The sequence below is a fragment of the Nicotiana sylvestris genome, chromosome 8, assembly GCF_000393655.2.
Source record: "Nicotiana sylvestris chromosome 8, ASM39365v2, whole genome shotgun sequence".
Lineage (NCBI taxonomy): Eukaryota > Viridiplantae > Streptophyta > Magnoliopsida > Solanales > Solanaceae > Nicotiana > Nicotiana sylvestris.
The window spans coordinates 122204911-122276999 of record NC_091064.1 but is presented as its reverse complement, the minus strand read 5'-3'; the positions used below and the strand labels follow the sequence as shown (position 1 = coordinate 122276999).

General features: G+C 39.4%; 2 protein-coding genes across 2 annotated transcripts; one reads left to right on the top strand and one right to left on the bottom strand.

Annotated features, from left to right (window-relative positions):
• The first annotated feature begins 14796 nt into the window (after positions 1-14796).
• On the top strand, positions 14797-38238 carry LOC104238032 (uncharacterized). Its single transcript, XM_070154464.1, has 6 exons — positions 14797-14836; positions 21952-22768; positions 22931-23018; positions 23454-23825; positions 37121-37189; positions 37708-38238. The coding sequence occupies exons 1-6, from the start codon at positions 14797-14799 to the stop codon at positions 38236-38238; spliced, it is 1917 nt and encodes a 638-aa protein (XP_070010565.1).
• Positions 38239-46697: 8459 nt separating this feature from the next.
• Positions 46698-47848, bottom strand: LOC138875616 (uncharacterized). The gene is made up of 2 exons (XM_070154462.1): positions 47548-47848; positions 46698-46834 (listed from the first exon to the last, which is right to left on the bottom strand). The coding sequence occupies exons 1-2, from the start codon at positions 47846-47848 to the stop codon at positions 46698-46700; spliced, it is 438 nt and encodes a 145-aa protein (XP_070010563.1).
• Positions 47849-72089: the final 24241 nt, after the last annotated feature.

The window sequence follows — 72089 nt, the reverse complement described above, 5'->3', positions numbered from 1 at the left end:
ATGATATTTTGGTATACTCGTGTAGTCAGGAAGAGCACGCTGAGCATTTGAGAGTTGTATTGCAGTGGTTGAGGGAGGAGAAGCTTTATGCAAAGTTCTCCAAGTGTGAGTTTTGGCTCAGTTCAGTGGCGTTCTTGGGACACGTGGTGTCCAGTGAGGGTATTCAGGTTGATCCGAAGAAGATAGAGGCGGTTCAGAGTTGGCCCAGACCGTCCTTAGCCACAGAGATTTGTAACTTTCTTGCCCTGGTGGGTTATTACCGTCGGTTCGTTCAAGGATTTTCATCTATAGCATCACCCTTGACCAAATTGACTCAAAAGGGTGCTCCTTTCATGTGGTCGGATAAGTGTAAGGCAAGCTTTCAGAAGCTCAAGACTACCTTGACCACAACTCCAGTGTTAGTTTTGTCATCAGCTTCAAGTTCTTATACAGTATATTGTGATCCTTCTCGGATCAGCATTGGGTGTGTGTTGATGCAGAAGGGTAGAGTGATTGCTTATGTTTCTCGGCAGTTGAAGCCCCATGAGAAAACCTACCTTGTTCATGATTTGGAGTTGGTTGCCATTGTTCACGCGTTGAAGATTTGTAGGCATTATCTCTATGGTGTGTCTTGTGAGGTGTTTACTGATCGTCGTAGCCTCCATCACTTGTTCAAGTAGAAGGATCTTAATTTGAGGCAGCGTAGATGGTTGGATCTGCTAAAGGATTATGATATTACTAGTTTGTACCATCCGGGAAAGGCCAATGTAGTGGACGATGCCTTGAGTAGGAAGGCGGTAAGTATGGGAAGTTTGGCATATATTCCTGTTGGGGAGAGACCTCTTGTAGTTGATGTTCAGGCCTTAGCCAATCGGTTTGTGAGGTTGGATATCGGAGCCCAGTCGGATCTTAGCTTGTGTGGTTTCTCGGTCTTCCTAGTTTGATCGCATCAGAGAGCGCCAGTATGATGATCCGCATTTGCTTGTCCTCAAGGACAGAGTTCAGCACAACGATACCAGATATGTGACTATTGGTGATGACGGAGTATTGAGGATGCGGGGCCGGATATGTGTGCCCAATGTGGATGGGCTTTGGGAGTTGATTCTATAGAAGGCCCATAGCTCGCAGTATTCCATCCATCCGGGTGCCGCAAAGATGTATCAGGATTTGAGACAGCACTATTGGTGGAGAAGAATGAAGAAAGATATAGTGGGATTTGTAGCTTGGTGTCTCAGTGTCAGCAAGTGAAATATGAGCATCAAAGACTAGATGGCTTGCTTCAGCAGATAGATATTCCAGAGTGGAAGTGGGAGAGGATCACCATGGATTTCGTAGTTGGACTCCACGGACTTTGAGGAAGTTCGATGTTATTTGGGTAATTGTGGATTGGCTGACCAAGTCCGCGCACTTCATTCCTATGTGTACTACCTATTCTTAAAACTGGTTAGCTGAGATTTATATCCGAGATATTGTTCGCCTGCATGGTGTCCTAGTTTCCATCATTTTAGATAGAGGTACTCAGTTCACATCGCATTTTTTGAGGGTCGTACAACGAGAGTTGGGTACTCAGGTTGAATTGAGAACAACTTTCCACCCTCAGACGGACGAGCAGTCTGAGCGCACTATTCAGATATTGGAGAACATATTGCGCTCTTGTGTCATTGATTTTGGGGGTTCATACAACCAGTTTCTACCGCTCGCGGAGTTTGCTTACAACAACAGTTATCAATCGAGTATTCAGATGGCTCCATATAAGGCTTTATATGGGAGACAGTGTAGATCTCTAGTAGGTTGGTTTGAGCTGGGCGAGGCTAGGCTTATGGATACAGACTTGGTACAGGATGCTTTGGACAATGTGAAAGTGATTCAGGAGCGGCTTCGTACGGCACATTCAAGACAAAAGAGTTATGCTGACAGGAAGGTTCGAGATATGTCTTATATGGTTGGGGAGATGGTTCTACTGAAGGTTTCACCCATGAAGGGTGTTATGAGATTTGGGAAGAAGGGAAAATTGAGCCCTCAATTCATCGGGCCTTTTGAGGTGCTTCGGAGGATTGGGGAGGTGGCTTATGAGCTCGCTTTTCCATCTAGCTTGTCAGGGGTGCATCCGGTATTTCATGTTTCTATGCTCCGGAAGTATATCGGCGATCTGTCTCATGTTTTGGATTTCAGCACGGTTCAGTTAGACGGTGATTTGACTTATGATGTGGAGTCTGTTGCTATTTTGGAGTGGCAGGTCCGAAAGTTGAGATCAAAGGATGTAGCTTCAGTGAAAGTGCAGTGGAGAGGTCGGCCCATGGAGGAGGCTACTTGGGAGACCGAGCGGGAGATGCAGAGCAGATATCCACATCTATTTAAGGCTTCAGGTATGTATCTAAACTCGTTCGAGGACGAAAGTTTTTTTAAGAGGGGGAGGATGTAACGACCCGGCCGGTCGTTTCATGAGTTATATCCCTATTTTCCCTATTTCTGCTTCCTTATGTGTTGTTAAGCTATAGTTCATGTTCAGTTGTATTTCATCGTATCGTGTTGGTTGGTTCGAGTTCGGAGTTGTTTTGGAGTGGAATGAGACACAGTCTCTAATTTAGGAGCTTAAGTTGGAAAAGTCATTGACTTATGTGTATAAGGTCTCGGATGTGAATTCTGATGGGCCGGATAGCTCCGTTAGGTGATTTTGGATTTAGGAGTGTGTTGAACAAAATGGAAACATATATACTAACTTAATGAACAAGGTTTTCCAACAATTAACATGTGTACTCACTCGTCAGCACATGTACACGGCATTCATATAACAATAGTACCAAAATCCTAAGGGGAGTTCCCCCACACAAGGTTAGGCAAGCCACTTACCTCGAACTAGCTCAAAATCAATCCGAAATCACCCTCTTGCCACGATTATCCAACTTCGAGTGGCCCAAATCTAATCAAATAAATTTCATAATGTGAATATAACTACAAACAACAAATTTAGCTGAGGGAATTGAAGCTAAAGTAAGAAAATAGAAAAATGCCCAAAAATCCTCCCTGGGCCCATGTCTCGGAATCAGGTAAAAATTACGGATTATGAACACCCATTCACTCACAAACACAATCAAATAGAAATCACCAAAATTTGATGCCAAAATCTCACTCAAAACTCGGATTTTCAAATTGGGGAACTTTTCTCCCATTTTCAAACTTTTACCCTCAATTTCCTTAAATAGAAGAGAAAAACAACAATAGATTATAGTATTATAAACAAAATCGAGTTACAATTCGTTACCCAATGGTCCTCCTTCAAAACAACTCGAAAAATCGTCTCCCACCGAGCTCCAATTCAATTTTTGTGTTATGAAATTTCAAACCCTTGAATTTTTAATATTTGCCCAGCAATTACCGCATCTGCGGCACCTGCGCCTTGGGCTCCACATCTGTGGAATTTCATTAACTCCCTGCGTACCACACCTGCACTCCCTTCTCCGCAGATGCGGTCCGCTTCTGCGGTCCTTGATCTGCATCTGTGGTCATTGGCCTTTGTGCCCAAAACCTCACCTGCGACCTATTTCCTCGCTTCTGCGGGCCGCACCTACGGGCTCCTCACCGCAGGTGCAAAAGTACCAAAAGTAGCAAACTCCAGAATAGCCTAAGTCCAAATTCAACTTCCGTTAAGCATCCGGAACTCAGCCGAAGCCCCCGGGACCTCAACCAAACATACAACCAATCATAAAACATCATACGAAATTAGTCAAACCCTCAAATCACATCAAACCACGCTAAAACCACGAATCACCCTCCAAACCAATCCTAATGAACTTGAAATCTCAAGAATTTTAAAATAGATGCCGAAACCAACCAAACCATGTCCAATTGCCCCCAAATTTTGCACACAAGTCACTTTCAACACTACAGAGCTATTCCAATTTTTGGAATTGGATTCTGGCCCTGATATCAAAATCTCACTATCGATCCGGAAATTTCGAAAATTCAACTTTTGGCATTTCAAGCCTAAATAAGCTACGGACCTCCAAAATACAATCCGAACATGCCCCGAAGCCCGAAATCCCCCAACAGATCTAACGGAATCGACAGAATTTCATTCAAAAGTCGTCTTCACGCTGCTCTAACTCCGGTCCAAATTCTAAAGCTTAAGCTCTCATTTAACGACTAAGTGTCCCAAAACACTCCGAAACTCAAAACAAATCTTCCTTGCAACTCACAATAGCAGAAACAAACACGGGGAAAGTAGTTAATAGGGGATCAGAGCGTAAATTATCAAAATGACCAGTCGGGTCATTACATCCTCCCCCTCTTAAAACATTCGTTCATCCTCGAACGAGCATAGAGACATGCCTGAAGTGGTGAAAATATGAGGGTAGCGGCAGCACATATCCTGCTCGGTCTCCCAAGTTGCCTCCTCCACTGGCTGACCTTGCCACTAAACCTTTACTGATGTAATATTCTTTGACCTCAGCTTTCGAATCTGCCTGTCCAATATCACCACTGGCTCCTCAACATAAGATAGATCATTGTCCAATTGGACTGAACTGAAATCCAACACGTGTGACGGATCACCGTGATACTTCCCGAGCATCGAAACATGAAAATCCAGATGAACCCCTGCCAAGCTGGGAGGTAAGGCAAGCTCATAAGAAACCTCCCCAACACATCGCAATACCTAAAAGACCATTAAACCTCGAACTCAATTTCCCCTTCTTCCCAAATCTCATAATGCCCTTCATAGGCGAAACCCGAAGCAAGACTCGCTCTCCAACCATATAGGAAACATCACGAACCTTCTGGTCCGCATAACTCTTCTGTCTGGACTGGGCTATACAGAGTCTATCCTGAATCACCTTAACTTTCTCCAAGGCGTCCTGAACTAAGTCTATGCCCAATAATCTAGCCTCGCCCAGCTCGAACCAACCCACCGGGGATCTACACCGCCTACCATACAAAGCCTCATACGGTGCCATCTGGATGCTAGATTGATAACTGTTGTTGTAGGAAAACTCCGCCAGTGGCAAGAATTGATCCCAAGACCCTCCAAACTCCATCACACATGTACGGAGCATATCCTCAAGAATCTAAATAGTGCGCTTGGACTGTCCGTCCATTTGGGGTGAAATGTTATGCTTAACTCAACCCGAGTACCCAACTCATGTTGTACGACCCTCAAGAACCATGATGTGAATTGAGTACCTCTATCTGAAATGATGGAAAATGGAATACAATGCAGACAAACAATCTCCCGAATATAAATCTTCGCCAACCACTCCGAAGAATAGATAGTACACACAGGAATGAAATACACGGACTTGGTCAGCCGATCCACAATCACCCAAATGGCATCGAACTTCCTCAAAGTCCGTGGGAGTCTAACTACAAAGTCCATGGTGATCTGCTCCCACTTCCACTCCTGAATCTCTATCTGCTGAAGCAAACCACCCGGTCTTTGGTGCTCATACTTTACCTGTTGGCAGTTGAGGCACCGAGCTATAAATCCAAATATATCTTTCTTCGTCCGCCTCTACCAATAGTGTTGTCTCAAATCCTAGTACATCTTCGCGGCACCTAGATGGATGGAATACTGCAAACTGTGGGCCTCCTCTAGAATCAACTCTCGAAGCCCATAAACATTGGGTACACATACCCGACCATGCATCCTTAAATTCCTGTCATCACCAAGGGTCACATCTCTAGCATCACCACGCAGAACCTTGTCTTTGAGGACAAGCAAATGAGGTTCATCAAACTAACTCTCTCTAATATGATCCAACAAGGAAGACCGAGAAATCACACAAGCCAGAACCCGACTACGCTCCGAAAGATCCAATCGCACAAACTGGGTGGCTAAGGCCTAAACATCCATTGCCATGGGCCTCTCCGCTGCTATTAGATAAGCCAAACTCCCTAAACTCTTCACCCGGCGACTAAAAGCATCGGCCACCACATTGTCCTTGCCCGAGTGATACAAGATAGTGATACCATAGTCCTTCAACAGCTCTAACCACCTCCTCTAGCGCAAATTAAGGTCCTTCTTCTTGAACAAATGTTGCAAACTTCAATGATCAGTATAGATCTCACAAGGCACACCGTATAAATAATGATGCCAGATCTTCAAGGCGTGAACAATAGCAGCTAACTCGAGATCATGGACAGGATAATTCTTCTTATATACCTTCAACTATCTGGACGCGTATACAATCACCCTACCGTCCTGCATCAATACCGCTCCAAGGCCAATCCAAGAGGCATCACAATAGACAGTATAAGACCCCGAACCTGTAGGCAATATCAATATTGTGGTTGTAGTCAAAGCTGTCTTGAGCTTCTGGAAGCTCTCCTCACACTCTTCCGTCCACTGGAATGGAACACCCTTCTGGGTCAGCTTGGTCATAGGTGTTGCAATATATGAAAATCCCTAAACAAATCGATGGTAATAACCCGCCAAGCCAAGAAAATTACGGATCTCTATAGCTAAGGATGGTCTGGGCCAACTCTACATTGCCTCCACTTTCTTTGGATCCACCATGATCCCTTCATTCAATACCACGTCACCCAAGAATGCCACAGAATCCAACCAAAACTCATATTTCGAGAACTTTACATATAATTTCTTTTCTCTCAAAGTCTGAAGCACTGTCCTTAGGTGCTGCTCATGATCTTTTTGACTCTGGGAGTATACCAGAATATCATCAATAAGGACAATGACGAACGAGTCAAGATATGGACGGAACACGCTCTGCATCAAATGCATAAAAGTTGTCGGGCCATTGGTTAGCCCAAATGACATAACAAGGAACTCGTAATGACCATACCGAGTCCTGAAAGCAGTCTTCGGGATATCTAACTCCCGAATCTTCAATTGATGATAACCTAAATGCAAGTCAATCTTAGAAAACACTCGTGCACCATGTAACTGGTCAAACAGATCATCAATACGAGGCAAAGGATACTGGTTCTTCACTGTAACTTTGTTCAACTGGCAAAAATCAATGCATATACGCATAGAACCATCCTTTTTCTTCACAAATAAGATAGAAGCACCCCAAGGTGATACATTGGGCCGAATAAACCTTTGTCAATCAATTTCTGCAACTGCTCCTTCAACTCCTTTAACTCAGGAGGAGACATACGATAAGGAGGAATAGAAATGGGTTGAGTGCCCGGCAACAGATCAATGCCAAAATCAATATCTCTATCGGGTGGCATACCCGGAAGATCAGCTGGAAACACATAAGGAAAATCCCTCACTATTGGGACTGAATCAACTGTAGGGGTATCAATACTGACATCTCTTACATAGGCTAGATACGCGTCACACCCCTTTTCAACCATTCGTTGAGCCTTAAGGAATGAAATAAATCTACTAGGAGTGTAATCTAAAGTACCCCTCCACTCTACTTGTGGTACACCTGGCATAGTCAGCGTCACGGTTTTGGTGTGACAATCCAGCATAATGGGGCGACAACTAATCCATGCCCAAGATAACATCGAAATCTACCATGATGAGTAATAATAAATTGGCTTTGGTCTCAAAAACACTAAGAGAAATCAAACACGATCGATAAACGCGGTCCACAATAAGAGAATCTCCCACATGAGTAGAAACATAAACCGGGGAATTTACAGAATCCCGAGATATGCCCAAATGTAGGGAAAAAAAAGGACGCATAAGAATAAGTGGAGCCTAGATCGAATAGAACCGATGCATCTCTATAACAGACCGGAACAATACCTGTGATGACAAAATCGGAGGCAACAGCCTCAGTACGGGTAGGAAGGGCATAGTATCTGGCCTGGTCTCCCCCTATAGGGCGACCTCTACCTCCCCGACCTCCACCTCTAGCTAGCTGAGCAGGTGGTGTGGCAACTAGTGCTGTAACCATAGCCTGGGAACTCTACGGAGCACGTTGTGGCTGAGAAGTCTGTGGAGGTGCACCCCTCCTAAGTCTAGGGCAATCCCTCACCACATGGCGTATGTCGCCACACTCAAAACAAGATCTAGGAGGACGTGGCTGTTGTGACTGGCTCGGGCCAGATCTGCTGGACGGGCCACCGAAAGCACCCTGTGCAAGAGGTAGACTAGATACTGAAGGTGCATAATAAGGCTCTTGAGGCCAAGGCAAAGCTGGAATACCATTGGCTGCTGGAAGAGCTGAATGTACATGGTGACTCACAAAACCCCTACCATTGCGAACTGCAGCTGGGGCACGAGCATCAGAATAATGGCCCAACTCTCGAGACCTTTTGGCCTCTCTATCCTCCCTATCCAGAGCAAGCATGCCCTCTACTCTCCTAGCAATGCTCACCACCTGCTGATAAGCAATATCCATCTCTAACTCCCGGTCCATAATAGACCTAATGCTGGGAATGAGCCCCTCAATAAACCGGCAAACTCTCTCACAAACTGTAGAAACCAAGGCCGGTGCATGCCTTCCCAAGTCACTAAAATGGACAGCATACTCAGAAATAGTCATAGTACCCTGGCACAAATGCTCAAACTTCACGTGCTATGCGTCTCTAAGGCTCTGAGGGACATACACCCTCCAAAATATATTCAAAAACTAGGTCCATGAAAGGGAAGCTACCTCAGCCGGACTGTCCAACTCAAAAGTACGCCACCGTTGATAGGCTGCCCCTCGAAGATGGAAGGCAGTGAAAGAAACCCCGCTCGACACTACTACACCCATAGTGCGGAGGATACGGTGGCACTCCTCCAAAAATCCTTGAGCATCCTCTGGTACTAGACCACTGAATATAGGAGGCTTGTATTCTTGAACCTCTCAAGCTTACGTTGCTCCTCCTCTGAAGCTAATGCCCTATCCTCGGGCTGAACTGGGTCTATAGGAGGTACCGGTATAACCGCTAAGATCTGATCAACTTGAACCCGCTACTCTTGAGTACGGGTGGCGGGGGTCTTTGCTCCTCCCCCGGCTTGAGATGTGGCTGCATGTGATGACCCAACCAGTTGTCTCATGAGTTACCGCACCGTTTTCCCCATTTCTTCTTTTTATTACTTTGTCTATTGGTTTTAGGTGTGATTGGGTTTGTTGGCTCGGGTTCGGAAAGGTTTTGGTAAGGTTTGAGACACTTAGTCTCTTTCGAGGAAGTTTAAGTTGGAAAAGTCAACCGTATATTGACTTATGTGTTATAGGGCTCCAATGTGAGTTCCGAGGGTTTGGGTATCTTCAGGAGGTGATTTGAGACTTAGGAGCGTGATCGGCATGTGTTTTGGAGGTCTAGAGTAGATTTAGGCTTGAATTGGCGAAATTGGAATTTTGGCGTTTTCCGGTTGATAGGTGAGATTTTGATATAGGGGTCAGAATGGAATTCTTAGAGTTGCAGAAGTTCTGTTAGGTCGTTTGGGATGTTTGTGCAAAATTTCAGGTCATTCGGACGTGGTTTGGTATGCTTTTTGATCAAAAGCATAATTCAGAAGATTTTTGAAACTTAGGCTTGAATCCGATGTGTTTTGGTTGATTCGATGTTGTTTGAGATGTTTTGAAGATTGGTATAAGTTTGGATGGTGGTATATGATGTGTTTGTGCTTTTGGTTGAGGTCTCGGGGGCCTCGGGGTGATTTCGGATGGTTGGCGGAAAGATTTGGGGTTGGTTGTGACAGCTGAAGTTTTCCATTGCTATCATAACCACACCTACGGCTTAGGGACCGCAGGTACGGTCTCGCAAAAGCGAAAAGGGCCTAGGAAGACAGAAACCACAGAAGCGGTTGAAGAACCGCACCTGCAATGGCGCAGGTGCGGATTGGGCATCGCAGATGTGAAAGTGAAGGATTTAAGTGATGACCGCAGAAGTGGTCCATTGACCGCAAAAGCGGAACCGCAGGAGCGATATTTTTGGTCGTAGATGCAAAATCCCTGGGCCAGAAGGTATAAAATCACTCCTTCGCTATTTTTGAGTTGTTCTTCACCATTTGAAGTTGGTTTTGGAGCTTTTTGGGAGATTTTAAAGAGGGAATCAAGGGATATCGTGTGGAGGTAAGATTTTTGAGTCTAATAATCAATCCTATGGTATTATTTCACGGATTAGAGCTATAATTAATGGAATTTAAGGGTTAAAATTTGGGATACTAGGGCTTGGTATTGGAGACCTAGACTTGAGGATTTGAGGGGGCATTTGTTGTCAGATTTTGGGACTTTTGGGATGTATGAACTCGTGGGGAGATGAGGAATCTATTGATGTGAATTTTATCAAATTTCGAGATGTGGGCTAGGGGGTCAGGTTTCGATAATTTCGGGATTTATGTTGTAAATTGATTATTTTTGCATGGGCTTCGTTCCCTTAGCATATTTTGACATCGTGATTCTGATTTTGGATAGATTTGATGCGAGTTGAGGCTGATTCAAGGGGCAAAGGCGTCGCGGTCTAGAGTTTAGACCAGATTGAGGTGAGTAATGATTGAAAATGTTGTCCCGATGGTATGAAACACCGGATGGCACAACGTTGTGCTATATCGAGGTGACGCACATGCTAGATGACGAGTGTGGGGTCGTGCACCGTTGGGGATTGTGACTTAGTCTATCCCGTATGACTGTTTTACCATGTATTTGATTGAAAGACTATTTGCTATCATCATGTTTTGGGCTAAATGCCATATTTGGGCCTTGTGCCAACTATTTGAACCCTTAGGGGACTTTTCCTAATAGATCCTCATTATTTTGACTTTATACTTGTACTCAATCATGCTATATTCTACTGCTTTCATAACTCAACCATGTTTACTCTGCTTCAACACTTAAAATGATATTTTAAATGATATTTTGGGCTGAGCATCATGTTTTACTATTGCCCGAGTGGCTTATGAGATTCTGACTGAGTAAGGCAGAGGGCCTATGTTGTGAGGGAATACTAATTACGATTATGAGGCCGAGGGCCTGAGATTAGTACGCCACGAGGTGGCTTGTGATCTGAGGCCGAGATCCTATGTGATTATGCCACGAGATGGCTTTATATTACGCTTGGGTCGTAAGGGGCCCCTCCAGGAGTCTGCACACCCCGAGTGAGCGCGGGTACCCATTGTGATATGAGATATAGCCCGAGGGGCTGGTTATTGTTCCATGTGTTGCCCGAGAGGCTGATTCTGTTGGTATTGTGCCCGAGGGGCGTTTCTTTATGTGTTTACCTTTTCTAGTTGCCTGTCTTTTACTTGCTTAACTGTTTAAAAAGGCATTTTAAGAAGCTTAAGCTGAACTAAAGTGACTTTGCATATTTTCACTGTTTCATTACTTTTACTTTCTTTTACTGCTTCCTTATAGCCTGTGATGTGCCTTACGTGATTTCTTATTTCTCAATTTTCATTTATTATTATTACTCGCTCAGTTGGAGAACTCAATTTACTCCCTGCACCCCGTGTGCAGATTCAAGCGCTATAGGTCCTGCTTTCGAGGGTTGAGAGCTCCCGGCAGATTTCGAAGTTCACGAGGAGTTGCTCGGCATTCGCAGCCCCGTGCTTCTCCCCCCATCTCATTTCTTTTCTCTTGTTAGTGATTCTGTAATACTTATGTAGACTCTTCATACTTGTAGTATATTGATAGATGCTCATGACTGGTTACATCCCGATGTCGGGCTGTGTTGGTTTTAATTCTTCAAATTGTACTGTTCACTACTGATGGCTCCTCTGTGGCAGCTCGCGCGGGTGCTCTGGCTGCACCATGTGCACGTCCTCGGCCTCTACCCCAGCCCCGACCTCTGGCGGCTCTAGCAGGGGGTGCGGGGGCCTGGTCATCTTCGGTAGCACGTGTCCTCACCATCCGTGAGAGAATAGAAGATAGAAGTTTAGAAATTCGAAATCAATAACCTCGCACGATAGGAATCAAATGAAGTGGAATTTTCCTAACAGTTACATAGCCTCTCGAAGATAAGTATAGATGTAAGAGTGTACTGTGGGCCGGGCCTGAACCGGACCGGGTCCGCGGTCCTAACGGGCCTAATGGGCCTGGTGGGCTGGTCTTAACGGTTCTTTAAAGCCCGTGGCGGGCTGGTTCTTCCTAGAAAGCACACGAGCCCGGGACCGCTAAGCCCGGGACCGGCTGGCGGGCCTGGGCCGGGCCGGGCCTAACGGCTAGTTTTTATTAAAAAAAATAAAAAAATCCAACGGTCAAAATTTAAAAAGTAGCCATTTGGGCTGCAATTTTGACCGTTTGGATGTTTAGAAAATAGCCATTTGGCCCCCAAACTTTATATAATTACACTTTTTCCCAACTCTCAACTATAAATACCCCCTCATTCTTTCATTTTTACTCACCAATTCATCAATCTCTCTACTATAATTGCTTATTTTATTGTTGAAATTTCGTGAAAAATTGTGAAGTTGGTGAATTGAAGTATTCAAGTCTTCAACGATTTTCAATTTTCAAGAAGTTGTTCGGCAATTCGGTAAACGCGTTCCAACTCTTAAGTTTTAATATTATAGTTTTGTTAGTTTTATTTAGTATAATTATAATTAATATGGCATTTTCTTTGAAAAATATTTTTGGTGGTAAGGGTAAAGCTAAAATTGGTGAAAGTAGTGGCCAACCTACTACCCTTCCCCCGGCTCCCCGACCCAGACCTGGTAGACGTCCTGCTGCTCCTATTATTCTTGATAGTGATAACCCCTGTTTTCAATTTTCCGATATTAAAATTTGCCATAATGTTGCACCAGGTCAAAATTTAGATGATGTAACTATGAATGCTCTTTATCCTAATGAAACTATCTTTGAAAATGATGAGGAAAATGAGGATGAAGATGAAACCCAACCGGATTTAGATGATACACCTACTAGTCCTGTTAATAACCCAACTGATGTACCGTCCGACCCACCTGTAGAAACCCCTAGTTTTAATAGACAACCTTCTAAACGCCTAGAAACATCATTAGTTTGGAATTTTTTTACTCAAGTAAGAGAACAAAATAAGGCTAAGTGTAAAACATGTGGGAAATTACTGGCGCATAAATATACTGGAGACCGTAGCGGCACGGGTAGTTTGACTAGGCACATAAAAACACACCCTAGAGATAAAGCTAGATATTTACAAATGAAAGCGCAGCTAGAGGGAACACATGTAGATTCTGATGTTAACCCTAGTACAGGTTCAAATCTAGTTCAACCAGGAATTAACACTGTGACCGGAGGTATTTTATATTACGATCCAAATAGAGATCGTGAAGAATTAGCAAAGATGGTTACCGTTATGTGCTTACCCTATTCTTTTCCCTCTAATCCTAATTGGGTGCATTATATTAGAAGAGTTTTTAATCCTACTTATAAAGGTTGGCCTCGCGCAACAGTTAAGAGCGATATTTATAAATATAAACATGAATATGAACAATATTTGCGGTATTTATTTACTCATATAAGTAATCGGATTTCTATTACTACTGATATTGGTAGAAGTGGTAATGATTGTGATTATCTAACTGTTACAAGTCATTGGATAGATGAGGAGTGGACAATGCAAAAACGCATTATTGCGTATAGAATAATTAATTCATGTCACACAGGTAAGTTTATAGCTAACACTGTTGCAGATATTTGTAGATATTTTTGCTTTAGAGATAAAATAATGTCAATTTCTATGGATAATGCTTCTAGTAACACTAGTGCTATAGGCATACTTACAACAACACTAAATCCCGCATTTAGAAATATATTCCATGTTAGATATATTTGTCATATTTATCATTTAATTGTCGGTGATGGTATGCGAATTTTAAATTTAGAAATTGAAAAGGTTAGAATGGCTCTTAATTGGCTTTTTTATTCAAACCGTAGAAGTAGACTAAGAGAATATTTTAAAAAATGTGATGAATATGGCCTTAGAGAAAGAAAGGTTCCTAAACCTTGCCCGACTAGATGAAATTATATGTACGAAAGTTTAGTAGTTGCATATGAATATAGAAACCCAATTAATGCAACGTTTAATGCTCGGGTAGGTGGTGAGGATGATGATGAAATGCTTACTACTCAAGATTGGACGAATGTTAAAATTCTTATAGATTTTTTAGAACATTTTCAAATTGCTACAAATGCATTTTCTGGGCAATATTATCCTACTATTTCAAACTGTTTAGTTTATATTGCAGCACTATGTGATTTGTTTGTTGAATTTTCGGAGGGTGGGGAAATTTATCAACTTGCTATAAATGCAATGAAAGAAAAGTTTAAAAAATATTTTTTCCCTATCCCTCCTATTTATGGTGTTGCTGCAATGTTAAATCCTACAATGAAATTAGGAGGTCCTCATTTTTGGTACTCAAATATTTATAAGGCTTTAGATCTTTCAAATGAGGAATTTGCTACACTTGCAGATGCAAAAGCCTCAATTAAAATTAATGCTCAAACAATTTATAATGATTATCAACTTGCCTTAGAGCATGGTAGGCCAAATGTTCCAACCCCTATTTCGTCTAGTTCACAATCGTCTAAAAGAGTTGCGGGCTTAAAAGCACTTAAATCTTGGACGGAGTTCAGGGGTTCTCAAGGTGATAATTATGATGAAACTTCACATCTAAATGAGCTTCAAGTTTATTTGTCGCAGGGACTTGAAAAGGAAAATCCAGACGGCACTTTTGATCTTTTGGAATGGTGGAAGGCAAGGGAAAAACATTTTCCGGTTCTTGCAAAGATGGCTCGGGATATTTTATCTATTCAAGCTTCAACTGTTGCATCAGAGAGCGCTTTCAGTCAAGCAAGACTTCAAATAGGTGATCATAGAGCGTCAATGAGGGAGAGCTTGGAAAAATCTGTACTGTTCAGAGATTGGATCCGCTCGGAAAGAAGAAACTTTGGAATTGCGAAATCACAACCGGCGATAGATGAAGCTTATGAAGAAATGATGGCGAAACTTGAGGAGGAGGATGCTTCGCCCGGAAGTGGTGATGAACAAGCTTCTTTTCCACCACCACCAACGCAACCGCCTCCGAACCTTGAAGGATTTATAAAATTTATTCGAGATACAATGTAGATTATGGTGTAACTTGTACTTTGACATATCTTCTTTTAGTTTTTTTCCCTTTTAATGGTGGTATTAGTACCTTGTTGTGCTCATTCCATTGGGGGGAGGAAGACTAAGAAAGATATGCCATTTTTGGTAATAAAAATTATAATACATGCCCTTGAATATCTTTTTGCAATATTTTTTTGTCTTTAACTTGCAATTATTTATAAGCTATAATATATATACATAACATACAATATATACTACAAGAAAATATATAAGGGAATATATATACATAACATACAATATATACTACAAGAAAATATATAAGGTAATATATATACATAACATACAATATATACTACAAGAAAATATATAAGGTAATATATATACATAACATACAATATATACTACAAGAAAATCTATATATATATACTACAAAACATTATACTACAAATATATATACTATATACTACAAATATATATACTACAAATACTACAAATATATATACTACAAGAAGATACTATATACTACAAATATATATATATATACTACATATTGTACTTTCTTATTAATTTATTTTGCATGGTAATTTAGTTTTACTATTGTTTTGTTATTTTACTTTTTCGTCAAGCACTTTAATAATTAGATTTCTACATATATATTACATATATATTTTTTATATAGACATGATATGGTTTACAATAAATTGCCTTAAACAAAAAAAATTATAAAAAAAAAAGCCCGGAAATAAAAAAGCCCGTTAGGCCCGCTAAGCCCACGAGCCCGACCCGTTTAGCCCAGGACCATATGGGCTTAGGCCCGTCACGGGCTGGTTCCACCCGTTGAGCACACGAAGCCCGGGACCGCCAAAGCCCAAGCCCGCCAAGCCCAGGCCCGTTAAGCCCAGCCCGTTTGGCCCATTTAGGCCTGGGCCCGGCATAGAATACACCATTATACAGACGTCTCTGTACCGATCTGCCAGACTCTAATAAACCGGCTTGTGATTCATGAGTCCTATGAACCTAAGGCTCTGATACCAACTTGTCACGACCCAAGTTCTCCGTCCGTGAACTATCGCGACGGCACCTAGTCTCTACGACTAAGTAAGCCTAACAAATTACGAAAAAAGGAAATGAAATACGAAACTAGCAAGTTGCGGGTAAAACATAATAAAAGAATTTAAAATGTCGCTCGGCATATACAATACACACTCTCAAAATTGAATCAAAACTCCCAAAACCCGGAATCTCATGAAATCACAAGCTATAGAAAAACTACATAGTATTCTAACTCCAGAATGTCTGATCAAAAGTAAATACAGGAAAGTCTAAGGCTAAAGGGGAGAATAGAAAGGGACTTCAAGGTCTGCGGACGCGGCAGATATATCTCGAAGTCTCTGATATCACCTGCCTCACTTATAGAATAGTTGAGCAGAAGAACCTGGATCTGAATACGAAAAACATGTGCAGAAAAGGGCATGAGTACACCACAACAGTACCCAGTAAGTGCCAAGCCTAAACTCGGTCGAGTAGTGAGGAGGAAGGTCAGGGCCCTACTGGTGTTATATATATATATATATATATAATCTGACAGTATAATTAAAATACTAACAGTCGAAAAGAATAAAGTCACAGAAAGAATATAACTCTGTACACAAAGATAGCAATTGGGGATCTCCCAGGATATCATCCTGTAGTCCCAAACGTAAATGTGCAGAGGATCTCCTGGGATATCGTCCCGTAGTCCGAATCATAAATATGCAGGGGAATCTCTCGGAATACCAATTTGTATTCCCAAAGTAAATATCCAGTACAGGGGATCTCCTAGGGATATCGTCCCATAGTCCCAATTATAAATATGCAGAGGATCTCTCGGGATATCGTCCCGTAGTCCAAATCATAAATATACAGGGGAATCTCCCAGAATACCAATCCGTAGTACCAAAGTAAACATGCAGGGGGATCTCCTGGGATATCGTCCCGTAATCCCAAAGTAAACACACAACAGACTCAAGAAAAAAAATCTACAGTTCTATCCAAGTTCGTACCAAGAAAACAGAGATTACTATTCTAAACATGCTGTATAGAATTCAAGTAAATAGTTTAAGCAGATAGAACAGTTAAGTCACTTAAGCATGCTTTCCTAAACTAAACAGTAGGCTTTAAGATACAAGTAGTGCTCAACAAAAAGGAAACACAGATATTAACTTAATGAAAATGGGGTTTTCCAACAATTAGCGCGGGTACGCACTCGTCACCTCACGTACACGACACTCATATAACAACAGTACCAAAATCCTAAGGGGAGTTCCCCCACACAAGGTTAGGCAAGCCACTTACCTTGAACCAACTCAAAATCAATCTGAAATCATGCTCTTGCCATGAGTATCCAACTCCGAGTGGCCCAAATCCAATCAAATAAATTTCATAATGTAAATATAACTACAAATAACGAATTCAGCTAAAGGAATCGAAGCTAAAGTAAGAAAATAGAAAAACGCCCAAAAATCCTCACCTGGCCCACATCTCGAAATCGGGTAAAAAATACAGATTATTAACACCCATTCACTCACGAACACACTCGAACAGAAATCACCAAAATCCGATGCCAAAATCTCACTCAAAACTCGGATTTTCAAATTGGGGGACTTTTCTCCCATTTTCAAACTTTTACCCTCAATTTCCTTAATTAGAAGAGGAAAACAACAATAGATTATATATTATGATCAAAATCGAGTTAGAATTCGTTACCCAATGTTCCTCCTTCAAAACCCTTCGAAAAATCATCTCCCAATGAGCTCCAATTCGATTTTTATGTTATGAAATTTCAAACCCTCGAATTTTCTATATCTGCTCAGCGATTACTGCATCTGTGGTTCATGGGGCCTCACCTGCGGTCCCGCACCTGCGTCTTGGGCTCCGCATTTGCAGAATTTAATTAACTCTCTACGCACTGTACCTACTCCCTTCTCCGTAGATGCGGTCCGCTTCTGCAGTCCTAGAGCCGCATTTATGGTCATTGGCCTTTGTACCCAAAACCGCACCTACGATCTCTTTCCTCGATTCTGTAGGCCGCACCTGCGGGCTCCTTACCACAGGTGCGAAAGTACCAGAAGTAGCAAACTTCAGAATAGCCTAAGTCCAAATTCAACTTCCATTAAGCATCAAAAACTCACCTGAGGCCCCCGGGACCTCAACCAAACATACCAACCAATCCTAAAACATCATACAAACTCAGTCGAACCCTCAAATCACATCAAACAATGCTAAGACCACGAATCACCTCCAATCCAAGCCTAATGAATATTGAAATCTCAAGAATTCTACAACTGATGTCAAAACCAACCAAACCATGTCGGATTGCCCCTCAGATTTTGTACACAAGTCACATTCAACACTTTGGAGCTATTCCAACTTTCGGAATCGGATTCCGACCCCGATATCAAAATCTCACTATCGATCCGGAAACTTCAAAAATTCAACTATCGGCATTTCAAGCCTAAATAAGCTACGGACCTCCAAAGCACAATCCGAGCACGCCCTTAAGTCCGAAATCACCCAAAAGAGCTAACGGAATCGACGAAATTCCATTCTGAAGTCGTCTTCATATTGCTCCGACTATGGTCCAAATTCTAAAGCATAAGCTCTCATTTAGGGACTAAGTGTCCCAAAACACTCCGAAACTCAAAACGAATTCCGGCAACTCACAATAGTAGAAACAAACACAGGCAAAGTTAGTTAATATGAGATCGGGGCGTAAATTCTCAAAACAACCGGCCGGGTCGTTACACTACAATTCCAGAATATTATGCAAACACGACGTCAAGGAGAGGAAGTAAGGGTTCTGATAGCATCAAGAACAAGGATATAGTTAAGGACAATGATAGAGATGATAGAGTTTTGGAAGCTCCAAGGCCATTTACAAGATCTCAAGCTAAAGAGTTGCAAGCTAAGGTTGCTAGACTTCAATGGCAAATAAAGAAGCTTTTAATTGTAGAGGAAGAGCTCAAGCCCAAAGGAGATGAATTGTCCAAGTTTTACAATTATTTGGTAGTCCAAATTGAAGTCCAAGAGGAGGAAGATTGGGTTACCAAATCAGCCCTTGAAGTCCACCAATAGGGCTCAAAATGACCTTAAAAGAGGTCCAAAAGGGGGTGTTTCAAAAGGAGCCCAATTGGAGTCCAAACCAATGGCCCAAACTAATAGTTTTAAGGCCCAAATCTGCCCCAAAAGGATTTGGCCGCCCCCACTTAATTTTGATGGCTTTTGTTACCCCTTAGGAGCCACCTACCTAAGTTTGATGGCTATTGTGACCCCTAGCAGCCCCCTACCTAATTTAGATGACTTTTTAGCAACCCCCTACATTATTTTAAGTGCTTTTAACTCCTATAAATAAGGAGTTCTTCTCATTCATAAGACACAACATTTATTGATTAAGTATATCATACTTTGAGAGTTCTTTTGAACCTTTGTTACTTGTGCTTTGAGATTTATCTTTCAACCTTTACTAGTTCTTAGTTCAAGGTAGTAAGATTACTTCTCTTTTATGATATCTTTGATTCCTTTGTGGTATTCTTAGAAGGCGATTAATACTAGTTATTAATTGTTGTCTCAAGTTACTCGTAAAGTGGTCAAGATCCGAATCTATTGTTTTGATTTGCTTTTTAAGTAAAGGCGTTTGATTTCTTCCATAAATCAAGACGTTGTTACTTTGATCTTGTCAAGGCTATAGAACTTGCGTTCTTGGAAGTTCTTGGAATTCTTTCCTTGAATTCTTCCCATATCCTTTATTTTCATCTCTTTAATTCTAGTTGTTCAATTCCTTGTTGTTATTGCTTCCGCATTTACTTCTCAAATTCTTACTCTAATTTGGATTCCCGACCTAGTTGTTATCAAGTGTTATCAGAGCGGTTTTATCAAGATTTCGTTCTTGGTAAGTCTTGGGATTTCTTGAATACTAAGAGCAAAGAAAAGAAAAAAAAATTAAAAAAAATGAAAATCAGTTTTTAGAACAAAAAATAGAATTGCGTGCTCTCCGGGATATTTCTTTTGTATCTAATTTGTTACCAAAAATTAACAAAGGAAACAAGAAGAGGGGATCCTAGATTTTCTTACTCTTTCTAATCTAAACATATAATCCTTTCCTTTTTGTTCGCGTCATGTTTCAACCAAGCCTAATAGTTCTAGGATTTGGTTTTTCTTTCATTAGTTCCCCAAAAATCTGAATTTTTCTACTAAGAATTTCATACGAGTTGGGTTTAATTATAAATCTACAAAGTATTTTGTTCAAAGGTTATTCCGAGAAAAAAAGAGCTAATTTTTGTGATACAGTTTACACTTTTTTTTAAAGATGTCGCGTACAGGTAGTGATGATGAACGAAGGGTTCTCCAAGAAGCTGAAATCAAAGCAAGAAATGATTTTACCTTGCAATCTATGCATCAACAATTTGAAAGGTTGAATTTGCAACTCCAAGAGATGAGGGATACCATTGCTGATCAAAATGATACAATAGCTGAACTTAGGAGGGAAAATAATGTTATACCCCAAGCTAGGAGAAATGTACCCCATGCTCCCATTGTAAATCAAGAAAACCCTATAGATGATTTTAACGATATTGATTTTGATAGGGTGGGAAGAGATAGGAGGGGACAAAGAGGTAGAGTAGAAGGGACCCAGACTTATAAAGATGAAGATGCCATCATTCAAGGGAATAAGGGACCCAGACTTGTACCTTGATTGGGAGAGAAATGTTGAAGCCATCTTTGATTGTCACAACTACTCTGAGGGTAAGAAAGTTAAACTTGTTGTTGTTGAGTTTTCTGACTATGCTGCTATTTGGTGGAAAAAGCTTGCTAGGGACAAATTGCAAGAAGGACAAGCACCAGTTGCTACTTGGGCTGAGATGAAGAGGGTGATGAGGAAGAGATTCGTGCCATCACACTTTCAAAGAGAGCTATAACAACGTTTTTAAACATTGAAGCAAGGGTCCATGTCTATGGATGAGTACTTTAAGGCTATGGATATGGCTATGATCCAAGCTAATTGTACAGAGGAAGAAGAGGCTACAATGGCTAGGTTTTTAAATGGTTTAAATAAGGAAATAGCTGATGTAGTAGAATTACAACAATATGTAACAATAGATGAGTTAGTTGATTTGTGTGTAAAGATAGAAAATCAAAATAAAAGAAAGCAGACTAGCTCGTGGAAAGGTCGGACAAGCACCATCTCCAAGAAGCCATGGCCATATCATGAGATGAAGAGTTCTTCTAGACCTCAAGAAGACAAGGGTAAAGGTAAATTTGAGAACAAAGAGGGAGGTAAAACCTTTAACCCTAAACCTTTTACACCTTCTAGTTCTATTCAATGTCATAAATGTAAAGGAAGGGGACATATGATGCATGAATGTCCAAGTAGAAGAAACATCATTCTTAGAGAAGATGGAGGATATGAGAGTGAAAAAGGTGAGGGAGAAGAAGAGGGAGATGTGAGTGATGAAGATGATGTAGAACTACCTAATGAGGGCATGATTGGGGTAGTTAGAAGGATTATGACTATCAATTTGGCAAGCAATAGTGAAGAACAAAGGGAGAATATATTCCATACTAGGTGTGGGATAAAGGGAAAAACTTGCTCTATGATCATTGATAGTGGTAGTTGTGCTAATGTGGTGAGTTCATACTTTGTGGAAAAATTGGGACTTGCATGCATGAAACACCCTACTCCATATAGACTCCAATGGTTAAATGATAGTGGTGAACTAAAGGTAAACAAACAGTGCATGATTTCATTTAATGTTGGTAGATATGAGGATGATATTCTTTGTGACATAATACCTATGCAAGCTTGTCATATCTTACTGGGTCGTCCTTGGCAGTATGACAGGAATGTTTTTCATGATGGAAGAAAGAATAGATATTCTCTTGAACTAAATGGCAGGAAATTTACTCTTGCACCTTTATCTCCTTCTCAAGTGTTTGAAGATCAAAAGAGATTAAGAGAAACAATGGGAAAACCAAGGGGAGAGATAAAAAGTGAGCTTGAGGAAAAAGAAAAGAAAGAAGGCCAAGAATTAGAAAAAAAGAGAGATGGCCGAGAGAAAGAGAGAGAGGGCAGCAATTTGAGAGAAGAGATAAAAAAGGGTTTGAATGAAAAAATAGACAGTCTTGGTGAGAGGAAAGAGGTTAAGGAAAGAAAAAAAAAGAGTTTTTATATAAAAACCAAAGAGTATTTAAATGCAAGAAAAGAGGGGCTACCCATAATACTACTTACTTACAAAGAGACTTTGATTAATTCTGAGTTGCTAACTTCTTCTTTGCCAAGTAGTATTTCTTCTCTTTTGCAGGATTTTGAAGATGTCTTTCCAGAAGATATTCCTAATGGATTGCCACCTTTACGTGGCATTGAGCATCAAATTGATTTTGTACCTGGATCACAAATCCCAAATAGGCCAGCCTATAGGAGTAATCCAGAAGAGACAAAAGAACTTCAAAGGCAAGTTGAGGAGTTGCTTGAGAAAGGTTTTGTGAGAGAGAGCATGAGCCCTTGCTCGGTTCCCGTCCTATTGGTACCAAAAAAGGATGGAACTTGGAGGATGTGCGTGGATTGTAGAGCAATCAACAAGATTACGGTAAAGTATCGCCACCCTATTCCTCGTCTTGATGACATGTTGGATCAATTACATGGATCCAAAATCTTTTCTAAAATTGATCTAAAAAGTGGTTACCATCAGATTCGAATGAATCCTGGAGATGAATGGAAAACTGCTTTTAAGACCAAATATGGGCTTTATGAGTGGTTAGTTATGCCTTTCGGCTTGACTAATGCACCTAGCACTTTCATGAGATTAATGAATCATGTTTTTAAGGATTTTCATGGAAAATTTGTTGTGGTGTACTTCGATGATATCTTGGTCTTTTCTAACACTTTAGAAGAGCATGTAGAACACCTAAAACAAGTTTTTGAAGTTCTTAGAAAGCAATTTTTATTTGCTAATCTTAAAAAGTGTACTTTTTATGTGGATCGTGTGATTTTCTTGGGTTTTGTAGTTAGTTCTAAAGGAGTTGAGGTTGATGAAGAGAAAATCAAAGCAATAAAAGAATGGCCTAAACCTAAGAGTGTAACTGAAGTTAGGAGTTTTCATGGACTTGCTAGTTTTTATAGGAGGTTTGTGAGAGACTTTAGTACCATTGCTTCTCCTTTAACTGAAGTTATTAAAAAGGATAAGATTTTTAAATGGGGAAAAGAACAAGATGATGCTTTTAACTTGTTGAAAGAAAAGTTATGTTCTGCTCCATTGTTACAATTGCCTGATTTTTCTAAATCTTTTGAAATTGAATGTGATGCTTCGGGCAAAGGAATAGGTGCTGTTTTGATGCAAGATTCTAAACCTATTGCCTACTTTAGTGAAAAGTTAAGTGGAGCCACATTGAACTATTCCACTTATGACAAAGAGCTATATGCTTTGGTAAGGGCTTTAGCCACATGGCAACATTACTTGTGGCCAAGAGAGTTTGTCATTAAAACTGATCATGAATCCTTGAAATACTTGAAGAGTCAAGGTAAGCTTAGTAGAAGGCATGCTAAGTGGGTTGAATTCATTGAAACGTTTCCTTATGTAATTTCTTACAAACAAGGGAAAGAAAATGTTGTTGCTGATGCACTTTCAAGGAGGTATGTCTTAGTTTCTACCCTGACTTCTAAATTAATGGGTTTTGATCAAATCAAGGGACTTTATGCTAATGATGTTGATTTTGGCAAAATTTTTGCAGATTGTAAGTTGAGTCCTTTTGAGAGGTTTAACCTCCAAGATGGCTTTCTCTTTAAGGAAAATAAGTTGTGTATTCCTAATTGCTCTTTACGTGAAGTATTTGTAAGGGAAGCACATTGTGGAGGGCTTATGGGACACTTTGGAGTCCCAAAGACACTAGACATACTGGCCGAAAATTTCTTTTGGCCTGGACTGAGAAAAGATGTTGAAAGAATGTGCGCACAGTGTTTTGTAAAAGAGGTTGTCAAATTTCATGGTATACCTAGAACTATTGTTAGTGATAGGGATGCTAAGTTTTTGAGCCACTTTTGGCATGTGTTTTGAGGGAAGTTAGTGTAACACCCCATAAATCTGGATTAGTTGTGGATGTGTTAGATGACTATTAATGTGATCTTTTAGACATGTGAAGCCCTATCAAGATGAGTATGGGTAATGTAATACTCCGTAAATATGAATCAGCTGTGTACGGACAAGGACTATTTATGTAATGCCCCGTAATTTGAATTGGTTGTGGATGCATTAAATGAGTATTAGCATGATGGTAATTGAGTGGTTATGTTAATAAGTGTATAATTTATGTTAGAGGTGAATTGGGGTCTAAGGAGAGGCCTAAGTCTAAGCCAAGTTGGAAAATTTCAAAATGGACTAAAGTTGTGAATGAATACGCGCACATGACCTCACTTTGAACGATCATATCTCCAGTTCTATAACGATTTGTGTGATTCATAACCTATCAAATTAAATCCCTTTGAGTCTAGTTTCCAACTCAACAAACCGTTTGTCATTTGGATATGTATACAGAAAGTTATAACCATTTCACTGGTCAGGTGTTAGAGCGCGCAAAGTATCACGCGAAGTCTCGCATTTCGCGCGTCTGAGGCAGAACGCTCAGCAAAACACGCGAACAAACGCGCGAACAACGCGCGAACTACGCGACTGAAGGTTTTTAAGTACTCTAAAGGCCAGAAATAATATAAATTGAGTCACTTCTCAAGCTTAGGGTTTCCTTTACACCCCAACTCGACCAAGGCATCCAATTGCACACCTAAGGTGAGTTTTTAAGTGTGTTTTCATGGTGATTTCACTTCTCAATCACTAGTTACAACATGATTTTGATTGGGTTTCATAGGATTTCTTCAAAATCTCAAGAACACCCCAAAAGTTGTCTTTCAAGATTTGGTCTACAAGAGGTAATCCTACACCCTTAGACTTACATATATGATGTTATTATGGAATTATGAGTGTGAATCAAGTATTACAACTTATGGTATGGTGATTGGAAGTCATAAATTCCCAATTTAAATGCATGACCATGGTAGGGATTTAAAGGTGATTATTTGATAGGATTTGTTGGTTGGGCGTGAATGGATGGTCATACATATGTTGTTGGAAGTTATAAATTTGTTAGGAATGATGGTGGAATGAATTGTTGGTTAATGGTGATAGTTGGATGAACCAACACTATAGTTATGAGGTGTAAATATCTATGCCTACAAGATGTTTGATAATATGCCTAAATGGCATAAGTTATGGAATTTATTACTAATATTGGGTTCCATTGGATATTGCTATTGTAGATTGAAGGTTCTTAGTGTTGTGGATCATTGTAGTATCACTAAGGGGCGACATTGAGGTATGTGAGGCTAACTCTCTATGTTTGGGAATGTTAATGATCCTCCCTACACTACGTTCCTTTTATGACGTATCAATTGCCTCAGAAATATAGTTAAGTCTAGTTCCTTGAATAGTTGTAGAACTTCTATTCTCTAGCTTCATAACTCGATCATGACTTTTATTCTGAACGTTGTGAGCTCAGTTCATACTCAATATAGACTTGGGTTTGATATCCCTAAGTCTCAGTACAGCTTACCCAGTATGTCATAGACAGTTGAAGTTTCAATGTTCAAGAATACATGTCCCATTCCAGTATCATGTAACATAGTATGATTCAGTATTCTAGTATTATGTACTCAGTATGGTCTAGTATTCCAGTATCATGTAACTCAGTATGATCCAGTATTCCAGTATTATGTACTTAGTATGGTCTAGTATTCTAGTATCATGTAACTCACCGTGATTCAGTATTTCACTATCATGTATTACAGTATGATTCCCAGTTCCTGATTTTAAATCCCTGAATGTAGAACACCTGTATTTGGGCTTGAGGCCGCAGTCAAGGCTTTATGCATCTTTGGTCCTGAGGCCGCAGTTTATGATTTATGCATCTTTGGGCCTGAGGCCACAGTTTATGATTTATGCATCTTTGGGCCTGAGGCCGCAGTTTATGATTTATGCATCTTTGGGCCTGAGGCCGCAGTTTATGATTTATGCATCTTTGGGCCTGAGGCTGCAGTTTATGCTTTATACATTTTGGACCTGAGGTCATAGTTATGTATACGTATACTTGGGCCCGAGGCCGCAGTTTGTGCACACACACATATATATATATATATATATATATATATATATATATTGGGCCTGAGGCCGCAGTTTATTATTCAGATAAATAGGTTGTTCATCATTCAGGAGAGGGAGTATTCATATACTTACTTCCTTTGTTCAGTTCGATTATCAGTTACCATTTTAGTTGCCAGTTATCAGTTTAGTTATCAGTTATCAGTTACCAGTTCAGCTATCAGATATCAGTTCAGTTATCAGTTATCATTGCAGTTTCAGTTTCAATAGTTATCATTTCAGTTATCAATTATCAAATCTCAGTTATCAGCTTAATTTCAGTTTCAGCATTTATAATTCTTTCTTTCAGTTGCTTTACATACCAGTACAATTCAAATGTACTGACGTCCCTTTTGCCCGGGGCCTGCATTTCACAATGCAGGTAATGATTTACAGGTTGATGATTCCGAGCGCTAGGATTCTCGTACCAGCTATTTGGCGATCCCAGTTCTTTCGGGGCATTATCATTACCTTACAGTCTTCAGTATTTTTTTGTTACAGTCAGTATTTTCATTACTTTTTAGAGGCTTCATAGACTAGAGTAATAGTTAGACAGAGTCTCAGACTTTTCACGTTAAGCCATGTTGGCTGCATATATGTTTCAGAATGGTATTAGTATCTCCGCACTTTGATTTAAAAAATCCGGACTTTCAGTATGTCAGCATGTGTAAGCTTATCTTCCGCATTTAGTATGTTATGATATCACATGTTGATTCAGCCAGCCAGTTGGTTCGCTCGGTCACATGTAGTCAGGCACCGAGTGCCGTGTTACGTCCAGGCCCAGGTTCGGGGCGTGACAAAGCTTGGTATCAGAGCACTAGGTTCAAGTGTCCTAGGGAGTCTATAAAGCCGTGTCCAGTGGAGTTTCCTTTATATGTGTGTGCCGGCCACTCATATAAACGGTTAACTACCAAGACATTCAGGATTGTCTCATCTCTTTCTACTCTAGATCGTGCCATGCAGCTTAGAGCAATAGTTAACCTTCTTTTCCTATCGAATTCCAAATGTATTATACCCAAGCGACGCTCAAGAAAGGTATAAGGTTCTAGAAAGGATGATTTGCCTATTGTGGTATTACTATGGAATACATATAGGTAACAAATGAGATTTGAGGAGATGTTGAAAGTGGGATGCAATGGATAGAAGTACAGATTATAGCATAACCTTATCAGAAAGTACCAAAGCAGTTATCATGTCTCATGGCTATTAGTTTACCTCAGTTACCAGTTATACAGTCTTTCAGTTAGTAAATTTATGGTTATTCAGTATTCAGTTATATGTTACCAAATATCCAATTTTTAGTGTATCAAAATTTCTGGTGACTTGTGAGTATACAGTGATGCATTTGGGTTCTCAAAGATAATGTAAGTAACAGTGATTATAGCAAAATCTTCGCATGTTTTAGGGATTAAGACCCAAGGCTCACTGGATGGTACATGAAGTGATTTATTAGATGTGTATGATAGTGTATCCGTATGTCAGACCCTAAGGTGTCTCAGGTTAAGAATTCAACTGCAGCGGGCATGGAATTGATCACTATAGTTTTGGACTGAAAGGAGCCTAAGGGAAATATAGCTAAGAATAATATGTGGTACGAAATGAGAACCAAGAGCAGGCGACATTGAATTTTAGGGAATGATTTTAAGTTGTTTAGATTTATTCAAATCAGAACTAGAAAGTACCATGTTAGTGAATTGGTATACGAAGTGTCTATTATTGTGAGATAAACGATATGGCAGTTCCCATTCACAAGATGTGACTATGTGTTTATGCCGGAGGTTTATAGTCTGAAGTAATTTTGAAGTGTATAGAGAGTTGGGGTTAGATATTCCAATTTTGTTAAAGACATATGAAATCTCCCTAAGTGTGATCCATATGCATAGTGGAAAAAAATCAGCTAGCAGTGAGAGAGCAAGCTATAGAAGAATAGCCGTTAGGAATTATCAAAATGTGGCTACCTAAGATTGACAATGTGAGCAGAGTTAAATTATTAAGATTGTGTATGATAGGTGTGAATAATTTAGTTTCCCTAGCTCAGAAGTAAGTTGGGAGATAAGTCGTCATTGATGTAGAGTGCAAAGAATTGCAGAAAATAAGGAAGGTTATTTGGATCCCAACAAAAATAGAATGGTCCGCAAGTATAAGACCTTTGGTCTAAGGGGTGAGGCGAGAATTTTCAGTAAGTCCAGTTAGAGATTTGAAACCTGAATAGTTAGCAGGGATATGAAAAAGAAAATCATTTCGGTAATGAGAGAAAATTTTGTAATTACCACAAGGAATATGTATAGCATGTATAAGAAACACAAAGTGAGTAGAATGACCACCGAGCTTAGTTATTGATGATAAAGTGATCACAACAAAGTTAAAAAATCATGCCCAGTTATGTATTACGAGGGTAGTGCCATTCTAGGAGACTCTCATATTCCGAGTGGTGGTTAGTGACTTAGCTCACAACAATGCTATAAGTGTTTTCAGGAAGTGCTTAGAATGATAATCAAGTGTGGGAAGTAAAGCTCATGAATGAGGTAGACAAGATAACTATGTTGAAAGAAGTTCACTACTTAGCCAATGTAGGAGTTCGACTTTCGGACACCAAAGATAGTGGAGTTATTGCTAGAACAGGACCTGTTCCTCCTTAGTAGCCGAAGTGAAGTAGAAATGGTTTGATGATCCCTACTTGTTGTAGCTGAAATAGAGGATTCACATGCATAAAATGATGGCTTTTGAACAAGGGGAGATGATGGTACTTTGAGGTACCAGGATAAATTGTGTGTTCCAACCATAGATGAACTTAGCAAGGGAGGAAGACGCTATAAGCCCATAATTTCAGGTATTCTATCCACCTAGGTTTCCCAAAGATGTATCATGATCTTAAAGAGACTTATTGGTGGAGCGACATGAAAAAGGAGGTTGCAAACCTTGTGGCCAAGTGGTTGAATTGTCAATAAGTGAAAGTCGAGCAACAGAAAACCAAGTTTAGTACACACACATCCGTTAGTGGAGATGGTAAATATGGACCTTATAATAGGATTATCTTGCTCATTTTGAGAGTATGATTTTTATGGGTGAAGGTGTAGATTGCCAATTAGTTGGTTCGAAGTTGGCGAAGCAGAGTTGCGGGGACCAGATTCAGTGTATCTGTCTATGAAGAAAGTCAAGTTGATTCAATAGCATTTGTAGACAGTTCAGAGTTGTCAAAGGTCCTATTTGAATATGCAACATAGAGACCTAGAGTTTCAAGTTGATGATTGGGATGTTTCTAAAAGTTTCGCCTATGAAAGGTGTTATAAGATTTGGAAAGAAAGGAAAGCTCAATCCCAGATACATCAACCCATATAGGATCCTATGAAGGATCGGGTAAGTAGCTTATGAGTTAGAATTTCTACCATAATTAGCGGTTGTACACCAGTATTTCACGTGTCATGTTATAATATTCAAGTTTCGAAGTATTCAAATCTCATGTCATGACATTTATGTTTTCAGTATTCAGATCTCATGTTAGAACATTCAAGTCAGTTCAGTACTCAGATACACATGTCAGCCTAGTACTAAGATATTCATGACAGCTTAATACTCAAGTATTGATGTGAGTTCAGTGAGTAGATATTCACATTAGTTCAGCACTCGATTATTCGTGCCAGTTCAGTATTCATGTATATGTTTCATGTTATGCATATTATTATGCCCTATGGAGATAGTGTTATGCTCGGTTAGCTGGTAGGTATTTTGGAGAAATGTCGAAGTTATCTAACCTTCTCATTCAGGCCTTATATTAAAATCTCCATGTCTTTCAGTGTTTAGTAAGTTTAGTAGCCATTCAGTCTAGTACCTATTCAATTCAGTACCTCATCAGTTCAAGTGATCGTGTATTCATTCAGTTTAGTATGCACGTGTTAAGGAAAGTTCATGTTCCCACTAGACCCATTTATGGTCCAGAGTTATCCTAAGATACAACCAGAATAATCATTCGAGGACGAATGATCCCAAGGGGGAGATAATGTAACACCCCATAAATCTGGATTAGTTGTGGATGTGTTAGATGACTATTAATGTGATCTTTTAGACATGTGAAGCCCTATCAAGATGAGTATGGGTAATGTAATACTCCGTAAATATGAATCAGTTGTGTACGGACAAGGACTATTTATGTAATACCCCGTAATTTGAATTGGTTGTGGATGCATTAAATGAGTATTAGCGTGATGGTAATTGAGTGGTTATGTTAATAAGTGTATAAGTTATGTTAGAGGTTAATTGGGGTCTAAGGAGAGGCCTAAGTCTAAGCCAAGTTGGAAAATTTCAAAATGGACTAAAGCTGTGAATGAATACGCACATGACCTCACTTTGAACGATCATATCTCCGGTTTTATAACGACTTGTGTGAGGCATAACCTATCAAATTAAATCCCTTTGGGTCTAGTTTCCAATGCAACAAACCGTTCGTCATTTGGAGGTGTATACAGAAAATTATGACCATTTCATTAGTCAGGTGTCAGAGCGCGCGAAGTATCGCGCGAAGTCTCGCATTTCGCGCGTCTGAGGCAGAATGCTCAACAAAACACGCTAACAAACGCGCGAACAACGCGAGAACTACGCGACTGAAGGTTTTTAAGTACTCTAAAGGCCGGAAATAATAGAAATTGAGTCACTTCTCAAGCTTAGGGTTTCCTCTACACCCCAACTCGACCAAGGCATCCAATTGCACACCTAAGGTGAGTTTTTAAGTGTGCTTTCATGGTGATTTCACTTATCAATCACTAGTTACAACATGATTTTGATTGGGTTTCATAGGATTTCTTCAAAATCTCAAGAACACCCCAAAAGTTGTCTTTCAAGATTTGGTCTACAAGAGGTAATCCTACACCCTTAGACTTACATATATGATGTTATTATGGAATTATGAGTGTGAATCAAGTATTACAACTTATGGTATGGTGATTGGAAGTCATAAATTCCCAATTTAAATGCATGACCATGGTAGGGATTTAAAGGTGATTATTTGATAGGATTTGTTGGTTGGGCGTGAATGGATGGTCATACATATGTTGTTGGAAGTTATAAATTTGTTAGGAATGATGGTGGAATGAATTGTTGGTTAATGGTGATAGTTGGATGAACCAACACTATAGTTATGAGGTGTAAATATCTATGCCTACAAGGTGTTTGATAATATGCCTAAATGGCATAAGTTATGGAATTTATTACTAATATTGGGTTCCATTGGATGTTGTTGTTGTAGATTGAAGGTTCTTAGTAGTGTGGATCATTGTAGTATCACTAAGGGGCAAAATTGAGGCATGTGAGGCTAACTCTCTATGTTTGGGAATGTTAATGATCCTCCCTACACTACGTTCCTTTTACGACGTATCAATTGCCTCAGAAATATAGTTAAGTCTAGTTCCTTAAATAGTTGTAGAACTTCTATTCTCTAGCTTCATAACTCGTTCATGACTTTCATTCTGAACGTCGTGAGCTCAGTTCATACTCAATATAGACTTGGGTTTGATATCCCTAAGTCTCAGTACAGCTTACCCAGTATGTCATAGACAGTTGAAGTTTCAATGTTCAAGAATACATGTCCCATTCCAGTATCATGTAACTCAGTATGATTCAGTATTCTAGTATTATGTACTCAGTATGGTCTAGTATTCCAATATCATGTAACTCAGTATGATCCAGTATTCCAGTATTATGTACTTAGTATGGTCTAGTATTCCAATATCATGTAAATCACCGTGATTCAGTATTTCACTATCATGTATTACAGTATGATTCCCAGTTCCTGATTTTAAATCCCTGAATGTAGAACACCTGTATTTGGGCCTGAGGCCGTAGTCAATGTTTTATGCATCTTTGGGCCTGAGGCCGCAGTTTATGATTTATGCATCTTTGGGCCTGAGGCCGCAGTTTATGATTTATGCATCTTTGGGCCTGAGGCCGCAGTTTATGATTTATGCATCTTTGGGCCTGAGGCTGCAGGTTATGCTTTATGCATTTTGGACCTGAGGTCGCAGTTATGTATACGTATACTTGGGCCCGAGGTCACATTTTGTGCATATATATATATATATATTGGGCCTGAGGCCGCAGTTTATTATTCAGATAAACAGGTTGTTCATCATTCAGGAGAGGGAGTATTCATATCCTTACTTCTTTTGTTCAGTTCGATTATCAGTTACCATTTTAGTTGCCAGTTATCAGTTTATTTATCAGTTATCAGTTCAGCTATCAGTTATCAGTTACCAGTTCAGCTATCAGATATCAGTTCAGTTATAAGTTATCATTTCAGTTTCAGTTTCAATAGTTATCATTTCAGTTATCAATTATCAAATCTCAGTTATCAACTTAATTTCAGTTTCAGCATTTATAATTCTTTCTTTCAGTTGCTTTACATACCAATATAATTCAAATGTACTGACGTACCTTTTGCCTGGGGCCTGCATTTCACAATGCAGGTAATGATTTACAGGTTGATGATTCCGAGTGCTAGGATTCTCGTACCAGCTATTTGGTGATCCCAGTTCTTTCGGGGCATTATCATTACCTTACAGTCTTCAATATTTTTTTGTTACAGTCAGTGTTTTCAGTACTTTTTAGAGGCTTCAGAGACTGGAGTAACAGTTAGATAGAGTCTCAGACTTTTCACGTTAATCCATGTTGGCTGCATATATGTTTCAAAATGGTATTAGTATCTCCGCACTTTGATTTAAAAAATCCGGACTTTCAGTATGTCAGCATGTGTTAGCTTATCTTCCGCATTTAGTATGTTATGATATCACATGTTGATTCAGCCAGCCAGTTGGTTCGCTCGGTCACATTTAGTCAGGCACCGAGTGCCGTGTTACGTCCAGGCCCAGGGTCGGGGCGTGACAATAACTTCATGGGAAGATCACTTACCTATGATTGAATTTGCTTACAATAGAACAATCCATTCTTCTACAGGTATGTCTCCTTTTGAGGTTGTTTATGGTATTAATCCCTTCACTCCCCTTGATTTATTACCATTACAAACTAATGAATAACTAATCTTGATGGTAGGACAAAGGCTGAGATGATGAAAAAAAATCATGAACAAACAAGGCTTGCAATTGAGAAGAAAAATGAGCAAACTGCCTTGAGAAAGAATAAGGGACGAAAGCAAGTTATTTTTAAATCTGGAGATTTAGTTTGGGTTCACTTTAGAAAGGAGAGATTTCCTTCCAAAAGGAAGTCAAAGTTTCATCCTAGAGGAGATGGCCCATTTCAAGTCCTTGAAAGGATTGGAGACAATGCTTACAAGTTGGACCTTCCTGGTGAGTTCCAAGTAAGTGCCACATTTAATGTTGCTGACTTATCTTTGTTTGATGTAGGATCGAATTCGAGGACGAATTCTTTTCAAGAAGGGGGGAATGATAGCATCAAGAACAAGGATATAGTTAAGGACAATGATAGAGATGATAGAGTTTTGGAAGCTCCAAGGCCATTTACAAGATCTCAAGCTAAAGAGTTGCAAGCTAAGGTTGCTAGACTTCAATGGCAAATAAAGAAGCTTTTAATTGTAGAGGAAGAGCTCAAGCCCAAAGGAGATGAATTGTCCAAGTTTTACAATTATTTGGTAGTCCAAATTGAAGTCCAAGAGGAGGAAGATTGGGTTACCAAATCAGCCCTTGAAGTCCACCAATAGGGCTCAAAATGACCTTAAAAGAGGTCCAAAAGGGGGTGTTTCAAAAGGAGCCCAATTGGAGTCCAAACCAATGGCCCAAACTAATAGTTTTAAGGCCCAAATCTGCCCCAAAAGGATTTGGCCGCCCCCCACTTAATTTTGATGGCTTTTGTTACCCCTTAGGAGCCACCTACCTAAGTTTGATGGCTATTGTGACCCCTAGCAGCCCCCTACCTAATTTAGATGACTTTTTAGCAACCCCCTACATTATTTTAAGTGCTTTTAACTCCTATAAATAAGGAGTTCTTCTCATTCATAAGACACAACATTTATTGATTAAGTATATCATACTTTGAGAGTTCTTTTGAACCTTTGTTACTTGTGCTTTGAGATTTATCTTTCAACCTTTACTAGTTCTTAGTTCAAGGTAGTAAGATTACTTCTCTTTTATGATATCTTTGATTCCTTTGTGGTATTCTTAGAAGGCGATTAATACTAGTTATTAATTATTGTCTCAAGTTACTCGTAAAGTGGTCAAGATCCGAATCTATTGTTTTGATTTGCTTTTTAAGTAAAGGCGTTTGATTTCTTCCATAAATCAAGATGTTGTTACTTTGATCTTGTCAAGGCTATAGAACTTACGTTCTTGGAAGTTCTTGGAATTCTTTCCTTGAATTCTTCCCATATCATTTATTTTCATCTCTTTAATTCTAGTTGTTCAATTTTTTGTTGTTATTGCTTCCGCATTTACTTCTCAAATTCTTACTCTAATTTGGATTCCCGACCTAGTTGTTATCATATAACATCGCCTAAGCACTACCCCGAGCATGAATAACGTAGCCATCATAAATAAATGTAACAACCCGGCCGGTCGTTTCATGAGTTACAACCCCGTTTCCCCCGTTTCTGCTTCCTTATATGTTGTTCAGCTGTAGTTCATCGTATCATGTTGGTTGGTTCGGGTTCCGAGTGGTTTTGGAGTGGAATGAGACACTTAGTCTCTAATTTAGGAGCTTAAGTTGGAAAAGTCAACCGGATGTTGACTTATGTGTAGAAGGTCTAGGATGTGAATTCTGATGGGTCGGAATCCTCCGTTAGGTGATTTTGGACCTAGAAGCGTGTTCAGAATGTGATTTGGAGGTCCGTGGTAGAATTAGGCTTGAATTGGCAAAATTGGAAATTTGGAGTTTTTGATCGGTAGTGGAAAACTTGATATCGGGGTCGGAATGAAATTTCAGAAATTGGAGTAGGTCCGTAGTGTTATTTGTGACATGTGTGCAAAATTTCAGGTCATCCGGAGGTAAATTGATAGGTTTCAGTGTCGGTTGTAAAATTTCAGAGTTTATAAGTTCTTAGGCTTGAATCTGAGGTTTATTCGGTGTTTTGGTGTTGATTTGGGTGTTCCAAAGGTTCGACTAGGTTCGTGTATCTATAGGTGACCTATTGGTGTAATTGGTTGAGGTCCCGAGGGGCTCGGGGTGATTTGGGTGGCTAGCAGAGAGTTTGAGTTGGAAAATTGTAGCTGGTGCTGCTATTCTGGTGTGACTGCACCTGCGGATTTGGGAACCGTAGGTGCGAGCTTTGCAGGAGCGGAAAGCAGGCGCAGGTGCATGGAGGACCAAAGGTGTGGCTTGGTCCCCCGCATCTGCGACGCCACAGGAGCGATAAGGCGACCGCAGATGTGAGGGCTGGCAATATAAGTGAAATCTGCATAAGTGGATACTTTTTTTCGTAGATGCGGAAGCGCAGGTGCGCTTATGGGGTCGCAGGTGTGAAACCCCTGGGGCAGAAAGTATATAAAGGACTCTTCACGAATTTTTGCCATTCTTCACAATTTCAACTCATTTTTTGGAGCTTTTGGAGGGTTTTGAAGAGGGAATAAATGGGAAACTCGTTGAGGTAAGATTTTTGGACTTAATACTCGTATCTATGGAGAATTTCAGTTGATTAAGCATGGAAATTGCAGAAATTAGGGGTGAAAATTGGGGAAATTAAGGCTTGGAATTGGAGAGTTTGATTTGATAGGTTGAGGGGTCAAACGAGGTCAGATTTAGGTAAATTTGGTATGAATGGACTCGGGAGGGAATGAGGTTTCTAGTTATGTAATTTTTGTTGGATTCCGAGACGTGGGCCCGGGGGCCGGGTTTGAGCAAATTCGGGATTTTTGGTCTAATTTGATAATTTTCGTATGGGTTTCATTCCTTTAGCGTATATTGATGATAATATACTAATTTTGGCTAGATTCGGAGCATTTGGAGGCCGAATCGAGAGGCAAGGGCATCGCGGGTTAGAGTTTTGACTTGGTTTGAGGTAAGTAACACTTCCAAACTTGGTTCTGAGGGTTCGAAACCCCTAACTATGTGTTCTATGATTTATATTGAGGTGATGCAAATGCCAAGTGATGGGCGTGTGGCGTTCACCGTGGGATATGTGGTCTGGATCATTCAATGGCACCGCTTAGTGACTCCTTCTTGCTGATACCTGTGTAGTGATTATGTGAATAAGTCAATGAGTTGTAAATCATGCTAATTACCATGTTAAGGCTTCACGCTGATACTGTTAAGACCCGAGAGGTCGTTTCTTGCTGCCATATCATTAGCTTAATTGATATTCTGTACTCAGTCTTGTTCAAGCATATTATATCATATCTCAGTCTCAGTTATTATTGTTTGGCACATCATATAATTGTTTCGGGCTAGTTTCTTGGTATTGTGAGCCCGTGTGTGTGAGACTGGAGAGTTATGACTGAGTGAGGCCGAGAGCCTGAATTTGAGTGACAGTTATGGGATCGGGTTGCACACCGCAGCAGATTATTGATTATGCCTTCGTTGGCTTGTTATAGCGCTTGGGCTGAAAGGAGCCCCTCTGGAGTCTATACACTCCTAGTGAGCGTGGATGATATTATTAAGGGATGGATTTCCTTGGACATAGATTTGTCCGAAGTATTGATACCTGGAGATGGATTTCTCCTCAGGGTTGGATTACCCTTGTTCCTCGGTACGATTGACTTGAGGCCAGTGTTATATATATTCCGGGATGGATTTCCTAGGCCGGATGGCCATATGCGGTGACGAATGGTTGAGCACTTGAGAGTAGGAGCACATGGTGCATTTTCATACATTTCTCGCATTTGCATGTAGAGATTTACTAAGTTTTACACTTCACATTTGTTCGGATTAGTGTTTTGTTATACTGTTGAGTTAAATAATTAAACTGCCAGCATGCTTATTTTACTGTTCCACTTAAATGTGTCATAACTGCTGAGGTTTAGTTCGTCACTACCTGTTAGTCCATAGTTGGACTTGTTACTTACTATGTTGGTGTACTCACGTTACCCTTTGTACCTTGTGTGCAGATCCATGTATCTCAGGCCATGGTAGCGGCTGTTGCTGTTCCAGACGTGGATTTCATCGGAGATAGTGAGGTAGCTGCCTGACGTTCGCAGTCCCACCTTTCTCCTTCTTTATCTACCCTCTAGTATATTTTGGATATCTTCAGACTATTTTGGTCTAGTTATGTTTTGAAACAGATGTATTGCTCATGACTTAGTGACACCTATAATCGGGCATTTTATTTTCCACTTTTATTTTTATTTAATTATACATCTTTTATGGAATTTCAGTTGAAAATTTCTATTATTTAAGCTTTTAAAAGAAATGTAAAACTATTTTGGAAATGTGTCGGCTGGCCTAGTTTCACGATAGGCACCATCATGACCGGGTCGGTTTTGGGGTTGTGACAAGTTGGTATCAGAGCCTAGGTTACATAGGTCTCATGGGTCATGAGTAGGTTTAGTAGATTCTCGCGGATCGGTATGGAGACGTCTGTACTTATCTTCGGGAGGCTGCAGAACCTTTAGGAAAAACTTCACATTTTTGAATTCTTGTCGTGCGAATCTGTTGATTCTGGTAACTAAACTTTTGTTATTCTATTATCTCACAGATGGTGAGGACACGTGCTACCGATCAGGACGGACGACCACCAGTACCACTAGTTGGGGCCACTAGAGGCAGAGGTCACGGTCGAGGTTGTGGTAGGGGCAGGGGTGTAGCCCGCACAACAGCTAGGGTAGCACCTACAGATCCACCAGCCGCCCCAATTCTTGATCAGGCCCCAGGTGTGGACGCTCCAGCAGGACCAGCTCAGGCACCCGCTGCACCTATTATTATCCCAGGTCTTCAGGAGACCTTAGTTCAGATCTTGACCGTGTGCACCAGTCTTGCTCAGGCGGCCGCAGTTTCTACTACAGCAGCTACTTCTCAGGCTGAAGGTGGCACTCAGACTCCCACTACTCGTACACCCGAGCAGGTTGCTCAGGGACTTCAGACATCGGAGGCACCACTAACCCAGCCGGTTGCACTTGCTCAGGATTATGTAGTTCCAGTCATGCCTGATGACGAGCAGCATCGATTGGAGAGATTTGGTAGAATCCAGCCTCCGACTTCCAGTGGTATAGAGGGCGAGGACACCTAGGATTTCTTTGATAAGTGTTAGATGATTCTTCGTACAACGGGTATTCTGGAGACCTTTGGGGTCTCATTTACTACTTTTCAGTTTTCTGGAGCTGCCTTTACTTGGTGGGAGGCTTATGAGAGGCATAGGCCTATTAGTGCAGGGCCCCTTACCTGGCATCAGTTCTCCATTCTCTTCCTAGAGAAGTATCTACCGCATTCCCGTAGAGATGAGCTGCACAGGCAGTTCGAGCAGTTGTGTTAGGGGGATATGACCGTGATGCAGTATGAGATGAGGTTCTCTGAGTTGGCCCGTCATTCTATCTGGCTAGTTCCCATATATAGGGAGAGGATCATGAGGTTCGTTGATGGCCTCACTTATCAGCTACAGATTTTTCTGACCAGAGAGAGAGTATCTGGCACTTTTTTTGAGGAGGTGGTTGACATTGCTAGAGAGATAGAGTCAGTTCACCGCCAGGAGAGAGTTGAGAGGGAGGCCAAAAGGCCTCGGGGATCTGGCAGTTTTGGTGGTATTCCTTTTGTAGGTTAGTTCCAGCATGGTAGAGGTCGTCCATTCAGACATGCTCAACCAACTTGTTCGGGTAACCGTGGTGGATCATCTGGCCATGGTTCTCACAGTTCACATCAGGGTCACTCATCTCTTAGTGCCCTTCCAGCTCAAAGTTCGATTCATGCACCATCAGTTCCGGGCTCATCTATGCCTGGTTCTTCTAGTGGGTATCCTTGTGCTCGGGGCTCCCTTCAGTCCCCATTGCCAGTAGCTGGTAGAGGTTGCTTCGAGTATGGAGATTTGAGTCATATCAAGAGATTCTATCCCCGTATTATAGGAGGTTCATCCCAGCAAAAGAGTCAGCCTTCGGCTTCAGCACCAGCTCGGGGTAAAGGTTAGTTAGCTAGGGGTCGCCCTACAGGGAGAGGTCGATCAGGTGGTGATCAGGCCCATTTTTATGCACTCTCAGCCATACTTGATAACAAAATGATAGGGGATTCAAGAATTACTAAAGAAAATCAAGAAACGTGCGGAAGCTAAAAGAAAATAAAGAAATGAAAAAGGCAGAAATTAAAGATAGATTGAATTCAAGAAAGAGTTTCTTGAATTCAAGAAGTCTATTCTTTAATGTTAATCCTAACAACAACAATTAGCTAACGAAGAACTAATCGCCTTTGGTAGAGGTTAAAAACAAGAGATAGATTGTGAAATCCGACCCTTTAGAATAACAAGAACAATAACAAGCCTAAACTTATCACCTTTCTTGAATACCTAGAAGTAATCTAAGATTTCGAAGAATTCGTCTTACCACCTTAAGTTGAGTCTTGAAAGTTGAAGAATAAATCCAAGAGTAGCCACACACAAGAGTGCAAGAAAAATCTCACAATTTTTATTGATAATAATCTGAATAATCTAAGTCTAAAAACAAAGAAGACACCCCTTATATAGGTAGGAAGGGTCATGAAATAAAGGCTAAAACAAGGAAATAAAGTCCTTAACAACTTTGGACAACAAGTCCAACTACCTTAGGAAAAGGAAAATAATAGGACATAAAAATCAAGCCATTCTTGGAAAATAATTCCGACAATCTTAGAAAAAGGAAAACATAGCCTTAACTAACTAAAGCAATAAATATAGTACCAAAATATATGGAAATAAGTCCCAAACCAATCTTGGATAGAATTTTGAAAATCTTGACGGAAATTTGCAAGCAACTTGGCACCAACTTGCACTCAACATCTAGCACGACTATTGTACCTTTCTTGGACATCAAGTAAGTCCTTTTTATTTTATAACAACGTAGCTTTATGTAGGACTTCATGGGTTGCATGTTTGGACATATTTTAGGTGCTAAATTGGTCCAGCAATGGCTTGATTTGGACCTTCTTCAGAGGATGTTTCTTAGGATCTAATCCACCTCTTATTGGACATGAATTTGGGTCATATATAATTATAACACCTAGATAACTCATATCCTTTATCCTTAAGCTCTTTCTCCCAACTAACAACTTCTTTGATCGTTCCTGAAGTCCAATGACCTTGTTTAGCAACTTTTTAGTTTGAGATCTTATTAAAGGCCCTCTTTGAGATTCCAAAGCTTCATCCTTATCCTTGAATAGATTTGAGCTTCCTAGGATGCTATCAATACTAGATGCTATTACTTCAGATGTTGTGATCACATGCATTGACTTAGTCTGCCACAGAGATACTTCTGTATTATTTGACCCTAGTTCCACTTTTTCATATGTATCATCATATTTTGCTCATTATTTGGATACACCCGTGAGTCTCTTATTTCACCTGTTTGTGTATCTACTTCGGTGGGCGATACTGTTGTTGTGGACCACATATATCGGTCTTTTGTGGTGACTGTCCCACCCTTTTTTTCCCTTTTGACGGGGAAGTCCGGGTTTCGACATTCACGGGGTATAATGACTCCTTTCCTTTTGGGAATTGGGTATTTGAAGATTCGCCACCTAACGGATTATGGTATGTTAGGGCACTTAGAGTGATTAACACTTGGGTTGGTCTGCATTATCAGAGATTAGGGTAAGGGCTCGAAGTAACCTCAAGGGGAAGGTGTTAGGCACCCCTCTTGGTCCACAACTGTGGGTCCCAACCGAACTTATATTCACAAATTATTCCATTACAATTAAACAATTGAATCAAATAGGTTGCAAGTAAAGCATGTTAGATAGCTAAAGTAATAAGATAAAGGTTTGGACAAGTTGGAAAACAAAGGTTTAAATAAAAAAGGGAATTTTGGTAAAGGAGGGGTCCTAGGTGGGTTATCCTATAGGATCACCCCACACAATGTCTGGTAAACACCCCTCAATGAGGGGCTACACGTGACATTAGCGCGTAGTCATCATATCCCATATCTACCCTTCCCATCCCCTTAGTGGTCAAGCAAAGCAAGTGTTTGGTCAACGATTTCTACTGCGTGCTGCTACCCATCCCTTCTTAATGGTCCTGGAAGGAGTTAGGACCTCTACCTATAGGTGGTTCTAGACGGACCCCTAAGGTTTTAAGAGGTGAAAATTCTAAGGCGACAATCAAAACCCTTAGGACTTTCAGCACATAGATGGACCAATTAGAGGCTCAAAGTTTCCTCCTCAAACAAGCACATAAACAGCACGACTCAAGCACAATTAAGGGCTTTTATTAGACAGTGTCCTAAGGCAGAATATCTGGGTGAATATGCAGAAACAAGCAACTTATTTTTTTTAGAAACTCAAGAGTAGCGATCCTAGCAGTTGCCTGTGGATTTTTTAAAGCCTGTTAGGATCAAAAAAACATTAAGCAACAGAAACAGTTTTCAGAAATGCAGTTTTGAAAACGCCCTAAAGGCTTGCCTATACGCGGAGTATTGATTAGCACATTTGTATAGTGAAACAAAACAGGTTTTGAAACAGAATTTTTGTTATAATAGGCATGATACCTAATGAGATTGAGGCAGTTTTAAAGGACTCATTTCAGGAAATATGGAATACTTAGTTAAACCAATTCAGAAGTGAACTAAGCGTGGACTAAGTTGAATTATTCAGACTAGCTTAGATTAACAAGCAGGAATTCGAGTATGATTTTCTATGGGCATGATATCTACGTTTGATACTGATTTCAAAGACTTACAGGCATGGAAACATACATAACACTTGTTGTAATAGAATCTGAATTAAGTCCTATAGCCATGGCATCTATTAGTTAATTTGATTTTAAGACAATGAAAACATACATGAACACTCATCATAACAGAAACTGGATTAAGTCCTATAGTTATAGCATCTATTTTTTAATCTGATTTTAAGAAAATGAAAACATACATGAACACTTAGCATAACAGAATCTGGATTAAGTCCTATAGGCATGGCATCTAGTAGTTAATCCGATTTTAAGACCTCGAAGGCATGATTATTTGGAACCTATAGGCATGGTTTCTAAAAATGTAAAGCCCTATAAGCATGATTTCTACTCTATAAAGCAATCAGATTAAATGTAAAGTCCTATGAACATGATTTCTACCTGAATTATCCATAAAACATGCATCTACCCATCCTTTTCACTAAATACCCCAATATTTGTTTACAAGTTAATATAGACCAATGAATGAATTACATAAGTAAATAAGAAAAATAAGAAGTTATTCTATAGGGAGCCTTCGATTAGGCCTAGATTTCCAAAACCTCAAATGGCCTCAAACGCCTCAATTCCATAGACTATGTCAGAGTCTAGATGCATCAAAGTTCCCTAAGGATCTCAAGGATCCCAGGCAGTGCTTACACCTAGACTTAGTAACAAAAAATTGAACAAGTGCAGTGTGGAAGGGCCAGCCTCAGTATGCTAGAGTTTAGAGGGTTCTCAAGAGGATCCCAAGGCAGTACACATACTGGAGGGGGCAGAACTTATTGACTTAGGAGTAAAGTGAAAGTGATTGACACAGGTTGAAAGGTTTTAGTGAAAACTGTATTAAAACAAAAGTCTGTTTGAAAGTAATTTAGTATAGCAACAGAGACTGTTTAAAAAGAGATTGAAAAGATGAACAGAAGTCCAAACACCTTAGGACAGGTTTGTACATAGCCAGTTCACATAACCAAACTAAATTCAGTAGTCACATATAGGGTTCAAGGGGTTTGGGATACATAGAACACTTTATTGCAAACACATAATCCAGCAAAGGTCTAGGACTAGTTTAGACATGCTCAAAAACAACTAACCCGGCATAGTCACAAAACCAGACATGAAGAACAAAATCACATAGAGGGGTGATAGGGATTTGGGGATTCATGGAGCATATGATGGTAAGTACACAACAAGTAAGAGATAACTGGTAAGACATGCTCAGAAACACACATAAAGGGGGAATACACCGATCTCAAGGAAGGGGAAGACATAATAACATGCTAATAATTTAACAATCAATTTCAAGTTTCACAACAAAACCACAAACAGAAGCAAAATAGAAACAGAATGAACTGAAGCAATAAGAAAATCATATTGTTGTTGGAACTTTGAATTGAAACTAGAAAATACCAGTAAAGAGGACAGTGAGTAGAATGAAAGAACAAGAGAACACAATGGTTAGACTTGGCTTGCAGTCGGCTAACTTAAAGCAGTAGCAAGTAGTGCAAAAGAGAGAGTAGAAAGTTTGAGTATGAGAGAGAGTTTTTGACCCAAGAGTTCGTGTCTTGTGCAAATGAAAGACTAGGGTATTTATAGTTTGAAAGCAGGTAGTAAAATAGGGTAGAAATCAAAGTCCATTAGTAATTAAGGAACTCAGAATCAATCAGTCAGGAAATCAAGGTAAGTACTCCCTTAAGTTAAGGGAATTAATTTAAACGGTAAGAACTAGCAGCATATAAGGCAAAAATGTATATGACTAATAAGAAAAGAATCAAAGTTCAGTAAGCATAGGGTAGATAATTATGACTAAGTTCAGAAAACTCCAATTAAGGAAATGGTTTAGTAAGAATAAAGTACCACAGCAAATAAGGTAGGAGAATCAGTTAATTTAAACAGACGAGTTAGAAATTTACGGTTTTAAAGAAAATCTTTCAATCAAACCATAAAAATAAGGAAATCAGAATCAATCAAAAGGAAGTTATGATTCTATACTGAACATATAAATAGAGTAAGAACAAACAGACGTAGCAAACAGGCAAGGTCAGCAATATCGACAGAAAGAGGCAAGTCTTGAACAATCAAGATGAATATAATCACATAGAGGTGGTATAAGTTAGGCTAAGAACTCAGTAAAACCTATTCGTAGCAAGGTAACCACAGAAACTTAACAAGAATCGAGTAGTCATGCTAACACACAGAACCAAAACAAAGAAGATCTAGAAAAAATTAGGGATTTTAACATAGGTGAGTTGAAAAGGTATTAAAACATAGAATCAATCGATATATGCAAAGGATAGAAGTTTTGAACATAAAAATTGATTTAAACAAAGTGTAGAAGAAGTTCCGAAAAAACCCTAACTTTAGAACAACTCGAAATCGATGATTTTGCAAAAGAAGTTCAAGAACAGTGTAAAACATAAAAGGAATAGACTTGAATTGTTTAAAAATAGCAAAGATCTAGGAGGAGTAAACAAAAATTAGGGTTTCAGAAGAAACCCAAATAGAAACGGAAGAACCTGTTTAGAACTTCAAGGATAGTAACAAATACAGTGTGATTTTGCTCGAAATCAAACGGGAGCAGCCATGAACAACCAAAATAGCAAATCCTAGATATAAGTTAGTGTGGCCTAGGGGCCTTGAAGGCCTCAGAGAAGATGAGCGAGGCAATGGAGGAGCCATTGGAGGCTTGGGGTTGAAGGGTGGTCACCGGAGAAGACCGGAGAAGGGAGGCGGTTGAAAGGGGGTTAGGGTTAGCTTGAGAGAAGAGAGGAGATGAGAGGATACAGAGGCGGCGCCCTTTTGGAAATGAGGTAGGGTTAGGGGATCTTAGGAATTAAAAGAGGAAAGGAATCATATGGGCCGTTGATCTGGGACATCAACGGCCAAGATTTGATTTATGTTGGATCGGGTAGATGGGTTCCGGGTTTGGGTATGTGTATATAGGGTTTGGGTTGGGTAATTTGGTAGGAAATTGGGCTGGGGTTGGGTTCAATTTACGCTACAATTAAAAGCCAAATCTGGCTATAATTTAAATAGCTAATTTTCCCTATTTAATTTATAATAATTAATAAAAAATTTCTAAAAAAATAATTTTATGTAGAAAAATGATTTAAAAATATATATTTATTATTTTAAAAATATAGGAACCAATTTTACACATATAAAAAGTAATTATACATTAAATGGGCTAATATTGCAATTATATGCAATTTAGCCTAACAAATTCCAAATGCAATTATAAAAATGCATAAAAAATATATTAACCATATTTTGGCATAAATATAGGAATTAAATAACTAAGTAATCATAACTATAACTTGGTAAATAATTATTGGGGATTTTATCAATAAAAGGGGAGAAATTAAATCAATTTAAATTCTTAAAATTACGGAAAAAATAGTAAAAACCTTGTGTATGCTTATATATGCATGTATATGCTATTTTGAAGGTATTTATGCATATTTAAAATATATAGGAAAAAATTGGGTATCAACAGCTGCCCCTCTTTACCTAGGAAGGATAAAAGAGTTTTCGAGTAATGAAATGATGGCCAATTTTGACCGGCCGGGATGTTTTGAAAGACGGAGGCCGGACTCCGATTTTCGAGTTGCCTACATATCCCTGGTTTTATAGGAATCAGGCCATGTGTAGTTCTGGATTCATCCGCGGAGTATGCCGATGAAATTGCTGCAATAATAGACACGAGGTGCGAAAGCGGCTATGGTGAGCGGTTAAGGCTCGGGACGGTTGGAAGGAACTGCAGCGAGATTGCTCCTGCTAGGATAGTGGTTGCTTACTAGTTACTTGCAGATAAAAGATGCTACAAACGTATTTTCGAAAATTTAAACATGATGCAAACTCCCTTCGGACCATGAGGGTTGTCTTTGGACGGTTAAAGATGACGTCCTGGGCCATGAATTGTTTAGTGAGGGATTCATAGGCCATGAAATGGTGTTCTCGGGCCATGAAAATGGTGCCTCTGAACCATGACACCTTTGAATAATGATTTGCAAGATTGAGGGATCCTCAGGCCATGGCATGGTGTCTTCTGGCTATGAGGATGGTGCCTTTAGACTATGATGCCTTCGGATAGATTGGCGATATTTCAGCCCATGATATGCAATAATATGATGTTATCAAGACAATGCTTAGTCTTGTAAAGTGGAGGGCAGAGCTTAGCCTAATTGGAAAGCAAATAGATAGTACAGTAGAGCAATATTTGTGCAGAGTGGGACAGTGCTTAGTCCCATACAAATGTGAAGGCAGGGATTAGCCCCATGTAGATAGGGAGGCAAGGATTAGCCTCATGCAAACAGGGAGGCAAGGATTAGCCTCATTCAAATATGGGGAGGCAAGGATTAGACTCATGCAAATGGGGAGGCAGGGATTAGCCTCACGCAAATAAGGAGTCAAGAATTAGACTCATGCAAATATGGAGGCAAGGATTAGCCTCATGCAAATATGGAGTCAGGGAATAGACTCATGCAAATATGAAGGCAAGGATTAGCCTCACGCAAATAAGGAGTCAAGAATTAGACTCATGCAAATGTGGAGTAAGAGATTAGACTCATGAAAATGGGGAGTCAAGGATTAGCCTCAGTGGAGTCAGGGATTAGACTCATGCAAATATGGAGTCAAGGATTGGACTCATGCAAATATGGAGGCAAGGATTAGCCTCATACAAGTAGGGAGGCAGGGATTAGCTTCATGAAAGCATGGAGTCAAGGATTAGACTCATGCAAATATGGAGGCAAGGATTACCCTCATGCAAATGTGGAGTCAGGGATTAGACTCATGCAAATAGGGAGGCAAGGATTAGACTCATGCAAGTATAGGGACAGGGATTAGTCTCATGCAAAGAGCGAATAGTAGGTAAGAGTAGTGTATTTCTTAGTTGGAGATGTATTTGATGTCTGATGGACTGATAGATAGTGAATTATCTTTGTGTACACATGTTTCGTGAATGCCACCGTTATGTCAAATGTGCCTGCATTCAAAGAAAAATCGTAAGTTTTATGAGGGGAGGTTGGTTCTTGCTTCATCTGCCGGCCTTGCTCTGCTTCGTTCTAAAAGCCCCTTCGAGTCCCCCTAGGTAGCACCCGACTGTTATGGAAATAGAATTGTTCGAAAAACATGCAATTATTGATAAAAAATAGAGTTGTTTTGGAAACGTATTAATATATTAAGTAATTTTTGATGAACTAGTGACTGTGAACATTGCAACTATCTTTTATTGAAATTTTGAGGGTCCTCTTCAGAATTCTGCCCTAGTTTGGTAGATGATTTTTGCCTGTTTGCGGATGATGGACCCTGCTGAGCCTTCTCCGGAATTTTGAGAATCCTTCTCAAAATTTTGCCCCAGTTCTTAACTGATTACTGACTTCTTAGCATGAGATGGTTCTGGCTGAACTTGCTCCGGAATTTTGAGGACCCTCCTCAAAATTCTTCCCCAGTTTCTGATTTCGGGGGAAATGAAAATTTTATTATAATATGACCGAACCGATAAGGCTTCCTACATATCCCCTCTTAAATGGGAATCAGGTCAAGCATAGTTCAATTACATCAGAAGAGAAAATGTAAAGTATCTAAGCATAGTATCTCTTGACTGCGTCTGAATTGATCGGTTTTGGCCAGACTTCCCATCCATTTCTACAAGTATGAGTGATCCTCCTGTTAGTATTCTGTGAACGATGTACGGACCTTGCCAGTTGGGAGAGAATTTCCCTTTTGCTTCATCTTGATGTGGGAAGATTTTCTTCAAGACCAACTGTCCTAGTGCGAACTGTCTTGGTTTGACCCTTTTCTTGAAAGCTCTGGATATTCTATTCTGATAAAGTTGGCCATGACACACTGCATTCATTCTCTTTCCATCGATAAGGGCCAATTTTTCATAGAGGCTCATTATCCATTTCGCATCATTGAGTTCAGCTTCCTGTATGACTCTTAAAGATGGAATCTCCACCTCGGCTGGGATGACAGCCTCAGTACCATAAACCAACATGTAGGGGGTGCCCCGGTTGACGTGCGAACTGTGGTGCGGTACCCTAACAGAGCAAAGGGTAACTTCTCATGCCACTATTTGTGGTTCTCTACCATTTTCCTTAGTATCTTCTTAATGTTTTTGTTGGCGACTTCTACGGCTCCATTCATCTAATGTCTGTAGGCCATGGAATTCTTGTGCTCAATTTTGAAAGATTCACACATAGTTTTCATCAGATCACTGTTGAGATTGGTAGCTTCATCAGTAATAATGGACTTGGTAACTCCGAATCGGCAGACAATACGATCCTTGACAAAATCTGTGACGACTTTCTTGGTTACAGCTTTGTAAGATGGTACCAGAATAAACATGTGTCTGTTTGAAGCAGTGGGCTCAATTGGACCAATAACATCCATTCCCCAGGCGGCGAATGGCCAAGGTGAGCTTGTTGAATTGAGCTCATTTGGCGGCACTTTTATCATGTCGGCGTGCACTTGGCATTGAAAGAATTTGCGAACATACTGAATGCAATTCATCTCCATGGTCATCCAAAAGTATCCTGCCCTAAGTATCTTCTTAGACAAAACGAAACCATTCATGTGCGGACTACAGGGGCATGTATCTCTTCAAGTAACTTAGAAGCTTCCTTCGCATCGACACACCTTAGTAACCCCAAATCAGAGTTCTTCTGTACAAGTTCCCTCCACTGTGGAAGAAATGATTTGGCAATCTCTGGAGCATGCGCTTCTGAGTGTGATTTTCATGCTCCGGGTATTCTCCTTTTGATAAGTATTCTTTGATGTCATGGAACCAAGGCTTTCCAACAGCTTCTTCCCCGACATGAGCATAGTAAGCTGACTGATTATGGATCCTCACCGATATGGGATCAATGTAGTTCTTATCTGGATGTTGTATCGTGGATGATAAAGTGGCTAATGCGTCGGCAAACTCATTCTGAATTCTGGGCACGTGTCGGAATTCTATCTTTGTGAACCTCTTTTTCACTTCCTACACATGGTGCAAATATGGCAATATCTTGCAGTTCTTGGTGGCCCACTCTCCTTGTATCTGGTGCACAAGAAAATCTGAGTCACCGATCACCAGCACCTCCTAAACGTTCATGTCGACTGCCATGTTGAGCCCTAGTATATAGGCTTCATACTCTTCCATGTTGTTAGTGCAGGGAAATCTGAGTTTAGTAGATATCGGATAATGCTGACCCATTTCTGATACAAAAACTGCTCCAATGCCCACTCCTTTGAAATTTGCGCCTCCGTCAAAGAACATCTTCCAACCGTCAAATTCTTCGGTAATGTCTTCTCCTACGAATGATACTTCTTCATTAGGAAAATATATTTTCAAGGGTTCGTATTCTCCTCCCACCGGATTTTCAGCAAGGTGATCTGCCAATGCTTGTCCCTTGACCACCTTCTGAGTTACATAGACGATATCGAACTCACTTAGTAGTATTTGCCATTTAACCAACTTCCCAGTAGGCATGGGTTTCTGAAATATGTACTTCATAGGATCCATCCTAGATATGAGATATGTAGTGTAGGCACAGAAGTAATACCTCAATTTCTAGGTTGTCCAGGTCAAAGCACAGCAAGTGCGTTCAAGCAGAGAAAATCGTGCATCATAAGGCGTGAATTCCTTACTCAGGTAATATATGGCTTGCTCCTTTGTTCCTGTCTCGTCATGTTGTCCCAAAACACATCCGAAGGCTCCATCCAATACGGATAGATAAAGTAGTAAAGTTCGTCCTGGTTCTGGCGGGGCTAGAACTGGTGGTGTGGACATGTACTCCTTGATCTTGTCAAAAGCTTTCTGACAATCCTCGGTCCAACTTGTTTCGGCATCCTTTCTTAACATCTTAAAGATGGGTTAACATATGACTGTGGACTGTGCAATGAATCGACTGATATAGTTGAGCCGCCCTAGGAAGCTCATTACGTCCTTTTTGCTCTTAGGTGGTGGTAACTCCTGAATAGCTTTGAATTTAGATGGATCAAGATGGATCCCTCGGCGACTGACAATGAATCCCAATAACTTTCCTGCGAGAACCCCAAATGCACACTTTGTGGGGTTCAATTTCAAAGTGTACCTCCTTATCCTGTCGAAGAACTTCCTCAAGTCTGCTATGTGATCTGCGGCCCTCTTGGATTTGATAATGACATCGTCCACATACACCTATGCTTCTTTGTTTATCATATCATGGAAGATGGTTGTCATGGCTCTCATGTAAGTGGCCCCAACATTCTTCAAACCGAATGGCCTTATCTTATAACAATATACACCCCCATGATGTAATAAAAGCTATCTTCTCTGCATCTTCTTCATCCATCCAGATCTGGCGATAACCTGTGAAGCAATCTACAAAGGATTGGAGTTCATGCTTGGCACAGTTATCGATCAAGATATGTATATTTGGAAGTGGAAAATCGTCCTTGGGACTTGCTCTGTTTAAATCCCGATAATCAACACATACCCTGACCTTCCCGACTTTCTTCAGAACTGGCACAATGTTAGCTAACCAGGTTAGGTACTCGACCACCCTGAGAACTTTGGCTTTGATCTGCTTAGTAACTTCCTCCTTGATTTTCAAACTCATGTCTGGTTTGAATTTTCTGAGTTTTTGCTTAATTGGCGGATATATGGGATTGGTAGGCAACTTGTGAGCCACTATAGATGTGCTCAAACCGGTCATATCGTCATACGACCATGTGAAGATGTCTTCATATTCCTTTAGAAAATAGATGTATTCCTCCTTCTCTGTTGGTGACAAGTGAATGCTGATGCGGGTCTCTTTGATGGTATCGTCGTCTCCCAAATTTACTGCTTCGGTCTCGTCCAGGTTGGACTTAGGCTTATTCTCAAAATTTTCAACCTCCCTGACAATTTCCTCAGGTATCTTATCTTTTTCCTCTGAATCACTATTCTTATGTTGTGTTACCTAATTACATGTCACAATTACTGGTTCATCAGGAAAAGTAATAATAACACTGTAGAAAAGAAAAGTATAAAAATAGTAATGAATAATGATAAAGGACAAATGCATTTGATTAAAACTGAAAAAATTGTTCAAACAAAGTTTGGCTCGATGAATCGAGCATTTATTTTGAAACAAAGAAATCTTAAAACAAAATTGCCAGAAATTTTAAATGCCTAGAACGGCTATTAATTCTGCCAAGCTACCCGAGACTCGACGGGCCCGGGATGGTGTGACGGTCCAGTTTCTAAGAATAGCTCCATTTGCCACAGTCTGAATGGTGAGGCCTTCTTCTTCCTCCTCCTCAATTATGGCACAACAATCCATGTCCTTGTCTTCCAAGAACAGATCCTTCAGCCTAGTTAGTGCTTCTTCTTCTGCAGTTCCCCATATTGTGTCGGCCTGGTGAAAAGCTTGTTCCAAATATGGCACTGGCTGCTCAAGAGGGTAGTACGGCCCGCGGCACAGAGGCTACCAATCATTGTACTCTTGCCATGTATACTAGTATCCGAGCCCAAAGGTGGTACCATGATTTTTCAGCCGTATTGGTTTGGTGAATCCTTGGAGGTTCTTTCTTGACCCTTTGTCGGGTTCGTATCTAGACCATGCTAGTATGCTTTCTATTTTGTTACTCCACCACTTATCCTTCTCAACGGCATTGACTCGTTCGATGTGATGATAGGTTTCCCCTCATAGCCTTCTTCTATGTCCAATGGCTGGGATGGTTTGACTAGTGTAGATGGGGTTACTCCCATCTTCATGGATCATTAGCTCCTGATAGTTCCATTCAAATTTCACGGCTTGATGTAGTGTGGAAGGCACGGCTCCAGTGGCATAGATCCATGGTCGGCCCAACAGAAGATTGTATGAGGCCGGTATGTCAAGCACTTGGAATTCAACGTCGAACCAAGTTGGCCCCATCTTCAAGCAAAGGTTGATTTCCCCGATTGTGACCCTCTAAGACCCATCAAATGCCTTCACATTCATGCTTCCTCTCCGTATTTCATGGAAACCTTTGTCCAACCTTTTCAGGGTGTCCAATGGACAAATATTTAGACTCTAACCTCCTTCAACCAGGACCCTGACAATGAACTTGTCTTCAAATTGTACCGCAATATTCAATACTCGATTGTGATTCAGACCTTTGGGCGATAGCTCATCTTCATGGAAGATAATCTTATGGCTCTCCAACACTTGACCGACCATGTTGGCCATTTCTCCACCAGTGATATTATTGGGTACATAAGCCTCGCTCAGTACTTTTATCAAGGCGTTCTTGTGTGCCTCTGAATTCTGTAATAGTGACCAAATAGATATCTGAGCAGGGACTTTGTTCAGAGGGTCAACAATAGAGTATTCCTTTGTTCATATGTCATCTAGCCCAGTCTCAATGAGAGGTTGCCTAGTGGTGGCCTCCTTACTCGAACCTCTCAGATGTTCAGGTGTATAGACTCTTCCAGTTCTAGTCATCCCTTGTGCAGCGTCAGATTCCTCTATCTTAGTCTTCCCTTTTCGCCGAGCCTCAACAACATAATCCAAGGGTATTGCTTTTGAGTTGAATGGGGGTGTGGTTGATACCGTCATGGTAAAAGGTGTGACCACCTATACTTCAAATGGAGCGGAGGTAGCTGCGGGTGGAGCCACTTCTACTTCGAACGGAACTGATGCAATTACCTCAACATCGATTGGTGCCTGAGTTTGAACCACAATAGGATTAAGTGTGACTGCAACCTTGAAGTCATCGCCTTTTTAAATAAGCCCGATCGACCCCTCAGGGTCCCATTCTTCATTTGTCTCTATTACATGTACGGCATCACCTCTGTGATTAGGGAGGGGATTGTTGCGGACATTAGGTGCAGCTTCCTTTGCTTGTATGACCTTATTGTCAATGAGCGTTTGGATCTTATCCTTTAATGTTCGGCACTCAACAGTGGTGTGCCCTTTCATACCGGAATGGTACGCACAAGTTTTATTTAGATTGACCCATTGGGATGGATTTTCTAATGCCACAACGGGAATAGGAGTGACGTAACCTGTGGCTTTTAACATTTCATATAGTTGGTTGATGGGCTCAGCAATGGCGGTGTATTGTCTGGGCAGCTTGCGGTCGAAGTTGGGTGTTGGTCTTGGGTAATTTTGGCGAGCTGGTGGTGTTTGGAAGTGGGATGGTTGGGAGTTGTAGGTGTGATGGGCAAAGGCTGGTTTGGGATATCTGGGAAATGAAGGCTGATATGTAGGTGGTGATGCTTGGTACGTGGGTGGAGGTGTTTGATATGTGGGTGGAGGTGTTTGATATGCGGGTGGAGGTGTTTGATAGGTTAGTCGAGATTTTGGGCCCTGGGCCACCATTACTACCCCAACATCTCTCTTCTTCAATATGCCACATAATTGTAGTGCCTTATTTGTGGCCTACAATGCCTCAAAATTCGTTACCATCCCGCTCTTGATTACTTCCTTGATCCTTTTTCCGAGCTTGATGATATCAGAGAATTTGTGATTTTTGATGACCATCAACCTCTCGTAATATTGTGGATCATGTGCCCTGATGAAAAATTTATTCATCTGTTCTTCATCTAAAGAGGGCCTGACCTTGACCGCTTCCGACCTCCAGCGAGTAGCGTACTCACGGAAAGTCTCTGTAGGTTTCTTCTTAAGATTCTGAATGTAGAAGACATCTGGTGTATTCTCTGTGTTAAACCTAAACCGGTCCATGAACTCCGATGCCATGCTTACCCAATTGGACCATTTCTTGGGATTCTGGCTGATATACCAAGACAAAGCGTCCCCAGTAAGGCTCCTCATAAAGAGCTTCATCCTGATCTTTTCGTCTTTCCCGACCCCAACAAGCTTGTCGTAATAGGTCCTAGATGAACCCTAGGATCACCTGTACCATCGAACATCTCAAACTTGGGAGGCTTGTACCCTTCTAGCAGTTCGACATCCGGCTGTATGCACAGATCTTCATAACTCAAACCTTCTATGCCCTTGTCGTCTTCAACACCTTGAGCCCGGATTGTTAACTTCTTGAGTTCTTCGGCCATGTTCTTAATGAGCAGGTCCTTCTCAGAGAGTTCTGGTGCATAGGAGATTGGTTGGGTAGAATGTGGTATAGTTACTACGTATATGGGGTTGCTCTGATGGGAGCTAGGGACTTCGGTATAGGGATGGTCATTGGTGGTGTTTTGTGGATCGAAAATGAGTGGTGGTGTATTTTGGAGAGTGTGGTAAGTGGTGGTTGGTGGATATTGAATTGGTTGATGATGATGTTGTGATGGAGTTGGTACTGGTAGAGGATTGATGTTTTGGGGTGGAGTTGCGTATTGATTTGGTGTGGTAGGATTTTGTGGCTGTTGGTTTTGTGTGTTTTGAGGAGGGTGAGTGACAAGTTTGCCAAATTGCGGACCTGCTCAAGTTCTCTTTGTAGTTTTAGTATCTTTTGTTCCAGTCTCAAAACCAGGTCATTCGGGGCCGGAGTACTACGACCATCTGAAGTCTCTACGTTCTCAACACTTTCCTTTCGGATCCCACTTAAGTCGTCCATCTTTGATTTCCCTATACTTTTTGTGTTGCTTGGAGGAGGAGGAGGTGGAGGGGCTCTAGATCTGGTGTGATACGCTGATGAGGCCAGTATGAGTGAACCAACCTAAGGGGATGGGAATAATAATAAAAATAAGCGGAAAAAGGGTAACAAGTTAGTGAGGATTCTGAAATGTTTGCAATATTTAAACACATGTTGTGAAATGTAAAGTCGTATCCTAATTTGGGAGTCTCGTTGTGCCCGAGGTAGGCCTAGCGACAAATAAATTTGGAGAACTTCAAATGCCAATAAATGCTTTATTTCATAATATAAAAATAGACGAATCCCAAAACGACACTAATATAATGATAAAATAAGTCACTACTGGCACTTGGCCTTATTACATTTTCGGAAAAGCAAGTAAATCTAATCTATTTGGTCCCAGAACGACCTTACCCAGATTCGATCTTCCAGAACCCATCATACAGATCTCCCAGCTCGCGCAGTCCTAGCAGCAAGTAGGCTCTAGCCAGATGTCCTCCCTCAGCTCCATCAGCATTATGGCAGTTTTCAATCCTCTTTATGACTTTGCCCTCGAGCTCCACTATTCCTCGCTCCAAATATTCCAGTTTCCTGTTGGAAGTGATTGCCATTTATTTCCACTCCTCGATCAACCTCACGTTCCTCTCATGTATTTCCCGATGCTCATTCTTAGAGTCGCGGACCCCCTTGCGCAGCCTGTTGTATTTGACTTGAGCTTCAGCTTCCTCGTCTATGATTCGATTCCCTCGACCAGTCCCCGGTGTCACCATTCCTTTCAGATTGTCCTCCAACCATGCCGAGTAGAGAGGCTCGCACCCTGCATGATATTTGTCTGGCTCAACAGTGCTTTTCTCCATAATGATTTTGCAGTGCCACATGTGCTGAGCTTGGCACTTGTGAGGGACGTCGTCATCTTGGAAATTTGCCCCTGAAATGACTCATCTTGACAACCCTTGGTACAACCTATTTCCTGCCTTCTTGACTCATAACTTTCATAGAGACATATAGGTATATCCCTCTCAACTCGATCAGCATCAAAGAACTCTACCCATTCCCTGGCGCTTTCCGGCTGAGCAAATCTGTCTGGAATGTAAGTCATCTGCTTAGGGTGATGGAAGGCAATATGGTCGTTCCAAGCCCTTCACGGAAATTCTTGACGATAGCGACCCTTTTGTAGATGCTCTAGCAACCATAACTGCAGCAACAGATTACAACCCTCGAAATACTTGACCCCTCTCTGACAGCACTCTAGAGCCCTGTAGATGTCGACTATGATCATGGGACTATGGTATATGTCTGCCCATTAATTCCTTCCATCGAAGCCTTGGCGACCATGGACAACCTAGTGTGGATTCTTCCCTTTTTCATTGGGAACACTATCAGTCCTAGAAAGCACACAATGAACACGAACATTCTACGGTGGATGTGACCCAGAGAAGTGAGGGACATCTCATATAGTAAGTGCGAAAAGACTTGCTATGGCCATACCTCTAGTACAGATATTCGAAAGGTATATAAGAATCTTTTAAACATACTAGGTCGACATTCTGATAGCTCCACGGACAAGGATAAAGCTTTAGAAGCACCAAGAAAGCCATTTACAAGGTCTCAAGCTAAGGAGAAGCAAGACAAGGCTATTGGGCTTCAATGGGAGATCAAGAAGGCGCTAATGATGGAAGAAGAGCTCAAGAATTATGGAGAGGATTTAAGAAAGTGCTACACTCATTTCATGGTCCAAGTCCAAGTCCAAGAGGAGGTAGATTGGGGTCCAAGCACAAGTCAAGGAGGGCCTAAATTAGGCACCTAAATCAACTTACAAAGGAGCCAACTTGGTGCCCAAGTCAGCTCAGGGAGATGCGGCCAAAACATAGGAGGAGTCAAATTTCCTTATTTTGTTTCCTAGTTTGTTAGGACATATTTGATGCTTTCCTTGGTAGTTAAGGTTTTGTTTTTCTTTTCCTAAGACTATTGGAATTACTTTCCAAGATTGACTTAGTTTTTGTTTGCTAGAGTTTTACCTTTTCCTATGGTAGTTGGACTTGTTGTCCAAAGTAGTTTAGGACTTTATTTCCTTGTTTTTTAGGTAGAATTTCGTGACCCCTTCCCTATATAAAGGGGTATCTTCTTTGCTTTTAGATTATTCAGATTATTATCAATAAAAATTATGAGATTTTTCTTGCACTCTTATGTGTGGCTATTCTTGGACTATTCTTCAACCTTCAAGACTCAACTTAAGGTGGTAAGATGAATTCTTCAAAATCTTAGATCACTTCTAGGGTAAAAAGGAAGTCTTGAAGATGATAATATAAGTAGTACAAAGATGAAGATGCCATCTTTCAAGGGAACAAGGGATCTAAACTTGTACCTTGATTGGGAGAGAAAAGTGGAAGCCATCTTTGATTGCCACAACTATTCGGAGGGTAAGAAGGTTAAACTTGTTGTTGAGTTTCCTGACTATGCAGCAATCTGGTGGAAAAAGCTTTCTTGGGACAGATTGCAAGAAGGACAAGCACTCGTTGCTACGTGGGCTGAGATGAAGAGGGTAATGAGGAAGAGATTTGTGCCATCACACTTTCAAAGAGATCTACAACAATGTCTTCAAACTTTGAGGCCAGGGTCCTTGTCTGTAGATGAGTACTTTAAGGCTATGGATATGGCTATGATCCAAGCTGATTGTATGGAGGAAGAGGAGGCTACAGTGGCTAGGTTTTTGAATGTTTTAAATAAGGTGTTAAGATGAATTCTTCGAGATCTTACATCACTTCTAGGTATTCAAGAAAGGTGATAAGTTTAGGCTTATTGTTGTTCTTGTTATTCTAAAGGGCCGGGTTTCACCATCTATCTCTTGTTTTTAACCTCTATCAAAGGCGATTATTTCTTCGTTAGCTAATTGTTATTTTTAGGATTATCTTTCAAGAACAGACTTCTTGAATTCAACAAACTCTTACTTGAATTCAATCTATCTTTAATTTTCCGTCCTTTTTAGTTTCTTTATTTTCTTTTAGCTTCCGCACGTTTCTTGATTTTCTTGTTTTTCTTTAGTAATTCTTGAATCCCCTATCGTGTTGTTATCAGTGGTATCAGAGCATAGGCTAATCAAGATTTCAATCTTGATAATCTTGGGAGATTATTGAGCATAAAAAAACCAAAAAAAAAAAGAAAAAAAATAAGCCTCCAAAAAAAGTGTTCTTTTCATTATTAATTTTAGAATTCAAGTATTATTTGGTTTCCAAGTCAAGAAAGGAAACAAGAAGAGGTGAACCTTGTTCTTGAAGATTAAGGAAACTTCTTTCCTTATTCTTTTGTGTTTTGGGTTTTCTAAAATTCTTTCATTTTTTTTCTACTGACCAATTCCTATTCTTTCTAGGTTTGGTCATTTACTTTTCTATCTTTTTCTAACTCCATATTCTTATCACTAAGGGTTGTGACTACTAGGGTTTATTAATAAATCTAAAGATTAACGACCAAGAGTTGCATTGAGTTGAAAAAGGTAAGAGAGGTGAGAACATTAGAGGGAAAAGCCAAATTGAGAGATATATATTGCTTTGTTCAGGATGTCTCGTACAGGTAGTGATGATGAACAAAGGGTCTTTCAAGAAGCCGAAACCAAAGGAAGGAATGATTTCACCTTGCAAGCTATGCACCAACAATTTGAAAGGTGGAATTTGCAATTACAAGAGATGAGGGACACCATTGTTGAGCAAAAATATTACAATAGCCGAACTTAGGAGGGGAAATAATGCTAGACCCCAAGCTAGGAGAAATGTACCCGCCCCCATTGTAAATCAAGAAAACCCAATCGATGATTTTAATGATGATATTGATTTTGATAGGGTAGGAAGAGATAGGAGGGTACAAAGAAGAAGACTTGAAGATGATAATATAAGCAATATAAAGATGAAGATGCCACCTTTCAAGGGAACAGGGGATCCAGACTTGTACCTTGATTGGGAGAGAAAAGTGGAAGCCATCTTTGACTGCCACAACTATTCGGAGGATAAGAAGGTTAAACTTGTTGTTTTTGAGTTTTCTGACTATGCAGCAATCTAGTGGAAAAAGCTTTCTAGGGACATATTGCAAGAAGGACAAGTACTCGTTGCTACGTGTGCTGAGATGAAGAGGGTAATGAGGAAGAGATTTGTGCCATCACACTTTCAAAGAGATCTACAACAATGTCTTCAAACTTTGAGGCAAGGGTCCTTGTCTGTAGATGAGTACTTTAAGGTTATGGATATGGCTATGATCCAAGCTGATTGTATGGAGAGGAAGAGGAGGCTACAGTGGCTAGGTTTTTGAATGTTTTAAATAAGGTATTAAGATGAATTCTTCGAAATCTTAGATCACTTCTAGGTATTCAAGAAAGGTGATAAGTTTAGGCTTATTGTTGTTCTTGTTATTCTAAAGGGCCGGGTTTCACCATCTATCTCTTGTTTTTAAACTCTATCAAAGGTGATTATTTCTTCCTTAGCTAATTGTTATTGTTAGGATTATCTTTCAAGAATAGACTTCTTGAATTCAACAAACTCTTACTTGAATTCAATCTATCTTTAATTTTCCGTCCTTTTTCGTTTCTTTATTTTCTTTTAGCTTCCGCACGTTTCTTGATTTTCTTGTTTTTCTTTAGTAATTCTTGAATCCCCTATTGTGTTATTATCAGTGGTATCAGAGCATAGGCTAATCAAGATTTCAATCTTGATAATCTTGGGAGATTACTGAGCATAAAAAAAACCAAAAAAAAAAAAGAAAAGAAAATCAGCCTCCAAAAAAAGTGTTTTTTTCATTATTATTTTTAGAATTCAAGTATTATTTGGTTTCCAAGTCAAGAAAGGAAACAAGAAGAGGTGAACCTTGTTCTTGAAGATTAAGGAAACTTCTTTCCTTATTCTTTTGTGTTTTGGGTTTTCTAAAATTCTTTCATTTTTTTCTACTGACCAATTCCTATTCTTTCTAGATTTGGTCATTCACTTTTCTATCTTTTTCTAACTCCATATTCTTATCACTAAGGGTTGTGACTAGTGGGGTTTATTAATAAATCTAAAGATTAACGACCAAGAGTTGCATTGAGTGGAAAAAGGTAAGAGAGATGAGAACATTAGAGGGAAAAGCCAAATTGAGAGATATATATTGCTTTGTTCAGGATGTCTCGTACAGGTAGTGATGATGAACAAAGGGTCTTTCAAGAAGCCAAAACCAAAGGAAGGAATGATTTCACCTTGCAAGCTATGCACCAACAATTTGAAAGGTGGAATTTGCAATTACAAGAGATGAGGGACACCATTGTTAAGCAAAAATATTACAATAGCCGAACTTAGGAGGGGAAATAATGCTAGACCCCAAGCTAGGAGAAATGTACCCGCCCCCATTGTAAATCAAGAAAACCCAATCGATGATTTTAATGATGATATTGGTTTTGATAGGGTAGGAAGAGATAGTAGGGTACAAAGAAGAAGACTTGAAGATGATAATATAAGTAGTATAAAGATGAAGATGCCACCTTTCAAGGGAACAGGGGATCCAGACTTGTACCTTGATTGGGAGAGAAAAGTGGAAGCCATCTTTGACTGCCACAACTATTCGGAAGATAAGAAGGTTAAACTTGTTGTTTTTGAGTTTTCTGACTATGCAGCAATCTAGTGGAAAAAGCTTTCTAGGGACATATTGCAAGAAGGACAAGTACTCGTTGCTACGTGTGCTGAGATGAAGAGGGTAATGAGGAAGAGATTTGTGCCATCACACTTTCAAAGAGATCTACAACAATGTCTTCAAACTTTGAGGCAAGGGTCCTTGTCTGTAGATGAGTACTTTAAGGCTATGGATATGGCTATGATCCAAGCTGATTGTATGGAGAGGAAGAGGAGGCTACAGTGGCTAGGTTTTTGAATGTTTTAAATAAGGTATTAAGATGAATTCTTCGAAATCTTAGATCACTTCTAGGTATTCAAGAAAGGTGATAAGTTTAGGCTTATTGTTGTTCTTGTTATTCTAAAGGGCCGGGTTTCACCATCTATCTCTTGTTTTTAAACTCTATCAAAGGTGATTATTTCTTCCTTAGCTAATTGTTATTGTTAGGATTATCTTTCAAGAATAGACTTCTTGAATTCAACAAACTCTTACTTGAATTCAATCTATCTTTAATTTTCCGTCCTTTTTCGTTTCTTTATTTTCTTTTAGCTTCCGCACGTTTCTTGATTTTCTTGTTTTTCTTTAGTAATTCTTGAATCCCCTATTGTGTTATTATCAGTGGTATCAGAGCATAGGCTAATCAAGATTTCAATCTTGATAATCTTGGGAGATTACTGAGCATAAAAAAAACCAAAAAAAAAAAAAAGAAAAGAAAATCAGCCTCCAAAAAAAGTGTTTTTTTCATTATTAGTTTTAGAATTCAAGTATTATTTGGTTTCCAAGTCAAGAAAGGAAACAAGAAGAGGTGAACCTTGTTCTTGAAGATTAAGGAAACTTCTTTCCTTATTCTTTTGTGTTTTGGGTTTTCTAAAATTCTTTCATTTTTTTCTACTGACCAATTCCTATTCTTTCTAGATTTGGTCATTCACTTTTCTATCTTTTTCTAACTCCATATTCTTATCACTAAGGGTTGTGACTAGTGGGGTTTATTAATAAATCTAAAGATTAACGACCAAGAGTTGCATTGAGTGGAAAAAGGTAAGAGAGATGAGAACATTAGAGGGAAAAGCCAAATTGAGAGATATATATTGCTTTGTTCAGGATGTCTCGTACAGGTAGTGATGATGAACAAAGGGTCTTTCAAGAAGCCAAAACCAAAGGAAGGAATGATTTCACCTTGCAAGCTATGCACCAACAATTTGAAAGGTGGAATTTGCAATTACAAGAGATGAGGGACACCATTGTTGAGCAAAAATATTACAATAGCCGAACTTAGGAGGGGAAATAATGCTAGACCCCAAGCTAGGAGAAATGTACCCGCCCCCATTGTAAATCAAGAAAACCCAATCGATGATTTTAATGATGATATTGATTTTGATAGGGTAGGAAGAGATAGGAGGGTACAAAGAAGAAGACTTGAAGATGATAATATAAGCAATATAAAGATGAAGATGCCACCTTTCAAGGGAACAGGGGATCCAGACTTGTACCTTGATTGGGAGAGAAAAGTGGAAGCCATCTTTGACTGCCACAACTATTCGGAGGATAAGAAGGTTAAACTTGTTGTTTTTGAGTTTTCTGACTATGCAGCAATCTAGTGGAAAAAGCTTTCTAGGGACATATTGCAAGAAGGACAAGTACTCGTTGCTACGTGTGCTGAGATGAAGAGGGTAATGAGGAAGAGATTTGTGCCATCACACTTTCAAAGAGATCTACAACAATGTCTTCAAACTTTGAGGCAAGGGTCCTTGTCTGTAGATGAGTACTTTAAGGCTATGGATATGGCTATGATCCAAGCTGATTGTATGGAGAGGAAGAGGAGGCTACAGTGGCTAGGTTTTTGAATGTTTTAAATAAGGTACTAAGATGAATTCTTCGAAATCTTAGATCACTTCTAGGTATTCAAGAAAGGTGATAAGTTTAGGCTTATTGTTGTTCTTGTTATTCTAAAGGGCCGGGTTTCACCATCTATCTCTTGTTTTTAAACTCTATCAAAGGTGATTATTTCTTCCTTAGCTAATTGTTATTGTTAGGATTATCTTTCAAGAATAGACTTCTTGAATTCAACAAACTCTTACTTGAATTCAATCTATCTTTAATTTTCCGTCCTTTTTCGTTTCTTTATTTTCTTTTAGCTTCCGCACGTTTCTTGATTTTCTTGTTTTTCTTTAGTAATTCTTGAATCCCCTATTGTGTTATTATCAGTGGTATCAGAGCATAGGCTAATCAAGATTTCAATCTTGATAATCTTGGGAGATTACTGAGCATAAAAAAAACCAAAAAAAAAAAAGAAAAGAAAATCAGCCTCCAAAAAAAGTGTTTTTTTCATTATTATTTTTAGAATTCAAGTATTATTTGGTTTCCAAGTCAAGAAAGGAAACAAGAAGAGGTGAACCTTGTTCTTGAAGATTAAGGAAACTTCTTTCCTTATTCTTTTGTGTTTTGGGTTTTCTAAAATTCTTTCATTTTTTTCTACTGACCAATTCCTATTCTTTCTAGATTTGGTCATTCACTTTTCTATCTTTTTCTAACTCCATATTCTTATCACTAAGGGTTGTGACTAGTGGGGTTTATTAATAAATCTAAAGATTAACGACCAAGAGTTGCATTGAGTGGAAAAAGGTAAGAGAGGTGAGAACATTAGAGGGAAAAGCCAAATTGAGAGATATATATTGCTTTGTTCAGGATGTCTCGTACAGGTAGTGATGATGAACAAAGGGTCTTTCAAGAAGCCAAAACCAAAGGAAGGAATGATTTCACCTTGCAAGCTATGCACCAACAATTTGAAAGGTGGAATTTGCAATTACAAGAGATGAGGGACACCATTGTTGAGCAAAAATATTACAATAGCCGAACTTAGGAGGGGAAATAATGCTAGACCCCAAGCTAGGAGAAATGTACCCTCCCCCATTGTAAATCAAGAAAACCCAATCGATGATTTTAATGATGATATTGATTTTGATAGGGTAGGAAGAGATAGGAGGGTACAAAGAAGAAGACTTGAAGATGATAATATAAGTAGTATAAAGATGAAGATGCCACCTTTCAAGGGAACAGGGGATCCAGACTTGTACCTTGATTGGGAGAGAAAAGTGGAAGCCATCTTTGACTGCCACAACTATTCGGAGGATAAGAAGGTTAAACTTGTTGTTTTTGAGTTTTTTGACTATGCAGCAATCTAGTGGAAAAAGCTTTCTAGGGACATATTGCAAGAAGGACAAGTACTCGTTGCTACGTGTGCTGAGATGAAGAGGGTAATGAGGAAGAGATTTGTGTCATCACACTTTCAAAGAGATCTACAACAATGTCTTCAAACTTTGAGGCAAGGGTCCTTGTCTGTAGATGAGTACTTTAAGGCTATGGATATGGCTATGATCCAAGCTGATTGTATGGAGAGGAAGAGGAGGCTACAGTGGCTAGGTTTTTGAATGTTTTAAATAAGGTATTAAGATGAATTCTTCGAAATCTTAGATCACTTCTAGGTATTCAAGAAAGGTGATAAGTTTAGGCTTATTGTTGTTCTTGTTATTCTAAAGGGCCGGGTTTCACCATCTATCTCTTGTTTTTAAACTCTATCAAAGGTGATTATTTCTTCCTTAGCTAATTGTTATTGTTAGGATTATCTTTCAAGAATAGACTTCTTGAATTCAACAAACTCTTACTTGAATTCAATCTATCTTTAATTTTCCGTCCTTTTTCGTTTCTTTATTTTCTTTTAGCTTCCGCACGTTACTTGATTTTCTTGTTTTTCTTTAGTAATTCTTGAATCCCCTATTGTGTTATTATCAGTGGTATCAGAGCATAGGCTAATCAAGATTTCAATCTTGATAATCTTGGGAGATTATTGAGCATAAAAAAAACCAAAAAAAAAAAAGAAAAGAAAATCAGCCTCCAAAAACAGTGTTTTTTTCATTATTATTTTTAGAATTCAAGTATTATTTGGTTTCCAAGTCAAGAAAGGAAACAAGAAGAGGTGAACCTTGTTCTTGAAGATTAAGGAAACTTCTTTCCTTATTCTTTTGTGTTTTGGGTTTTCTAAAATTCTTTCATTTTTTTCTACTGACCAATTCCTATTCTTTCTAGATTTGGTCATTCACTTTTCTATCTTTTTCTAACTCCATATTCTTATCACTAAGGGTTGTGACTAGTGGGGTTTATTAATAAATCTAAAGATTAACGACCAAGAGTTACATTGAGTGGAAAAAGGTAAGAGAGGTGAGAACATTAGAGGGAAAAGCCAAATTGAGAGATATATATTGCTTTGTTCAGGATGTATCGTACAGGTAGTGATGATGAACAAAGGGTCTTTCAAGAAGCCGAAACCAAAGGAAGGAATGATTTCACCTTGCAAGCTATGCACCAACAATTTGAAAGGTGGAATTTGCAATTACAAGAGATGAGGGACACCATTGTTGAGCAAAAATATTACAATAGCCGAACTTAGGAGGGGAAATAATGCTAGACCCCAAGCTAGGAGAAATGTACCCGCCCCCATTGTAAATCAAGAAAACACAATCGATGATTTTAATGATGATATTGATTTTGATAGGGTAGGAAGAGATAGGAGGGTACAAAGAAGAGGACTTGAAGATGATAATATAAGTAGTATAAAGATGAAGATGTCACCTTTCAAGGGAACATGGGATCCAGACTTGTACCTTGATTGGGAGAGAAAATTGGAAGCCATCTTTGACTGCCACAACTATTCGGAGGATAAGAAGGTTAAACTTGTTGTTTTTGAGTTTTCTGACTATGCAACAATCTAGTGGAAAAAGCTTTCTAGGGACATATTGCAAGAAGGACAAGTACTCGTTGCTACGTGTGCTGAGATGAAGAGGGTAATGAGGAAGAGATTTGTGCCATCACACTTTCAAAGAGATCTACAACAACGTCTTCAAACTTTGAGGCAAGGGTCCTTGTCTGTAGATGAGTACTTTAAGGCAATGGATATGGCTATGATCTAAGCTAATTGTATGGAGGAAGAGGAGGCTACAGTGGCTAGGTTTTTGAATTGTTTAAATAAGGTGGCAAGATGAATTCTTCGAAATCTTAGATAACTTCTAGGTATTCAAGAAAGGTGATAAGTTTAGGCTTATTGTTAGTCTTGTTATTCTAAAGGATCGGGTTTCACAATCTATCTCTTGTTTTTAACCTCTACCAAAGGCGATTAGTTATTCGTTAGCTAATTGTTGTTGTTAGGATTAACTTTCAAGAATAGACTTCTTGAATTCAAGAAACTTTTCTTGAATTCAATCTATCTTTAATTTTCCGTCCTTTTTCGTTTCTTTATTTTCTATTAGCTTCCGCACGTTTCTTGATTTTCTTGTTTTTCTTTAGTAATTCCTGAATCCCCTATCGTGTTGTTATTCAACCTTCAAGACTCAACTTAAGGTGGTAAGATGAATTCTTTGAAATCTTAGATCACTTCAAGGTATTCAAGAAAGGTGATAAGTTTAGGCTTATTGTTGTTCCTGTTATTCTAAAGGGTCGGGATTTACAATCTATCTCTTGTTTTTAACCTCTACCAAAGGCGATTAGTTCTTCATTAGCTAATTGTTGTTGTTAGGATTAACTTTCAAGAATAGACTTCTTGAATTCAAGAAAATCTTTCTTGAATTCAATTTTTCTTTAATTTTCCGACCTTTTTTGTTTCTTTATTTTCTTTTAGCTTTCGCACTTTTCTTGTTTTTCTTTAGTAATTTTTGAATCCCCTATCCTGTTGTTATCAAGTGGTATCAGAGCATAGGCTAATCAAGATTTCAATCTTGATAATCTTGGGAGGTTCTTGAGCAAAAAAACAAAACACAAAAAAAAATGAAAATTAGCCCCCAAAAAAATGTTATTGCTCATTATTAAGTTTAGAATTCAAGTATTATTTTGTTTCCAAGTCAAGAAAGGAAACAAGAAGAAGTGAACCTTGTTATTAAAGATTAAGGAAACTTCTTTCTTTATTCTTGTGGGTTTTGGGTTTCCTAAAATACTTTCCTTTTTTTCTACTAACCAATTCCTATTCTTTCTAGGTTTAGTCATTCACTTTTCTTTCTTTTTCTAACTCCATATTCTTATCACTAAGGGTTGTGACTAGTAGGGATTATTAATAAATCTAAAGATTAATGACCAAGAATTGCATTGAGTGGAAAAAGGTAAAAGAGGTGAGAACATTAGATGGAAAAGCCAAATTGAGAGATATATATTGCTTTGTTCAGGATGTCTCGTACATGTAGTGATGATGAACAAAGGGTCCTTCAAGAAGCCGAAATCAAAGGAAGGAATGATTTCACCTTGCAAGCTATGCACCAACAATTTGAAAGGTGGAATTTGCAATTCCAAGAGATGAGGGACACCATTGCTGAGCAAAATATTACCATAACCGAACTTACAAGGGGAAATAATGCTAGACTCCAAGCTAGGAGAAATGTACCCGCCCCCATTGTAAATCAAGAAAACCCACTCGATGATTTTAATGATGATATTGATTTTGATAGAGTAGGAAGAGAGAGGAGGGGACAAAAAGGAAGATTTGAAGATGATAATATAAGTAGTATAAAGATGAAGATGCCATCTTTCAAGGGAACAAGAGATCCAGACTTGTACCTTGATTGGGAGATAAAAGTGGAAGACATCTTTGACTGCAACAACTATTCGGAGGGTAAGAAGGTTAAACTTGTTGCTGTTGAGATTTTTGACTATGCAACAATCTGGTGGAAAAAGCATTCTACTGACAGATTGCAAGAAGGACAAGCACTCGTTGCTATGTGGTTTGAGATGAAGAGGGTAATGAGGAAGAGATTTGTGCCATCACACTTTCAAAGAGATCTACAACAACGTGTTCAAACTTTTAGGCAAGGGTCCTTTTCTGTAGATGAGTACTTTAAGGCTATGGATATGGCTATGATCCAAGCTAATTGTATGGAGGAAGAGAAGGCTACAGTGGCTAGGTTTTTGAATGGTTTAAATAAGGTGGTAATATGAATTCTTCGAAATCTTAGATCACTTCTAGGTATTCAAGAAAGGTGATAAGTTTAGGCTTATTATTGTTCTTCTTATTCTAAAGGGTCGGGTTTCACAGTCTATCTCTTGTTTTTAACCTCTACCAAAGGCGATTAGTTCTTCGTTAGCTAATTGTTGTTGTTAGGATTAATTTTCAAGAATAGACTTCTTGAATTCAAGAAACAGTTTTTTGAATTCAATCTATCTTTAATTTTCAGTCCTTTTTCGTTTCATTATTTTCTTTTAGCTTCCGCACGTTTCTTGATTTTCTGGTTTTTCTTTAGTTATTCTTGAATCCCCTATCGTGTTGTTATCAGTGGTATCAGAGCATAGGTTAATCAAGATTTCAATCTTGATAATCTTGGGAGGTTATTGAGCATAAAAAAAACCAAAAAAAAAAGAAAAGAAAATCAGCCTCCAAAAAAAGTGTTTTTTTCATTATTATTTTTAGAATTCAAGTATTATTTGGTTTCCAAGTCAAGAAAGGAACAAGAAGAGGTGAACCTTGTCCTTGAAGATTAAGGAAACTTCTTTCCTTATTCTTTTGTGTTTTGGGTTTTCTAAAATTCTTTTTTTTTTCTACTGACCAATTCCTATTCTTTCTAGGTTTGGTCATTCACTTTTCTATCTTTTTCTAACTTCATATTCTTATCACTAAGGGTTGTGACTAGTAGGGTTTATTAATAAATCTAAAGATTAACGACCAAGAGTTGCATTGAGTGGAAAAAGGTAAGAGAGGTAAGAACATTAGAGAGAAAAGCCAAATTGAGAGATATATATTGCTTTGTTCAGGATGTCTCGTACAGGTAGTGATGATGAACAAAGGGCCCTTCAAGAAGCCGAAACCAAAGGAAGGAAGGATTTCACCTTGCAATCTATGCACCAACAATTTGAAAGGTGGAATTCGCAATTCCAAGAGATGAGGGACACCATTGCTGAGCAAAATATTACCATAGCCGAACTTAGGAGGGGAAATAATGCTAGACCCCAAGCTAGGAGAAATGTACCCGCCCCCATTGTAAATCAAGAAAACCCACTCGATGATTTTAATGATGATATTGATTTTGATAGGGTAGGAAGAGAGAGGAGGGGACAAAGAGGAAGACTTGAAGATGATAATATAAGTAGTATAAAGATGAAGATGCCATCTTTCAAGGGAACAAGGGACCCAGACTTGTAGCTTGATTGGGAGATAAAAGTGGAAGCCATCTTTGACTGCCACAACTATTCGGAGGGTAAGAAGGTTAAACTTGTTGTTGTTAAGTTTTCTGACTATGCAGCAATCTGGTGGAAAGAGCATTCCAGGGACAGATTGCAAGAAGGACAAGCACTCGTTGCTACGTGGTCTGAGATGAAGAGGGTAATGAGGAAGAGATTTGTGCCATCATACTTTCAAAGAGATCTACATCAATATCTTCAAACTTTGAGGCAATGGTCCTTGTCTGTAGATGAGTACTTTAAGGCTATGGATATGGCTATCATCCAAGCTAATTATATGGATGAAGAGAAGGCTACAGTGGCTAGGTTTTTGAATGGTTTAAATAAGGTGGTAAGATGAATTCTTCGAAATCTTATATCACTTCTAGGTATTGTTGTTTAGGCTTATTGTTGTTCTTCTTATTCTAAAGGGTCGGGTTTCACAATCTATCTCTTGTTTTTAACCTCTACCAAAGGCAATTAGTTCTTCGTTAGCTAATTGTTGTAGTTAGGATTAACTTTCAAGAATAGACTTCTTGAATTCAAGAAACTCTTTCTTGAATTCAATCTATCTTTAATTTTCCGTCCTTTTTCGCTTCTTTATTTTCTTTTAGCTTCCGCAAGTTTCTTGATTTTCTTATTTTTCTTTAGTAATTCTTGAATCCCCTATCGTGTTGTTATCAAGTGGTATCAGAGCATAGGCTAATCAAGATTTCAATCTTGATAATCTTGGGAGGTTATTGAGCATAAAAAGAAGAAAAAAAAAATCAGCCCCCCAAAAAAGTGTTATTTTTCATTATTATTTTTAGAATTTAAGTATTATTTGGTTTTCAAGTCAATAAAGGAAACAAGAAGAGGTGAACCTTGTTCATGAAGATTAAGGAAACTTCTTTGCTTATTCTTTTGTGTTTTGGGTTATCTAAAATTCTTTCATTTTTTTTCTACTGGCCAATTCCTATTCTTTCTAGGTTTGGTCATTCACTTTTCTTTCTTTTCTAACTCCATATTCTTATCACTAAGGGTTGTGACTAGTAGGGTTTATTAATAAATCTAAAGATTAACAACCAAGAGTTGCATAGGGTGGAAAAAGGTAACAGAGGTGAGAACATTAGAGGGAAAAGCCAAATTGAGATATATATATTGCTTTGTTCAGGATGTCTCGTACAGGTAGTGATGATGAACAAAGGGTCCTTAAAGAAGCCGAAATCAAAGGAAGGAATGATTTCACCTTGCAAGCTATGCACCAACAATTTGAAAGGTGGAATTTTCAATTCCAAGAGATGAGGGACACCATTGCTGAGCAAAATATTACCATAGCCGAACTTAGGAGGGGAAATAATGCAATACCCCAAGCTAGGAGAAATGTACCCGCCCCCATTGTAAATCAAGAAAACCCACTCGATGATTTTAATAATGATATTGATTTTGATAGGGTAGGAAGAGAGAGGAGGGGACAAAGTGGAAGACTTGAAATGATAATATAAGTAGTATAAAGATGAAGATGCCATATTTCAAGGGAACAAGGGATCTAGACTTGTACCTTGATTGGGAGATAAAAGTGATTGTATGGAGGAAGAGGAGGATACAGTGGCTGGGTTTTTGAATGTTTTAAATAAGGTGGTAAGATGAATTCTTCGAAATCATAGATCACTTCTAGGTATTCAAGAAAGGTGATTAGTTTAGGCTTATTGTTGTTCTTGTTATTCTAAAGGGTCGGGTTTCACAATCTATCTCTTGTTTTTAACCTCTATCAAAGGCTATTAGTTCTTCCTTAGCTAATTGTTATTGTTATGATTAACTTTCAAGAATAGACTTCTTGAATTCAAGAAACTCTTTCTTGAATTCAATCTATTTTTAATTTTCCGTCCTTTTTGGTTTCTTTATTTTCTTTTAGCTTCCGCACGTTTATTAATTTTCTTGTTTTTTATCAAGTGGTATCAGAGCATAGGCTAATCAAGATTTCAATCTTGATAATCTTGGGAGATTATTGAGCATAAAAAACCAAAAAAAGAAAAAGAAAATCAGCACCCAAAAAAAGTGTTATTTTTCATTATTATTTTTAGAATTCAAGTATTATTTGATTTCCAAGTCAAGAAAGGAAACAAGAAGAGGTGAACCTTGTTCTTGAAGATTAAGAAAACTTTTTTCCTTATTCTTTTGTGTTTTAGGTTTTCTAAAATTCTTTCCTTTTTTTTCTACTGACCAATTCCTATTCTTTCTAGGTTTGGTCATTCACTTTTCTTTCTTTTTCTAACTCAATATTCTTATCACTAAGGGTTGTGACTAGTAGGGTTTATTAATAAATCTAAAGATTAACGACCAAGAGTTGCATTGAGTGGAAAAAGATAAGAGAGGTGAGAACATTAGAGGGAAAAGGCAAATTGAGAGATATATAATGCTTTGTTCAGGATGTCTCGTAGAGGTAGTGATGATAAACAAAGGGACCTTCAAGAAGCCAAAATCAAAGGAAGGAATGATTTCACCTTCCAAGCTATGCACCAACAATTTGAAAGGTGGAAATTGCAATTCCAAGAGATGGGGGACACCATTGCTGAGCAAAATATTACCATAGCCGAACTTAGGAGCGGAAATAATGCTAGACCCCATGCTACGAGAAATGAACCCGCCCCCATTGTAAATAAGGAAAACCCACTCGACGATTTTAATGATGATATTGATTTTGATAGGGTAGGAAGAGAGGAGGGGACAAAGAGGAAGACTTGAAGATGATAATATAAGTAGTATAAAGATGAAGATGCCATATTTCAAGGGAACAAGGGATCCAGACTTGTACCTTGATTGGGGGATAAAAGTGGAAGCCATCTTTGACTGCCAAAACTATTCGGAGGGTAAGAAGGTTAAACTTGTTGCTGTTGAATTTTTTGACTATGCAGCAATCTGGTGGAAAAAGCATTCTAGGGACAGATTGGAAGAAGGACAAGCACTCGTTGCTACGTGGTTTGAGATGAAGAGGGTAATGAGGAAGAGATTTGTGCCATCACACTTTCAAAGAGATCTACAACAACGTCTTCAAACTTTGAGGCAAGGGTCCTTGTCTGTAGATGAGTACTTTAAGGCTATGGATATGGCTATTATCCAAGCTAATTGTATGGAGGAAGAGAAGGCTACAGTGGTGTAATACCCCGTAATTTGAATCGGTTATGGATGCATTAAACGAGTATTAGAATGATGGTAATTGAGTGGTTATGATAATAAGTGTACGAGGCATATTATAGGTGATTTAAGGTCTATGGAGAGGCTTAAGTCCAAGCCAAGTTGAAAATTTTCATTATAGCTGAAAATTTGCAAATGAGTATGCACAAGACCTCACTTTGGGCGATCATATCTACCTGGATATAATGCGTTGTGTGATGAACAATCTATCAAATTAAAGCGCTTTGAGTCTAGATTCCAACTCAACAAACCGTTCGTCATTTGGAGGTGTATACAGAAAGTTATGACGATTTTACTGGGCAGGTATCACTAGCGCGAACAGGAGCGCGAAGTCGCGCGTTTTTGCTGAGTATTCTGCCTCCTGCGACGAACAGGCGCGCGATCTAGCGCGTCTAGAAGGTTTTAAATATCTTAAAGACCAGAAATAAGAGAAATTGGGTCATTTCTCAAGCTTAGGGCTTCCTCTACACCCCCAACTCGACCAAGGCATCCAATTGCACACCTAAGGTGAGTTTTTAAGTGTGTTATCATGGTGATTTCACTTCTCAATCACTAGTTACAACATGATTTTGATTGGGTTTCATAGGATTTCTTCAAAATCTCAAGAACACCCCAAAAGTTGTCTTTCAAGATTTGGTCTACAAGAGGTAATCCTACACCCTTAGACTTACATATATGGTGTTATTATGGAATTATGAGTATGAATCAAGTATTACAACTTATGGTATGGT

Excerpts from the sequence above, each read along its gene's own strand:
- LOC104238032 (XM_070154464.1), top strand. The coding sequence starts at position 14,797 with ATGGCGAAACTTGAGGAGGAGGATGCTTCGCCCGGAAGTG. Across the intron at positions 14,837-21,951 it reads GGATGCTTCGCCCGGAAGTG|AAAAGAAAGAAGGCCAAGAA; the intron begins GTGATGAACAAG and ends TTGAGGAAAAAG. Across the intron at positions 22,769-22,930 it reads ATGAATCATGTTTTTAAGGA|TTTCTTGGGTTTTGTAGTTA; the intron begins TTTTCATGGAAA and ends GGATCGTGTGAT.
- LOC138875616 (XM_070154462.1), bottom strand. The coding sequence starts at position 47,848 with ATGTTGGTTTATGGTACTGAGGCTGTCATCCCAGCCGAGGTGGAGATT. Across the intron at positions 46,835-47,547 it reads ATTCTCTCCCAACTGGCAAG|GCACATTTGACATAACGGTG; the intron begins GTCCGTACATCG and ends CTTTGAATGCAG.